We start from the raw sequence: 72,089 nt of genomic DNA on the forward strand, positions 1-72,089 counted from the left end.
CCTAAATTGGAGCTTTCCAAACTGTGCGTGGTGACAGACTCCTGTGTCACCTGCAGTGTGTAGGCGCGTCGCTTTTATAAGGGATATTAGCTTAACCTCCGATCTGTTAGTAATACTGAATTACTGTGTGGCCAAATGGTGCATGACTAAAAAGTGTCGCGGAGACGAAAAACTTGGGAAGCTCTGCCCTAAGTCCTATTATATTATACACCCAAGACCTCGCTAAGCGTGACGGAATTTTTATTTTATTTTATTAAGAGTTTCCAAAACATTTTGCTTTTTTTTTTTTTTATAAAATATTTATTGAAATTTTTTAAACAGCCAAATAGCAAAGTAACACATAAAAAACAGAAAAAGAATCACTATAAGATTATAAAAAGAAGTAGAAATATAGAAAAAAGAAAAAAAAATACAAATAGAGTACAAATATTCATAAATCAAATTTCCATAAACTTTCCATAAACTTTGGACTTCCTCACATCACCCTTCCCTGCGTTCCCAACCAAATAGTTATGTGCAGCAATTTGTTACCTTACTTCCATTTCTTATTTTATCCAAAACATTTTGCTGACGCGCTAGCGAAGGCAACAGGGCAACAGCGGCTGCCGCTTTAACATCGCTGTATGGCGTTCTTGCAAGCGTGGAAAAGCGGGTGTCGTGAATATGGGGGGTGTGGGGGGGAGCCCCACTTCGATCAGGGCGCGAGCCGCCACCTGGGCCCAGAAGCAGCAGCCCGTCGCCATGGGAACGGAAGGTGCGCGCGCGCGCCCGCGTGCGTGCGTGGGGAGGGGGGGCGTGTGCGTTAAAGGTCCTCGCGCCCTCCGACACTCCCCCTCCCCTCACGTGGGCGTGGCCAGCCCCTGCCAGGCCCCGCCCCCTTTCCCCCCTGCCGAAGGTTCCCTTTGCCAAAGGTCTGAGGGACTTGGCCGCCGACCGGCACCAGCCGCGCTGCTGCCGCCGCTGCCGCTGCCGCTGCTGGTGGCGAGGCGGCGCGCGCTGGGTCCGGGCCCGAGCGCGCATGCTCCGGGGCTCGCGGCGCCCCCGCTCGGCCGCGCTCGGCTCGGCTCGGCTATTTCCGCCTCTTTGTTGTACTAACTCCCGACCGGAATAATTCCCCCCCACCCCCATTCTAACCTTCTCCGGGTTCTGTTTATATATATATATAGATATAGATACACATATACACACGTCTGTCTCCATATCTGCATATATATATATATTAAAAAATAAAAAATAAATATATCCCCCACCGGCGAGTGTGTCTGAGGGGAGCGGGCTCCCTCCCCCACCACCCCACCCGCGTGGCCGGCGCCGTCCTCGTTGCTGCTGCTGCTGCTGCCGCTGCCGCTGCTTCCTCCTCCTCCTCCTCTTCCTCCTTCTCCCCCCAGCCAGGTCAGTGTCTTCTCCCCCTTCTCGCCCCCTTTCCCTGCCCGGAGTTACGGCGGAGGAGGCCCCCGCCGAGGGCTGCCTCCCTCCCTCCCTCCCTCACGCCTGTGGGCCAAAGGTGTTTTGGGGGGCGGCCGTGAGGGGAGACCACCCCCCGCCCCCTCACCCCCAAAAACATGCCTGGGGTGCCGGGGCCGCCCCCTGCTTCCCTCGACGGGAAGGGGGTTGTTATTGGGGAGGGGGGCAGGTGGGGAGAGGGGGGCAGGTGGATGTGCCAGAGGTGTGGAGGGCCAGAACCTCCTGCTCCCTCCTCGCTGGGATTTTGTGGGTTTGGGGGTTTTTTTGTGGGGGTGGGTTTGACTATGTCAAGGAAGGTGTTGGTTTAAGAAAAGGAAAAAGGAGAGGGAATTGGGGAGGTGGGTTTGAAGGGTACGCGCGTCCTTAACTTTCTGCGACTGCAGCAAATGCCCTCCAGGGAAAGGGTGGTGGTGGTGGTCTTCCTGATCCGGAGTTGGAGACTTTCTCCTCCTGCCCCACTCCCGGTAATTGTAGCCCTCCTCCCCACAAATCATAAGCTGGTTTTGATAATAATAATAAGTCTTCTTCCCCATGGCGATTTGCCTCCCCACCCACCCACCCCTCCAAAAGTGGAAGGGGTCCTTAGATCCTTCAGAAATGTGTAACTCCCTTTACACACACACACACACTCTCTTTTAAAAAGGATTTAAATCCCTCGCATTGAAAAGCTACCATTGATTTTCTCTGCTTTCTCAACCCACCTCCCCGCCCCCAAGTTGTGCCAAGGAGTAGTCTCTGCTTGTGTGGTGACTAAGGGCTGGTTCACACCGGCGCCTTGCTTGTACTATGGTGGTTCCCATAGCCCAAGTGTAGTTTAAACTGGAAGGCTGCCACATGGGTTTGATGGTGTAAGGAAAGAAAAAGGGAAAAAGCGTGGTTTGCTGTGTTTTATTGGGGATTTCGCCCTGGCACAATTTAAGGTTACCGCATAGTTGTGAGTCTCCCAAGTTGATCTGCAGAAGTCTGGGCTTGGTATCAGCAAGTAACTAACTTGAAGCTTGCCCACATCGGAGCAGAGTGTTATTTGTTGTAAAGAAGTATTGTTTTTGTTTGTTTCTGAATTCTCCACTCCACTATTTGATGCTTCTCAGAGTGCTTCTTGATTTTGCCATTAAGGAAGTTCATGTCCAGCAATTTAGCCAAATGTTCTCACATAGTAAATAGTTTTAAGACCTCCTTTGATGGAAGCGATAGGAGAGGTGATCAAATCCGTAGTTGAGATGAACTATCTATAGTGCTATTGATAACTAAACAATTTTGTTTCAGAAATTATTTTGAGTGGCTCTGCTATTCTGGGATGGGTGCACTGTCAAAAAAAGGGAGATAATGTGTTAGTAAATGTGATGCAAACATGATTTACTTCAGGCTAGTGTGTTGTGAACTTGAGGTCTGTGCTTCTAGTGATGGGGTGTAATTGAAGAAACACACTTTTGTGGCTTGAAGTTCAGTTTAACTTGGATTTGTTAAAATCACTTTATCATGTTGGAATTTCAGTTTTGTAAATGCTGTGGGAATGTGATTAGGTGATAAATAGATACATCTTCATAACTAATTACAAGCGGGCTCTAGATTTTCATATGCTCCACATAAATTGCCCTAAATCTTTCTACAAGAATTGGTATTTCTAGTTAAAATGCTTGCTGTTTTATTTAATAAATGTAATGGTGTGTGAAAATGTGTGCTCTAAAGGTAAAGCTACACTTTTAAATCTAGACTCCAAATGTATTTTTATACCCATTTCCTAGCAGTGTTCAACTTTATATGTCTGCTTATCCTTGGAAGTTATCCATATATATATATCTCCTTGTTATCTGATTATATTTTCATAGTATCTTTCTGTGCATTCCTACAGTCCTGGGACGGTGTCTCAGGGGCTGAAGGATGGATTAGCTCTACCTGATGTCAGGTGGGGAGAGCAGATGTCTGAGCCTCCTCTCTGATGCCCTGGCCCAACTGATGAGAGCTTTGACATGGAAAGGACCTAATAGGGGGGATTCTGGGAAGTTGCTGATATCCAAAAGATCCTAAGTTATCCTGGTCTCTTACTAAACCCCCAAACCCAGGGGAAAGCTAGACGTGTTTCTGAGTGTGTCTGAACCTCTCCCTCTCTTTGAAAACAGTGGGAGGGAAATGACAAAAGTCACATTTTTAAAAAGCTTGGAAGTGGATGGCATTCACTTCCACTCTGCCAGCAGAGCCTGGGGGGAGGGCATTGGAAGATGCCGTTACAACATCTTTGGTCCCTGCTCTTTTGCTTAGCTGCAGCCTAAAACTGTAATTCAGGCTTTCTGTTACCCCTGATTCAGAAGCTCTATTTTGCTTCTAACCTGTGATGACCTGTTTCACAAAGGTATTTACTGTGCGGAAGACATTACTGACACTTAAGAAGCTTTTTGCTAGGTCATAGCCAAACTTTACACCTAAGAGAGATCTTATTTAAATATACTGACATCTGCTTCACATAACAGAAGCTGGTATGTGTTAACTTTTGTACATATCTGCTTCTTCTCTATAATGTTTGGGAACATTATGTGTGTGATTTTTCTCCATATATACACTGCAGAACCTGCGCCTCTTTCTGTAATGTCTTGCAAAGTGATCTTAAGGCTGCTAAAATTTATCAAGGGTAGAAATGGAGCTAACATATACTGCAGTGATGCCAGAAGTTGCCTTAGCCAAGAGTTTTCAAGTTTTCTACCATTTCAATGTCAACATGTCTACTAGGGAGCCACTGTTGGTTTGCAAAAGATTCTGGGGCGTGTTTGGTGTTAACAATCTGTTCTTCAAGAGCATTGGTTAGGGCTGTTGGGCTTCATCATAGTTTCCTGCAAACAGAGAATACTTCTTAGCAGAGGGTTCTGTGTCTGCACGTTAGAGGGGAAGATTGGCAGTAGTGGGCAAGTTATTTATTTAAGCAAACTGACCTGTCATTGCTGATCTTCTGATTAAAGAATCTCTGATAAGCCTGTGGAACCATTGATTTAATCTATATACGTAGTACTAATAGCCTATTTTCGCTTGCTTTGTGATAGAAAAGATCAAAGTTCACGTTTGACCAATTTTACCCCAAATAGCCAAATCTTAGTTTGAAAATACTTTCAACTTAGCATTGCAAGTCTTTATGCTAACTTCATTTTCAGGTACCGTTTATGTGCTGGCGCCTGCAGTATACACCTTTAGGTGCCAGTCAAAAGCGTTCCTCTTCTGCCAGGCCTTGGGCTGATAAACATCCAATACACTTTTAAATGTGTTGTGGGAAGGAGGATTATTGGTTTATTTTTGTTCTTGTTCTTATTATACATTTTGTCGCTTTTTTATATTGTATTTTTTTATGTTGTGAGCCGCCCGAGATCTACGGATGAAGGGAGGTCTACATGTTTAATAAATAAACAAAGTGTTGCTTGAAATAGAGCTGTTTGATATTAGCCATGGCAATCTGGCTTTGGAGTGGCAAGTGGCTCATATGGATTTAATACAAAGAACTTCGTGTCTTCGATGATTCTGTGATTCTATGACTAGTGAAATTAAAAGTATAAGTCTTAAGCATACCCATACATCACATGCTTGAAAATGTGATTGTCATGCTGGTTTTTGTTACATTCAGGCACTTCAGTTCTGTGTAGCTGTGATTGGTGCAGAAAGTGGTTTGGACCGATGCAGCCTTAGTGACATCCATCCTAGGTGAGGGAAGTAGGGCAGGTCTGTCTTGTAACGTGGCCTGTCAGCTGAACTCCCATTACAGCCAGTTACTATCATATTTCAGGCACTCAGGCTTATTCAGCTATAGCTGGCTCTGTGGTAGCCCCAAAGGCAGACAGGGGACTGTACAGGGGACTGTACGAATAAAATCTTCTGAATTTTATATGCAGCCCACCTCTGCTGTGGTCCAGATTCAACCACATTTCACCTGTGAAAGGCATTTGCATGAAGCTGCTGCATAGTGTCTTAAGCATGGGTAGGCAAACTAAGGCCTGGGGGCCGGATCCAGCCCAATTGCCTTCTAAATCCGGCCCGCGGACGGTCCAGCAATCAGCATGTTTGTACATGAGTAGAATGTGTCCTTTTATTCAAAATGCATCTCTGGGTTATTTGTGGGGCCTCCCTGGTGTTTTTACATGAGTAGAATGTGTGCTTTTATTTAAACTGCATCTCTGGGTTATTTGTGGGGCATAGGAATTCGTTCATTCCCCCCCCCCCCCAAATATAGTCCAGCCCCCCACAAGGTCTGAGGGACAGTGGACCGGCCCCCTGCTGAAAAAGTTTGCTGACCCCTGCTCTTAAGGAATGGTTGGTTAGTGCATTGTTGTTAGGCTGCCCCTCTGCCGTAGTGTCTTGGATTGTCCGACAGCAGCCCGTGGGTGTAAAGTCTTTCTGGTGCCACCAAATTCTACCTGATATTGAAGCTGCTTGCCAGAGCTCAGTAATTCATAGGACTGGGCTGCAAGGCACTCCTTTTCTGTGAAGCAGGTTGGTTCACTGTGAGAATATTGTGACATTAAAATGAAAAGGCTTTAGAAATATTGAAGAATGCCCTGTCTTTTTTATATATATATATATGTATATGTATGTATAAATGATCGAGGGAAGAAATTAAGCATATTTATTCACTTTTCTCCCTCAAATTCTGAGTAAGACAGGTTTTCCAGCTATTGCATGTAAAACGTTAAGTTTAAAAATGAGCCACTGTTTCCCATGTGCCCACAATACAAATACTTTTGCACATGTATATGAACACCCCATAGCAGAGCAGCTCTCCTGGTAGAACATTTCCCTCCATGTCATATAACTTTCCCCATTCCAACAAGTGATCTTAGCACCACTTTCCTCAGCAATTCTCTGTTGATGGAATAATGTAAGCCATCAGCAGAATGAAGTGGTAAAACTTACTTCTGGCTTGCGCCTTCATTCTTCAAATAAACTGAGAGAAAAGTAGAGTATAATTTCTCGCCCCCAGAACCAATCCCCAGACAGTTGCAACTTTTTCCTTTCTGATGTCCTTAACCCTGTCATCATATTTTTTTTGAAAAAACCCCCTGTCACTGCTTTGACAAGGATGAATGCTCCTCTCTTAGATATGTGGTTGAGCTGCTGTGAACAGATACCTTTTATTATCCCCTCCGATATGACCCTGGTGAATGACTGTTGATTCCAGTGTTTATAAAGTTAAGATCAACCTTCTAACAGCAACACCAGCTTTTAAAAATTCTGTGAGTTTGGAAGATAACAGCGATTACGCTTTGGGAAGTTCTTATCAGAGAGTTTTATTCTTTAAAAAATGCTTGAGAAGCTTTATTCCACTTCAGATAATTTTTAAGGAAGTTTTTGTCCACCTCCAATTTATTTTAAACGAATTTAATGTTCAGTGGGAATGAAGTGGTGGTGTTAAGTAAGGTGCCACTCACAGATGTGTCATTTGTCACTGTAATTATTTGTCATTCATGGAAGTAGAACAAATGTCATCTCACCAGGTATAGTCAGAAAGCAGGAGTCACATCAAATGTGAGAAATTTTCTACGTGGGAAACATTTCCAAATATGAAACGACATGCAACTATCATGCATGGACTCCTTTCAGTTCCCTAGCTTGATGGATCACCTTGAAGTACACAGAGTGTGTGGCTGTACGTGTAGCATGTGTAGTTTTGCACACAGTAGAGTTTTCTTGTAGTTTTGAACTTGTTTGTAGAGAGAGTTACCAAAAAGGTTTGACAGTGTCTGATCAACTTCATAGGTATATATATGCCACAAATGTGTGGAGTGAAATATACCCAGGTTGCCTTCTATTTTCAGTATTGAAGTGCTTCTCATGTAGGACTCTTGTCCTGTTTGTAGTGGCCTTGAGCTTTTAGTGCTTTCATGGATTGTCAATAGTGTGGCAAGTCAAGATCAAAATGGTACCACTCTGCTACGCACCAAAGTACATATACAGCCTCCCTCCCATGAACCTTGAGATGCTGCTGCATCTACTGACCTTGGGAGCTGGCAGGAGTGCGGGTCTGACTCCGTTTTTATCTTTTTATTAGTTTAGATATTAATCAAATATATCTGTGCCACAGCTGGCTGCATGAGATGACTTGCTCCTATCCAAGAGTGCCACAGTTCCAAGCTGATCATGCCACTCCACAAGTTGACTACCAATGGGTTAGTCACAATAAAGGACAAGAAACTTTAGCAATAACTAGTATGCTGTATGTTGGGATGCGGGTGGCGCTGTGGGTTAAAGCCTCAGCGCTTAGGACTTGCCGATCAGAAGGTTGGCGGTTCGAATCCCCGCAGCGGGGTGCGCTCCTGTTGCTCGGTCCCAGCGCCTGCCAACCTAGCAGTTCGAAAGCACCCCCGGGTGCAAGTAGATAAATAGGGACCACTTACTAGCGGGAAGGTAAACGGCGTTCCGTGTGCTGCGCTGGCTCGCCAGATACGGCTTTGTCACGCTGGCCACGTGACCCGGAAGTGTCTGCGGACAGCGCTGGCTCCCGGCCTCTAGAGTGAGATGAGCGCACAACCCTAGAGTCTGTCAAGACTGGCCCATACGGGCAGGGGTACCTTTACCTTTACCTTTATGCTGTATGTTACCTGAACTTTTATAATGATGTTGTGTGTCAGTGACTATAAAGTAGGGATGAGCAGCCAAGGTCATCCAGACTAGTCTCATAGGTGAAAGAGAAGAACCCATTACTCCTGGCAGTGAACGTTGGTTTAGAGCAGTGTTTTCCCAGACTTAGATCTCCAGCTGTTTCCAGACTACAATTCCCCCTATCCCTGACCACTGGTTTTGCCAGCTAGGATGATGGGAGTTGTAGTTAAAAAAACAGCTGGAGACCCAGGTTAGGGAAACACTTGTTTAGAGAGTTGTTGCCCTCAAGGCGCTTTCTCAGGGTGGTTCTGTATAAACATAAATGCTGAGGGCTATAAAACATACCAAGAATGAAAATGCTGTACCAGTTAAATGCACGTGAAAGCCTTCTACTGTTACACCATGTTGGAAGACATCCTTCAAACCAAACACCCCCCGACATTTTGCTGTTCTTAAGAGTCATCAGACAGTTCAAATGCACACAAATCTTCTTCTATCTGCTGCTGTTCCAAAGCTGTGCAATTGTTTCTATTTACGTGTGTCTGATAGTGTGAAATCTGGAGCCATGTACTCCAAATCTGAACGCTTCAGCCCACAGTGGGAGCTGTGAATAGAAAGACTCTGAAGTAGAAACTGTTGCCAAGGGTATTGACGAATTAGTAAGATGAAGTTTTTGAGTGCATGGGTTGGTCAATACTGTATGTTCTTGATACTTTCCAGAGGTGGGAGGGATTCATGGGAAACTACCCTAAGGGCTTGATTCAAAACCTATGTATTCTAACATAGTGCTTGAGGCTGAAATATAGTCTTCTTTATTCCTCTTCCGCTTGAAAATGGTTGCCTTTCTGTGTGCCACAGCAACATTGATGTTGACCACATCTGCACCCCAGTAATCTACTTCCAAGTCGTCAGCTTTTAGGGAACCCCCCCCCCCCCAAAATTAAGCACTGTTTGATGGAGGCTCACCTGGCAAATCACATTCTAAAATCAAATACCAAAAAAATGACAATTTTTTCTGTTGCAGCTACTTTTAACACCCATTGCTCAATCCTAGGATCAGAAATATTTAATTCGGGTGAGTAGCTTGCCATATATCCATATGCATGGGTTCATATCAGGTCAATTGGTAAAACCAAGCAGAGCATTCTGCTTTATCTACTTATTAATAGCAGTGATATATAATTCAGAACTAATGCAAACTGCTCTTTCATCTTTAGGAAAGTGCACAAGTGTCACTTTTCAGCTCAAAAATATTTTGATCTGCAATAGTTAAAAATTTCGGTTGCCAAGATAAGATTTCTGAATACACTATAGAAATCTACATGTTTTAAGTGCATTGCTCAGTTTGATTCATTCTTCGTAACTATGAATGCTACTTTTTGAGTAACTTGATGCTGATCATTTAACATGTGCCAGTGTTTTTGGAGAGTATGTTTATTCGGGGTTAGGTGGTTTTACCCACATGCAAGTGCCAGATATGTTAATTGATCCCAAACTTCAGGGTTGAAAAAGTTATGTGTGCAAACAAAGCTATTGCGTTCTCCAGAGATGCTACAGGATACAAAAGGAAAAAAAGAGTACTCAGTGATAGCCATTTGAGTTTGAGATGCCCTAGCAAGCAACAGGTGGTGTTAGTTGTTATAGCCCTATGATAGTGTGAATGCTGAGATGTTGCACTCTGAAAAGATGCTAATTGATGATGTACCCACATGCTCCTTCAATTACATATGGCATTGTTTGTATGGTAGGCCTTTATTGGTGCTTAGTTTGCCTGGGATGCACATTTATCTTTTAAAGATGGTTTGGCTGGTGGAAAGAATTGGTGTCTATTCATGAGGTAGACCCAGTATGCAAAAGGCGTGGTAGATGCTTAGGTCCAGCATGAGATAATTTGGATTTCTTGTAGGCAGTGTTTGAAATTCACCAGGCACCAGGTCCCACCAGCGCCACTTGCGATCAAGTGAAGATGCCCTGCCGCCAGGATGGCGCCTGATGTCTCCACTATCTGGAGGTGCATGCCTGGTGATCCTTGGATCTTGCCTGTTTTCACACACTGAAAACACATCCTGTAGAAGTCTGTGATATTTTATCTGCACAATCAGAACAAATTTTAAGAACCATGAAGTTGTATTGAAAAAATCGACTTTCAAGCCGCCTGGCCCCAAAATGAGAATTAGACATTCGTTTTGGCAATTGGCGCCTAGCTTATATATCTGAGTTTATAACACTGCTCTTAGAATACGCTTTCCTGGAAAATTGTCTTGCACAAGGCTCATTAAGTGATTAAAATAAATGGCAGCTACACAGGAGAGCTTCCTGGTGGGTTGCGCCCTTGGTGCAAGGCCATTTGCAAGCCTTTTGTTTTTTGAAGCCTCATTGAAATCTCTATCTCTGTAGGAGAGTAGGGCCTCTCTTTTTTTCTGGACAAACTGAATATTTCCTTTTAAAATCAGCTTTAAACCTGTGCTTTGTTTTTATTTCTGCCAACTCCCCCCCCAGGAGCGCAAGGTTGCACACATTGTTCTCCCCCTCCTCATTTAATCTATACAACAACATTGTCAGGTAGGCTATGCTGAGGGGCAGTGATTGGCCCAAGCTGTATTGTGAGCTTAATGTCCCGTGGGGATTGGAACCCTGGTCTCCCAGGTCCTAGTCTGACACTCTAACCACCGTACCATGCAGGAGTAAGCCTCATGGAGTTCAGTGGGGCTTATTTCCAAGTAAGTGGATGTAGGATTGCAGCCTTAAGAATGTAAGAAGAGCCCTGCTGGATAAGACGAAAGGGCTATCTAGTCCAGTATTCTGTTCTCACAGTGGCCAACTAAATGCCACAAACTGGAATTTAAGTACAATAGAACTTTCCATTTGTGTCCAAATTTTAAATCAGGGGGTCAGTTTCTTATAAACTTCTTAAGTAGCTTGCTTAAGTCGGTATTGCATCAATTATATATGTGATTTTGGAAACAATAATTCATAGTATGTCTTCCTGGCATATGTGAGCATACCTCAAATGCCATTTCCAGGTGGTCTCCCATCCAAGCAACTTAGGAGCTATAGAACTGTGTCATGTGCCTTCAAACCATCACCATTCCGGAATACAGTATTTGTCTGAAAGCGCTATTACAACCTTCAGTTTCTTTATTCTCTTATTCCTTATTAGTTTAATATAAGATTCTTGTTCACTTTCTGCCATTTAATAATTGGCCAGATTGTATTGCCTTCTTGCTAAACAAAGATGACTGTGAACCGAATTCATCCTTTGTGAAACAGCTAGGTTTTTACAAACCTGGACAATTGCTTAGCATTGTTCTGTGGTGATTAACATCAAGGGTGAAATGAGCTTTAAGAAAGCAGGCTGCCTGGAGCAGCTCCATTTAATGAGGGTGTAGCTAAATTGGGATGATTTTTGTCTTCTGAAAATATCTTTACACTCTCAGGAATTCTGGATTTATGCTAATTTACCATCTTTCTAATGCATTTTACTAGTGGAAACCTAATTTTTAGGTTCAGCTTTTCTAGATGGAAAGTATGAGAAGTTCTGCAGTAGTTACCCTCTTACCTAGGGGTTCTCTGAGCTGGAACCACACATTCATGTCATGCCCCCACAGTCTAGCATTTACCAAGGCACCAAGTCGGAGGCTAGAGTAAGATCTGGTTCCTGACTAGGAGCCTCATGCTGTGAATGACGGTACCCAGTTCAATTTTTCTAGAAAAAGAGGTGCGTGAACTCCTCCCTTGTTCTCTTATAATGGCAATAGTGGCTACCTGAGAGGTGCCGGAACTGTGTTCCGGTGAGTTCCAGCTGAAGAAAAGCCCTGGCAGTACCCTTGAACCAGAGGATGGCAAAGAGGTCTCTCTGATGTTACAGCACCAGAGTCCATAGAACTGCATCCCTCAACCAGAGGAACATGATACTGCCTCCCACAGTATCTTGCCATTTCAAGGTGAAGGTAACACACCATAGAATGCAAAAGTGCCTGTCTGGGAGGCCGGCCCTTTAAGAAAGCCCAGTTTACTTAGATTTGAGTAGAGTCAGAAACCTGGAGGCTTGTTTGCCAAACACAAGCTTCGTTCAGTATTTTATGTAAAAAAAAGTAAAGAGGTTCAGGCCTTCTAGGCTGATGGGTCCTCTCTACCGCCAAATCTAACAATTCTCTAGTTTCTGCTAATTGTTTTTTCAGGTCCTATTAGAAATCTAAAACACCAGTTAAATAAGCCAATTTGTATAATGAACGATTCCTGTGGGTTCTTCAGATAATTTAAACAGAATATTTGAAACATGGAGTGAATATCCTTACAAATGTGCCAACCATGTATTTGATTTGGCAGCAAATAATGTGGCATGCTAACAGTAACTCTGCACAATAGCACTTCAAATCTCAGTGTTTTTAACACGTTCCTAATTAGGTGTGAAGTGATGTGAAGTGATCGAAGGTTCATAGCATCCACAGTGGTTGAAGCTCATTCAGATTTTCTACTAACACAGTTTATTAGCTTGGTAGTCAACTAATACTGGATATTAATCTGGATTGACAGTTTGTGAATCAAGGTTTCACTGACATTATGAAAAAGCTAACAATCCATATTTGAAGGGTGCCAGAGTCTTTCATTCAGAATCTGAGCCTGTAAATGGTGCCTGAGAAAAAAAATGGTCCTAGGATTGAGACAGAACTAAATGTCATGCCAAACATAGGTTGCTGCTAAATACACAGAGTCTGTGACAAATTCACCCTCCTCTTCTCAATAATATTACAGTGGTAACTCGGGTTACAGATGCTTCAGGTTACAGACTCCGCTAACCCAGAAATATTACCTCGGGTTAAGAACTTTGCTTCAGGATGAGAACAGAAATCGTGCTCCAGCGGCGCAGCAGCAGCAGGAGGCCCCATTAGCTAAAGTGGTGCTTCAGGTTAAGAACAGTTTCAGGTTAAGAACGGACCTCCGGAACGAATTAAGTACTTAACCCGAGGTACCACTGTATATTTAAGGTAAAGGTAAAGGTACCCCTGCCCGTACGGGCCAGTCTTGCCAGACTCTGGGGTTGTGCGCCCATCTCACTCAAGAGGCCGGGGGCCAGCGCTGTCCGCAGACACTTCCGGGTCACGTGGCCAGCGTGACAAAGCTGCATCTGGCGAGCCAGAGCCGCGCACGGAAACACCGTTTACCTTCCCGCTGGTAAGCGGTCCCTATTTATCTACTTGCACCCGGGGTGGTTTCGAACTGCTAGGTTGGCAGGCGCTGGGACCGAGCAACGGGAGCGCACCCCGCCGCGGGGATTCGAACTGCCGACCTTTCGATCGGCAAGCCCTAGGCGCTGAGGCTTTAACCCACAGCGCCACCCGCGTCCCTTACTGTTTATTTAAGAATACACAAATTTCCTTCTCAACAAATGTTTGCACAGCTGTGTACAATAAACAGAATGTATAATAGATATAAATGCACAGCAGTTTAGAAACAAATCTTTAAAAGATACATTTTTGGTAATTGCTTCATATAGATATACTTACAGAAGCATATTATGTTATGTATTCTTCTTCTTGCCCCATTTCCAGGCACCCAGTATTGTTGAGAGGTGGTAGAGGAATGCACAGTGCGATGTCATTCTGTCATGTATTTCCATAAGATATTAAGGGGAGATAAGGGAAAATACCCATTTCATGGTCTTGCATCTGATTCTGGCCTTCCATTGTGATCTGTACATGTCTACTCAGAAGTAAGTTCCTCTTTGTTCAGTGGGACTTACTCCCTTGCTAGGGTATTTAGGATTGCAGCCTTTTAAATCTGGTTTTCATAATAGGCTAGAGCTGGAAGTGCCATTGTACATCTTGTACAGGGCGAGTCTTTTAAAAGAGGCCCCGTGGAACATGTGTACTTTTATTCACGGGCCTCTTTTAAAGGACTCACCCTGTATCTCGTCAATATGGCTAGGAACACTCTTTTTGTTCAGCCTCTAGGATTGTTGCTTTTTCTCTCAACAGAAGAGCTTTGCATTTGCACTAGAAGCAGAAATTCAACAAGTGAAAATTTCCTGGCAAGTTGTTGTAGTGACGGGGAAAAAGCTGTGCCTGTTGAATTTCTGTGTGTCATGAAGCAGTTAAAAGGACAAAGATCCTCTTGTCAAGAAGGAGAGAGTGATAGTCCTGAAGACTAAACTGATCATAGAAAAAGCAAAAGATCTTAACACCTCTCAACCTATTTCAGAACCTTTGGTGAGGCAAGTGGGGACACTTTTGCATCTTCTGTCTCTTCAGTTTGTTGATGAACAGAAAGCAAAGGATTATAAAGCAACAGTGGCCAATTGGGTGTGGGAAGGAGATCACTCAGAGAGGGATGGGAGAAGCGTGGCTGGTTCACATCTCTGGTTTGTAGAGGATTCAGAAAGAGGTTTTCACTGCACTAAGGTGAGGAGCCACAATACAGGAAAACATCCTTGAGGGTGAAAGTAGGGAACTGTATGAAGCCCCCACAGTTAAAGACAACTTCACATTTTGCGCAGAAGTTGAGCTTGTTGTTTGTTTCCTTTAGCAAACATGTGGAAGGCTAAATGTCAGATGTGAATCCTTGCTAACCTATAGCAAAGTTATTTGTCACATAAATATTAATTTGGACATTTCATTTGAAGTTGACAAGTCAACTAGAAGTTGAAGATACATCCTTTCCCCTTTGCTCCTGAGAAAAATGAAAGAGGAAAATTAGCACATTCCCCCACTGGGTATTAGGCAGCCTGATACCCATGTTCTAAATGCATTATATTAATTTCAATATCATTTCTGTGATAAGTTTTCAGACTAGATACAAGTAACCCACTTTTCTCAATTTTAGTCAACTAGCACTGATTAGGAAGTTGCTAATGCTGATTTCAACAGCTTCCTCCCGCCCCCCCCAATAGCCTTGCATATAAGTCTATGAAATTATGAATCTGCATACATTTTTACTAGCCCTATAGGTATACTTATACCTGAATGCCTCAGTATGCACATTTCTTTAACTTGGTCACCTCGAGGTTATTCCTAGTTGTCATCAGGTGGATAGTTGAGTGGATATTGTTAGGTCAAGCCTGCAGTAAGTTTTTCAGACTCTCATCAAATGGTTTGTCACTAAAGTTACCCCCGTGGGATGCTGAGAATGAAAACATTTTTGCTGAAGAGGAACTTCATTAAACCCGAAATCTGGGATCCCCTCCAAACCTGTGCCACAGTTTTGCAGTTGTTTTGCAGGGTTTTGCAGAGCTAACCTCACGTTTTGCAGCCCCCCCCGTCAAACTGAGTAATCAAACGGGGGTTTGTTGTTAACCCCCCCAAAAAAAAACCTGTGCCAAGGGGGACTGAATATTTTTGTCTTCTCCTCCAAGGAGATTGAGAGAAGGAATGGTGAAGAGGTTGAGAGGGAGAGCCAAGAGTTTATGAGGAAAAAATACTGAGGAGATGGCAGAGATAGTGAACTAAACTGAACTACCTTCAGATGACAGGAAGAACAGTCTTCTGCCCTGACTCAGCTTTAATCCAGCCACAGTTTATTGCCAGGCGAGTGACTGAGACTGAGGCCTCTAGCTGCATTCCAGCCCAGACTGTAAGATCAGACAGGTCTGAGAAACCCCAGTTGCTCATCTGTGGATAACTGATTTACTGGATTCTGTTCCTTCTCGTATTTTCTTTAGCAACGTGCATATTTATCTGAAATGTTCCTCTTTTGTATTTCTCCCACTCCCAATTTGATCAAATTGCCTATAGCCTGTGATGTCAGTTTTCTGGAACGTTTTGAATTGGTATTTTTTCTTACCCCCCCCCCAAAAAAAATTACAGTAAGTTGCAATGGAAAAAATTATGATGCCCTAGAGAGCGATCTTATTTAGCACGCTTATTTTATTTGCACTTAGTAAATAAAGCTAAAAACTTTGAAACTGCCAAACTTACCTAATATTTATTTGCAGTTGGCACCATTCATTGTTTCGGTGGAAAAAATAAACACTGGAAAACCTTCCACCCTACAGGTTCTCCTTGTAGTTCTGTTGACAACTTAATCAGTCCTACAAAGGCTGTGACATTTATCCCCCTTCATCCATCCCATTTCAGTTAAACAACAACAACCACTAAGCCCAGGATTCCTAGTAAAAGAAGTTGCCAGTATGGAAAAAAGTGGGGTTAACAAATGTTGCATGTATAAAATACATGTTTGCTAAGAGTAGTTGAAATATCCAGAGCAGTTACATTTTATTCTGCAACCTAAAACAACTTCACACAGGAAGCAATTATTGTTTTTGCTTTTCTAACTTCAAGGTTACACTACTGTAATGTACTTTAAGGGACACAGGTGGCGCTGTGGGTTAAATCACAGAGCCTAGGACTTGCCGATCAGAAGGTCGGCGGTTTGAATCCCCGCGATGGGGTGAGCTCCCGTTGCTCGGTTCCTGCTCCTGCCAACCTAGCAGTTTGAAAGCACGTCAAAGTGCAAGTAGATAAATAGGAACCGCTCCGGCGGGAAGGTAAACGGCGTTTCCGTGCGCTGCTCTGGTTCGCCAGAAGCGGCTTAGTCATGCTGGCCACATGACCTGGAAGCTGTCTGCAGACAAACGCCGGCTCCCTCGGCCCATAGAGCGAGATGAGCGCCGCAACCCCAGAGTCGGTCACAACTGGACCTAATGGTCAGGGGTCCCTTTACCTTTACCTTTGACAATTTGGAAGCTTCACCTGGTGCAAAAAAACCTAGCTGGTGTATGTTTCTTTTTGCTTTTTTTCAACTTTCATTGAAGGTGTCTCATCATTTCTAGGGCCTAGTTTCTGTCTCAAAATGAAATTCAGGTAGAATGAGAGTAAAAAAAAACAAGTTTGGAGTGACACAGTTTGAACACTGCCATTTTGATGGTAGGACCATGATACAGATGGGGAGACTTTGTACTGCCACATCTGTGTGGAGTAAACCTTGTTTGCCTGGCGTTAAAGCATGACCCAAATGATCATGTTCAGTTGAATATGGAAAGTGCCAAGATAGCTTCATTAGGGCTAGAAATCCTTGGGTAGAATCTTACTCAGTTTTTTCAGTATGCAAGTTGACCTTACCGGTTTTGTTGTAAGATTTAGCGACTTCTGAGTTTGGCTGCTTTTGAAGTTTTCATTGAGGCTTGTTTAATCTAAGGGATTTCCCCTGTGAAGCCATAATTCGGCCCTAATGCCATTATTCTTGTAGAATTGTTAGTACCACATATTCAGTATTGGGACTTTACTTGAAGCTGAAATTGTAAAAGTTTTTTAAAAAAGGGCTTTTGGACATTTATAAAACGTTTACTACCTTAATTAAATTTAGCTACATTTTGCCCGGATTTGATTTGTGGCATCCTAAAATGCCTGCAATGAGTTTCAAACATTCATTAGTCGATGTTCCAGCTAAACTCGCAGGTGGGGATCCTCAAACTTATGGGGACATTGTGGAATTTTGAAACAGTGCCAAGAAATACTGACTTTTCTGCTAGATTCCCACCCCGCTGCTCCCACACCACACTGTTTTTCCATTTAGTAAAAGTCAGATACAACAGAATTAAAACAGATCTTCTTGAATTTGCATGATTTAAATACCCCCCCCCCAAGAAAGGGCTCCCATTCATTCACACTTTGCCTTTCCACAGGATCTGGGTAAAAGTCAGCTCCTCTAAAATCAGAAAACACATCTTATTACATGGTTTATAAAATGAGATCCACCCAGAACAACAACCAAATGAGATTTTACATTGGTGTCTATAGACTGCATGCTAAAAATCATGGATACAGTACTTGACGGCAGTTGCATGACACACACAAAAAGAGGAACCCACGACATCGATCCTGATGAATTATCATGATTTTTAGATATGTCAATAAAACCATCATGTCACATAATATATCTGAGGTTACCTATGATTTGCCTGAGGTATGGGGAGAGAAACTTTTGTAAAAATCATGAGAATCCCCCCCCCCCAAAATACACTTCTAATTCATGGGTTTTTTTTTGCCATTTTACCACCCGTTCACTCAGTTTGGAGGGTTCCCTTTGGAGCTCTTCACAATCTTTCTTTGTTGTAGTGACCATCAGCAAACATGGCCACCTCACTGCTCATTGCTAACTCTATAAATTGTTTATGAACATGTTAAAAAGCACATGTCCCAATGCTGATCCTTGAGGGATTCCACTTTCTATACCTTCATTTGGAAAACTGTTCATTTATCCCTACTCTTTGCCTCCTGCAGCTTAATCAATTCCTGATTTGCAAGAGGGCCTAAACCTCTTATACCTTGGCTGCTAAGTTTATTCAGGAGTCTTTGCTGAGGTACTTTGTTGAAAGCTTTTTGAAGCTCCATGTACACTATGTCAACCAGATCACTTCTATCTATATGCTTTTGTTGACACTCTCAAATAACTCTAAATAGGTTCATGATATGTTGAATGTTCTCCATAGCAGGTGCTTTACCACTGAGTGTGTGTGAGAGCTCCCAAGTGTGAGGTGTGCCACTTGGAGGAAGGGCTAGTACATTTTTGTGGTTGCGCTTCTGCAAGGTTACTTGAGAGCTAGTGTCAGATGTCTTAATTTAGGCAGCTTGAGCAAAAGGCTTATGTGGCAATGCTTCCTATATTTTGTCAGCTTCAAGAAACTAAAGACACTGGCAGCTTCCTCTTTCTTTATACTGTACTTTTATTCACTTGTAGAGCAAACTGCTTAACTTTTAATTTCATTTGAACACATCTTCAGAGTTTCCCATTTATTTATTGGTCCCTGTGACAAGGCTGCATTAATGCCCACCTACTTTCAGGGTCTCTGGGGCTGCGTTTGTTGAGCTAGTTCCGTGTAGGGATCTCAACTACGACTTGTGTGTTGATTTGGAAGACTAATAAGTGAAATGATGTCTCTGACCACTGCATGGCAGGGAGACAGCTTGGCACTAGTCTTCAGTAAGCTTATGTTCAGGTAGGCAAAATTGATATGAGAGCAGCCCTTAAAGGGACAGTCCTTAATTAGAGCCAAAGATGGGGTCTTGGTTTCATGGAATCCTGCCCCCCTGCCGTACCCAGTGAGATATTTGTACAGAATATTTTGGATACATTTTGGGATCTCATAGAATTGTAGAATCATAGAATTGTAGAGGATCATCTAGTCCAACCCCCTGCAATGCAGGAATATGAAGCTGTCCCATACAGGGACTGCGTTTGCAACCTTGGTGTTGTCACCACCATGCTCTAACCAACTGAGCTGTCCTCAACATTATTTTTATTGTCTGTGCCTCTGATGTGTTGTTCAGAATTTGCAGAATAATATGGATGAAATGCTGGTCCCTGCACTGATTCAGAAGAGATTGCAGTCTAAATGTGGGGACATGCAGGGAAGAAACGCAGAAGGTGGCAGGGGAAACGAGGGCTGAGTGCAAATGAAATGCAGTTAGAGGTGCTTAGGTTTTATTTCACTGGGGATTAGGATTTAGGAGCAACAGAAGAGGGGAGTTTGAAGAGGCCCTGAGGGGGAGCAGCATGCAGATTTACTTGTGTTTTTAATGTATTTGATATTTGATGTCGGGACACGGGTGGCGCTGTGGGTAAAACCTCAGCGCCTAGGACTTGCCGATCGTATGGTCGGCAGTTCGAATCCCCGCGGCGGGGTGCGCTCCCGTTGCTCGGTCCCAGCGCCTGCCAACCTAGCAGTTCAAAAGCACCCTCGGGTACAAGTAGATAAATAGGGACCGCTTTATAGCAGGAAGGTAAACGGCGTTTCCGTGTGTGCTGCACTGGCTCGCCAGAGTAGCTTCATCACACTGGCCACGTAACCCGGAAGTGTCTGCGGACAGCGCTGGCTCCCGGCCTCTAGAGTGAGATGAGCGCACAACCCTAGAGTCTGTCAAGACTGGCCCGTACGGGCAGGGGTACCTTTACCTTTTTTAGCCCTGAGCCCGGTCTTGGCATAAATAAAAATTTACTTACAGTACATACTTACTTGTGCAACTACATCCTAGGCATCAAAAGGGTAATAGGCAGAGCTTAGATACGTAAATGCTGAGAAGTCAGCATATGAAACAGCTAATGGTTGGGGGAATAACTTAGAAAAACGAAACAAAGCACCATCCCAGTGAATTAACAATACAAATCCTGCTCCTACTTCTCTTCCAAAGTTCTAACTTAATGGTTTGCCTGTTCAAAAACAAAACACTGACTGGGAATCCCCATCCAACACTAAAAGATTCCAGTTGTAGGGTATTAATAACCAGCTTAATACTGAGTCTTGCATGAGTCAGTACTTTATTTTTTCCATAGCTTAAAGCATGCCTTGCATATTTTCATGCAAATGAAAGAAATAATGTTTTTAGAGGCTGTATAAAAGGCATTTGTGGTATATTTGCCATTAAAAATAAAGCTTCTCCAGTTATATTTCAAGTTGCCTCTGTAGGAAGTGTGAAGTGGGCATTTAGAGACAGTTTCAAAATGCTGAAGAAATTAAAAGGGCTGTTCTTGAGAAGCCTGCAGCTGGGCGTTATTATCCAAGCTTGACCTTACTCCAAATTAGGGCTTTGAGTGTTTTCTCCCCCTACTGGAGGGCAACTTTCCACTGTTGGGAAGTCACAGCCTGCACTATAAATGCAAAGTTCAAAACAGATAAAACTTCTCTTCTCAAGGCAAAGATGGCTGGTTTGGTCAGGTGTGGGGAACCTTTGAATCTTCAGATGTTCCGGATCTACAACTCCCATCAGCCCCAGCAAGTATGGCTCATGGCCAGGGATGATGGGAGTTGTAGTTGAGCAACATCGGGGGGGGGGGGGGAATGCCAAGCTACCCTCTAATGATGTGCTGTGTTCATGCACAGCACCTTTTTCGTATCATAGGTTGTTGCTACTATTAAGAGTAATTAGAAGCCCAAACTTGCCACATTGTTTTCTAAAATGCTAATTTTGAAGGAAGCAGAGAGCAGAGTCACTGAAATCATATTTCATGATTACTGTATTAGTGACTCATCATCCAGTTTGGGCATACTTTATTCTCAGAATCAGTTTGCCAGAGGTTTAATTAGCACTGAACTTTGAAAAGGATGTTCGTATGTGTGGGTTATCAGGTAAGCAGCAAAGGGAACTCTACCTGTTACCAGCTGGGCCTTGAAAGGTCAAACTGTGCAAAGGTGGATTTCATTAATGGCCGAGAGGGTGGTCTATTCTACACTTAATGCATGCTTAAACTGTGTTCCCCTCAAGCTGATTTTGCCTCTGGTGCCTACAGATTCTTCCTTCTTGACTTCAGTGGGTTTTCAGTATAGAAAACGAGTGACCTGTCATGCAGGAGCTTTCTCCCCAAAGCAGGTGCTTATAAAGCTTTTCTTTATTTTCAGGGTTTTAAGGAATTTAATCAGGGCTAAAAGGGGGGAAATGCAGTTAACCCTGGCTACATGGGTTCGTGTGCTGACAGGGCTAACAACTTCTGATTTTAAAAAATGTGGGCACCTTGATTGGTCCAGGCAAGTCAGTGGACGGAAGTAGAAGCAAAAGTTGTAGCAGCAGCTGGAATGCCATGAGGAATGAGGTGAAGACATGGAACTGCCCTGAGACTGCCTGAGTATAAGGCGGTATATAAATTCAATAATTTTTTATTTTATTTTAAAAATGGAACACTGCCACCCACTCCACTGCCTCCCTTTTGCCTCTACACTGAGTGGACAGAGTTGGGGAGACATTCTGGATATATTTTGGGAGGTAGTCAGTTGAGTTTTATTGTTTATTGCACTCAAATTATTTTTTTCTGTGAGTTTAGTATAATTGGCTTGTGATTCTTAATTAGTACTCTTGCTGTGTACTAACCCTTGGATTTTGTGAAGCATTTAACTGCTCTAAGCTTCTTTGGGAACCAATCTTGGTTGAGCGGGATATAAATATACTAACAGTGCAGTTGCTAATCATGTTTGCTCGGAAGTAAGCCCTACTCTGTTAAATGGGACTTAATCGCCAGGTAAGTGTGTATAGGATTGCAGTTTAAGTGAATAATAAAGCTTTTCATTTGTTCCTGTGTCTAGTGATGGAAGTCACGATGTGCGGCTGCTGCTCATGTACCTACATTCTAGAAAACTACATCTCTGGGTTGTGCTCTTACCCTCTTCATCCATGTTGTCTGAGAATCTCTAGGTTATCAAAAAAGCAGCCACTGAAGTTGGAGCAATATTCCCAGCCGTGCTTTGCTGATTTGGATGTACAGTAATGCCAAGTCACAGCTTGCCCAAATTATGGTCTTATAGCATAATTTTGGATCTGGGTTTGCAAACAATGTTTGTTAGATGATGGTGGCCTGGACATCACAATAAACCATGGACTGAAGTTTATGTCTGAGCTTATGAGTTTATGGGAAGGCCCATAAGTGTCGATATCACTTTGTTCTGCTTGTGCTACCTTTTTCTTTTAGACTACTGTTTTATTCTGATTACTGTGAGATACATTTGTGACCTGTTGCTTAGGGTAGGAATCAGATCTCCCTAACCTTGAATTTTAACTTATAATGGTGAGTGAATGGTATAATGTGGTATATACAGTGGCGTAGCGTGGGTTGTCAGCACCTGGGGCAAGGCAAGTAATTTGCGCCCCCTACCCCGTGGATTTGCGCCCCCTAACCCGTGGATTTGCGCCCCCTAACCTGTGGATTTGCCCTAACCCCAGATGTTGCGCCCGGTGCGGCTGGCCCCCCCTGGACCCCCCACACTACGCCACTGGGTATATAAGCACAAATTTTGTGCTTCCAGTACCCCTGAACAAATAGTTGATTCAAAACTTGATGAGACATCTGAGATGTGGGCTCCCGGGTGTAGTATGCCCATTGTCTGCAGCTTATAGCAGTTGCTAATAAAGTTCAGATTTAGTTCAAAACTGTTAGGATGGTTCCTAAAAGCTCTGCAAGCTTTAGTCTTTTTATAACCAAGAAACCTCTTATGTGTGCATAATATAGGTCCATTGTTAAGATATTTGGGTTTGGTGGAATTTTGCTTTGGCTCATAGGCATTCTTGTCCCCTTATAGCTAGGTCCCCTGGAGTTCAGAAATACTTTAAGACCACTTTCATACTGAAGCTTTTCTTCTTGTTGTTAAAATCCCTCTAGCGTTCTCACTATCGCATTTGCTTCTGTTGTTGTTTGATGGCTCTGTGTACTTCATATTTTGTATTCATTACTCTTTTGGGAAAGTTGTTGTTGTTGGTTTTTTTTTTTTAGTGCAATGGGGCTCTAAAACAGAATGCGGAAATTTCCTTACATTTCAAAAATAGTATTGGTAATTTTTCAAAATCAAATTGGTTTGGATCTTTCTATAGCTTTCATGAATGCAAGGCCTGCCATTGCTTTGAGTACTGAAGTAATGTAAGCTGTTACTGTATGGAGATCTAGGCATCATGGAGATGGTGGCCTTTTAGCAGAAATGCAAAGTTAATGAAGCCTGAGGATGTGGTCAAGATGTTTGCAACTTCACAGCCTATTGCATGCTCTCTTGATTCATATTTATCCTGGCTGATTAGTGCCAGCCCTTGAAGCTTTACTGAGTAGCTCCAAGGTGTGATGAATGCTTTGTGGCATGATAGGATGGTCCCTGCTGCTTTGGAGGAGGTGGTAGTGTGGCCATGCAAGGGGGAAAAAAATCACTTCAGGAGCAGAGGTTTATGCCAATTATTGCATGCAAACTACTTTCAACACAGCTTTTTTGAGATAGGGTGGTGCTGGTTCAGCTGTGGATGCTTTTCTAGGCTGGTCTGGTTTTGGGGCAGAGTTGGTCTCAGCCACCCTGATAGATGACCTTCGGGATGGGGAAGTGTGACCATGCTGAGATTGCTTGGATCTCTCTGTGACCATTGATACCATTCACCACATTATACTCCTGGACCATCTTTGTAAGTTGGGGACACCATTTCACAGTGATTTTGCTCCTACTTGTGGGGTTGGTTCCAGAAAATAGTATTGGATGACTGTCTCTCAGCCCCTTGGCAATTGATTTGTGGGAGCCACAGGCAACAATTTCCTCCCGAAATGATTTAATATTGATATGAAGCCAGTGGGGGCAGTCACTGGGAGATTGGGGCAAAGTGTCACTAGTATGCTGATGATACCCTTCTATATTTCTTTGGAACATCTGAACCAGGAGAGGCTGTGTATGTCCTAAAGTGGTGCCTAGAAGCCCTAGATGCAGTCATAGGCTGAATGAGAGCAAATAAACTGTGACAGGACAGAGACACTATGGATAGGAAATTCCCAGATCATAACCTTTCTGTTAACTCTATAATTCTATCTATGTGTCTTAAGTGCCCTTTGACAAAGTCATATTGACAGTAGATCCATTGAAATGAATGGACTTAAATGAATTATGATTAACTTAAATCCATTGATTTTAGTGGGTCTCCTCTTGAGTGTGGCATAGTCAAAGGCCATTCTTTGAATTTAGCTTGTTACCAATCTGTCTAAAAAGGGAATAGTCCAATTTTTTTGGATAATCAAAAGTTTGCATTGGGTGGGGAACCTTGACTCTCTAGAATTTCCATCTCCTATCATCCCTGACCTTTGCCTGTGTTATCTGGAGCTGATGGGAACTAAAATTCAACAACATACAGAGGGTTTCCCACCCTTGGTCTACATTATTTTACCAAATCGCCCACTAGCTTTGAGTCATTGTACAATGAGTTGAGCATCTTAGTGTACAAAAACATTGTGATAATCATCCCCAGTCTTGCATGTGAGCTTGTTTCTTCTCTTGATCTAAAACAGGGAGAGGTTAGCAGCCAAACGCAATGCCTTGAATCATATGACAATTTGAAGTCTGTGAAGGAGGCAGGAATGGACTAGAATAGCGTATGCTTCCCCCTTCTCATTGCATGATTACCAGCAAGTTACGACTGGACTTCTGCACCCAACTTCATTAACTAGAAAGTTCTGATTCATTCCTTTTGTGCCATCTGTTCATTAAATGACGTTGAGGAGGAAGGTGAAAGAAATTGCTCACACTTATGAGTGTGTTTGAATGAATGATGCTTAATTTGTCACTGGTGATTGTCTAATATTCAGTTTTAATACCTTCAAAAATTTACATTTAATTGGTCTGTAGTATAAAGCTCACTGTAAACTAAACCTGCCAAAACACTGATCAGAGAACGGATTTTCTTTTACCGCAACCACCGCTTAATCAGTAGCTGTTTTAGCAAATAATCTTGTGCAAAGAAATCTAATATACTCTCTTAAAAAAAAGTATGCCCAGAAAATAGTCAGACTTCATACTTATGTGCAATGTATGCACAGGAAGCTGCCATTAGTTTTACCTTTTTCTCAAGGGAAAGATGCTTCAACCTCTTGATCATTTTGGCTGCAATATTCTGTAAGTGGTGGTACTTTATCTCATATAGGTAAAGGTAATGGTACCCCTGACCGTTAGGTCCAGTCACGGATGACTTGGGGGTTGCCTGCTCATCTCACTTTATTGGCCGAGGGAGCCGGCGTTTGTCCGCAGACAGCTTCCGGGTCATGTGGCCAGCATGACTAAACTGCTTCTGGTGAACCAGAGCAGCGCACGGAAACATCTACTCAGCAGCAAACCTGGGTTTGCAACAGGGAGCTGCAGCCAGTCCTGGTTCCTTGCTGAATGTATCTGTATGATACATGAGTGTATCTGTATGATACATGAGTCCTGAAATATTTTTACACTACATGTTTAGATGTATGTATGTTATGTATATACAACTACAAAATGTAGTGTGTGAGAGGTGTGCAAGTAAGCGCATATGTGAGTGGAGCAGCCCCTGCCTTTGTGTTGTGTGAACAGAGGGCTTAAGACACCAGTAATACTGCATTCCTCTTCTGACTTGAGAACATGCTTCTAGAGCTACTTGAGCTCAAAGGCATGAATTGTTGACTAAGATATTTAAGCTTGCTAATCTTGGAAGATTAAACTGATTTTTCTAATTTAGGAGTGGTAATTCATCTCTGGAAGCTGAAGGATTTTTGGAAGGATTGCCAGTTAGTATTTGGTTGTACAGTAGTTACTTTTTCAGCTATATGTGTAACAGCAGTGGTTCACTGTACCATAGGTGCTGGTTATTCATTGTTTCAGAAAAATCATATTCTTAAGTCTTATTCAGTCATTATCCCCTCAGTGCAGTTACCACTGTGCAAGAGGGAGAGTCGGAGTGAGCCCATTACCCCCCCCCCCCCGCTTTATGTTTCCGTGGTCATTTCTACTATCCATGTGTTGGAGGCAATTTACAGCTGAGGACTCTAGCTTGCATAGAACATCTAGTCAAGTAGAGCAGGTGTCCCACTGCAGACATTCAGCCCCCAGCATGTGGAGGCCTGCAGGAATTTCAGCATGTACAGGGTGAGTCCTTTAAAAGAGGCTCCTTGGATACAGAGTACACATGTTCCACGGGGCCTCTTTTCAAAGACTCACCCTGTACATGCAGGAGGAGCTGTCCCAAATGAGTTCATTTCTGCTTCTTCCTTTGCATGATGGTGCCCACAGGGTAGGAGGGAGAGTAATTGCAATAACATTTCAAAGCAATTTGCAAGAAATGCTAATTAAATTCAAAAATTTCTGAACTACACCTGAAAGTAGTGCCCATAATTGTCAGGTGCATTGCATATGAATTAAGTTCATTTGGGGTATAACATTGAACAATTTCTAGTTCAGGTTCATTCTCTTACATGTGTTTTGTACTCTGTAATTGTTGAGGGGCGTGTGTGGAAATTAAACAATTCACATCCCATTTTGTGTGTTTTGATGTTTTCTTAGTCTTCTTAAGTATGTTTTATTCTTCAGCACAACAGCTTGTGGATGCTGAATTTTTGTTTGCAATCATTAGCATCAGTGGTTCCTAACCTTTTTACTTGGTATAGTGACCCATAAATTTATCAGGTTTTTTTGGACTTCGGGTCATTGGCAGGCATTGGTTTTGTGCATTTTAATTGCATGTTTGTGTATTTTATTACCTTGAGGCATCCAAGCAACAATTTACTTAATGTCCTTATTAATGTGGAATATGTTGAATTGTTTATAGTACTTAAAAAGTTACCCATAGTTTTGTTTATGGGAATGTAAGAACATCAACCATATGATTGCAGGATATTCCTCCATAAACCATTGTAATTTGTTTTTAAAACATACAATTACACAAGCCATGTTATATCTAACAACATATTAATAGTTTAAATATTTTTATTCTAAATGTTCTCAATGAAGTCCATTTCGGCAAATAACAGTGGGATTGCTAAACTAGCATTTTGTCAAAGAGTAGTTCAATGTAGGCCTTAATGGTATCAGGCATGGTTCTCATATCATTATGGATACATAACCTGTTTTTGTATTTTGGCTGCCATTCCTGAAAAATCTGTATCAAAAAGATATTTGCTACCAAATGGCAGCAGCACAGATATTGCTTCATCAGCAAGCTCTAGATACTCTGTGGCAACATGAAAGCAAAATTCAGAGCGCCTCATTTACAGAAGTTATCTTACAGGGTCTTACCACATGACAATTGAAGGAGTTGTTCTTTTTGCACAGTGAGGACTTTGTGACATCAGTTGCAAATGGGTTTTGCACCTACTCAACCTTCTCAGTTTCTAAGCAGACTTCAAATTACCATTGACTTAACTAACCTTGGCAGCAGGTTCAGTGATGGTTCACTTGTACAGGGAGATTTTCTGAGTGATTATTACAGCTCGTCTGTGATGCACAGCTGCCAAAGGAGCGCCTTGTGGTGAACTGTCACTGGATCTGTCAGCAGACAGCAGTTCCCAAGTGTTACAGTGTAAGACCTGAGCCATCCGGATGTTCAGAGACATGTGTTTGTTCAGATCCCGACCCATTTGTGGGTCATGACCCATAGGTTGGGAAACAGTGATTCAGGTGAACTTGAATTGAACTGTGAACTGGATGGTGGTGAGCTGGAATTAGTGCCTTTTGGATTTCTTGAACTTGTTCCTTTTAAAAATGAATTCCCAAGTGGCCATCTCTTTTTTGTTCTTATAGCAAGAAAATGCTTTTTATCCTCCGGCAGGAAAATACAGTGGTACCTCGGGTTAAGTACTTAATTCGTTCCAGAGGTCCGTTCTTAACCTAAAACTGTTCTTAACCTGAAGCACCACTTTAGCTAAGGGGGCCTCCTGCTGCCGCCGTGCTGCTGGCACACAATTTCTGTTCTCATCCTGAAGCAAAGTTCTTAACCCGAGGTACTATTTCTGGGTTAGTGGAGTCTGTAACCTGAAGCGTATGTAACCTGAAGCATATGTAACCCGAGGTACCACTGTAATGAAAAAAGGCATTCATGTACATCTGTAGAAATAGAATAGATTTGGACCTTGTCATGAAATTTGTCACAGAATAGTAGATGAAGAAAGACTCAATAGCAGATTGCATGTGGGTCGCAAGACAGGTAATACATGTATTAGGAATCAAGTTTTGAAGCCTGTGTCCCAGTTTTGTCCCAGAAAAACTGGGGACTAAGAAACAAGAAGTGAGCAGAGCTGGCTGGTGCTGCCATCCATTTATTATAATTATGATAAAAATTATATCATAATTATTCTGCCACTCCTGTCAACGGAGCCCAGGGCAGCAGAAACAGCAAAAGTAAAACAGCTTCAGACTAGTTGGTTTAACTCTGCGAAAGGTTACACTCTTGTACCCTCGATACTAGATCTTGTGGATCTAGGGATTTTATCCAGTGACCTATTTTAAGCAGGAAAGCAGTTGGCCTTTTGATAGCTTGACTATTTTATGCTGACAGAAATAAGTTCACCGGAAAAGGATCAGAAATACTTCTCATTTCTGTCACCCTGTGGTGGCAGGGGAAAATGACACCTACACTTTGTTTCAGTTCATGTATCTCTTGTTAGCCTCATATGTCTAATTTTTCTTCTTTGCACTGTGACAGGCACCCATCATTTAATGTCAGCCCCATCCCATATATGCATTGAAATATTTACCTATATTCCTTAAATCTCTGCTATTTGTTCTGGCAATCGTAGTGTTACCTAACATATTGTTTTCCTCTCTCTTTTCAGGTCTCTGGATGGCAGACTCTGAAAAGAAATGCAGTTTTAAGAGGTATGTTGACCACATGTGCTTCCAGAATTATTTGGGAAAAGAGCGCTTTACTGATGGAATTGGACTTCTCGCTTCTCACTTTAAATAGATGAAAGGGGAAACAGGGATTGAAAACAACAAGCACACCCAAATTGAAATTGGTGCTTTTGAAGTTCTAGTCATAATTAAAATTTCAAAACGCTTAGTTTTACTGTAAACAATAAAATTGCTGCTGTCCCACCAGATAGAACCTGTTTTAGTCTCAACATCAGATTTGTTATGGGTCCAGTATAAGTTGCTTTTAATGTTAGCCTTTAGTGTTATGGTGCGACAGTTGTGTAGAAGCTCAGGGAGGTTGAGGTAACTGTTTTAATCTTGAGGGTTTTTAAAATGTAGGAATACTTTTTTATTCAACTGAAATATCTCGACACTCTTTCACATAAAGAATGTCAATGGAGATCCCCAAATCTGTTTGAATTGCATCACTATAAAATATTTGAACTTACCCTCCTAACTGGAACTAGGGAATTCCTGTCAGTGGCAAGAACTCCTTTATGCTCTGATTCCTGCCACAAGAAATGTTTAATGTGTTCAAAGTTTTGGAATGTCACAGAAGAGTCTTTGAGTGGTTAAGTTATCATTGCAAGGCTACTGAGAGTCACCCAAACTCTAAGCTAACCCGGCTTCTTCTGGGGTAGTTTGTCCACCACCCTGCACTCATCTCTTACCTGTGAATCCTAGAAGCTGTCAGCATGCAACAGTGACCACACCCTGGCAACGGCTTTGGCTAGTTGGCTAAACCAGGTGAGGGTAGCCGATGGGACTCAACCCTTGGTGAGTTAGGGACTTCCCTAGCATGCGAAGACAGGCTCTGGCAGATTGAGCAGACAAGACTAGTATTGGGTTCAGCAGTCAAGAAGATGGTTTCTGTACATGCTGTAGAGGGAAGTGAGGGGCAGATGGGGCTCATCCACCTGGAAAGGTAGCCCACCTAGGAGAAGGTAAAATCTGATGCTAAATCTCTGCTGCTTTGTGGAATATCTTCAGGAGAAGAAAAGGCTAAGGAGCAGGGCTTTTTCTCAGCCGGAACTTGCCAGAAGTCAGTTTCAGCACTTTTCAAGCGGGTGCTATTGCCATTCTAAGAGAATGAGGGAGGTTTTCATGGTGAGTTTTGGCATGTCTTTTTTTTTTTGAAAAATAGCACTGCTAAGGAACTCGGAATAAACCCAACACAAATCCAGAGCGGAGACCCTAAGACAGTTGGATAGTGACTTGTACACCTCCTGGCAACTCCTGCCACCAAGTTGGTGCCAGACATATTGCTCTTCTTTCCTTTGAAACCCCATCAGCGAGGCTGGGGTGGTGGTGCCTTGTCTTCTGGGCAGCCCAGGACCTCCTTACACACTGCCCAGGCTTACACCCCGGGGTGGTCACTTCAGTTCTGCTAGTGCAGTAGCTTGACTTCACTCCCAGAGGTGCATTTCATTGTCTCTCGAGACAGATGGATACCAACACAAAGCACTATGCCATGGGAGCTAGGAAATTGCTGTTTTCAGAAGCAGAAAAGCTTGAGGTTATCTTGGGGCCAAACTAGATATAATAATAATAATAATAATAATAATAATAATAATAATAATAATAATAATTTATTTATACCCCGCCCTCCCCAGCCAAGGCCGGGCTCAGAGCGGCTTACAAGCAATAATAAAAACAAGATGAATGATTACAACTTAAAAACAAAAATAAAATACAACATTAAAATTATGGAACATTAAAATATTAAAATGTAGCCTCATCGCAGGAGGAGAAGGAAAAGAAAAAAGAAAGAGAGGGAGGGAGGGAATCAAATTGGCTCCAAGCCAAAGACCAGGCGGAACAACTCTGTCTTACAGGTCCTGCGGAAAGAAATCAGATCCCGCAGGGCCCTGGTCTCATGAGGCAGAGCGTTCCACCAGGCCGGAGCCAGAGTTGAAAAGGCCCTGGCTCTGGTTGAAGCCAATCTAACTTCCGTAGGGCCTGGGACCACTAGGGTGTTGTTATTTATGGACCTTGAGGCTCTCCGTGGGGCATACCAGGAGAGGCGGTCCCGTAGGTACGAGGGTCCTAGGCCGTGAAGGGCTTTAAAGGTCAAAAGCAGCACCTTAAATCTGACCCTGTACTCCACCGGGAGCCAGTGCAGCTTGAAAAGCACTGGGTGAATATGCTCCCATGGCAGAGACCCCGTGAGGAGCCTCGCTGCAGCATTCTGTACCCGCTGGAGTTTCTGGGACAGCTTCAAGGGCAGCCCCATGTAGAGTGAATTACAGTAGTCAAGCCTGGAGATGACCGTCGCATGGATCACTGTGGCCAGGTCGGGGCGGGAAAGGTAAGGGACCAACTGCTTGATGCGGCGAAGGTGGAAAAATGTCGCATTTTTACTCTCATCCATGGGAGAGTAAGTATTAGCTCTCCCACTGTTTATTTTTTTTAATTTAAAAAAAATAACAATTTAAATACAATTAGAAGTGTAGGCATCCATTTGAGACAATGTGTTAACCCTATTCTCTCTGTAACATTTTCCTATTAGGCTGCTATTTGCCCTGCAAGAGAAAACAAAGCATACAGGTATCCATATTATTAATAGCTTCAGAAGACGATTTTCACTTAAACAACAGCACAGAGTAAAGGGTTTAACATACCCACCCCACTGCAGTTACAATCAAATTTCCCAATGTACCCCTGCAACTGTTGTTAAACTGTAAAAGTATGTACACTGGATGTGCTCTCGTGGATCTTCTGTCATGCAAACCCTTTGACAAATGTCATATTCTGTGTAGGATTCCCCAGGCATGGAACTGCAGAAGATTGCAGTCCTGGTTGTTGCAGCTGCTGTTCATTCTTCTAACCACAGTTAGTGCCCACTTCCTCTGAAGCACATGAATTTTCTGTTTGCATTTATTAGCTAAGATTATGCTGTTTATTTTGAGGATTAGATGTGTTTGTTTAGCATTACTTCTCGGTATCTGATATCTCCGATCTCTGGGGCACTGCTTTATATGGTGCCAGAGTATGGCTTACCATGAATGTTTTGAGTCCCACACCTACCTTGCTCCTTCCCAGGCTTTTTTAGGTCAGCACAAGACAGGAGATAAGCCAAAGTTTTGCTTATTGTGTTGTCTGAACCCAGAATTGTTGTTAAGGAGGAGATAGTGTACAAATTTCAGAGCTGTGAAAGGACTGAACTTTGGCTATTGTCATGTTGTCATCATGGTTTGGCACAGTGTGATGTACAGATGTGGCCACTATGTGTTTTAGAAAGTATCCTCCATGGGCAAATACACTCAAATACACCAAGGGGAGAGATAAACAGCTACTATACTATTGTAATATTTACCATATTTTGCACTCTTCCAGCCCGGAGTAGAAGGGGAGAAACACACTGCTCTGAAAAGCACAGAAAGGAGCAAAACTAGCATCCCCACCACCAAGCTGTCATGGCTGGCCAGTTTGGCAATGTTATGGAGATGATAAGTTGCTGAAATGGATGTTTGAGCTGGATACTGTGATGGGGGGCTACTTACGCTGACACAGATGTGCCTCATTACACATTCTCTCAACTCACCCCAGACTCAGCATATCAGACATAATGAAACCTTCTTCTTCTTTCTTTGGTGATCACGTGTAGCCGAGTAAGATTGTCTTTCATGAACACAGTCTTAACAGTGAGTACGTAAGTGACTGTGGAGGCCAAATCTGGATCCACACGTCCTTCCGCAGTGGGGACATAGGTTTCCGGATGGGAGCTGATGATGGTGAGGGTTTGCCAAACGTGCCTTCCTCTTAGCACGTTTCTCCCTTTTTCCCTGAGTTCGAGTGTCTACAAAGTCCATGATACCTTTGGTAAAGGCAGCATCTTCCACCATGTGAGCAGGAAGACACCAGCAACCAAAAGCTGTTGGCATCTTTGCACTCAGAAGTAGTTTGCCCTGGCAGCACATACTCCTTGCAAGTACGTTTTTGATTGCAGCATGTAAAGAGAAGGCAGGAGGGGCCATATAACACATAGCCCTGAGAGCTTCCTTGGAAGGAGGCCTGCAGAGAAGAGAGCATAGAGCCCTCTTTGAGACAAGAGCTCAAGACTCACTGAAGGAGTAGAAGTGTCCTTTGCCAAGCAGGGAAAGGGAAGTACCAGGATAAAGGACAAAGGAAATTGCAACCGCTCACTGTATAGGGCACAAGGTAGGGAAACTGGAGTTTGAACCTCACCAGGGAGAATAGGGAGAAGATGAGCAACACCAGAGACACTGCTCATTAGTTCCCTATTGGCAGCAGACAGGAAACAGATGTGTCGTGACACATTGGTTTCCCTCAGCGTTGAGACCCAGTCACATGTGCCAGAAGCACATAGGTTGCAGGTGAAGCCTGGCGGAACAAGTGGCATTCTCATGGAGGGGGTCTGAAAGTAGATCATACCAGGGAGAGGGATTTACCGCTTCCTGGCAGTAAAAGAGCATAAGTGCACAATCTTGACCAGATGTCAGTCCGATTGAATTCAGTGGGGCTTTCCCTGTGGAAAGGGGGTTAGGATTGCAGCCAAATTGTAGTGAATAGCACCTGGGGTGGAAGAGAGCCTGAAAAGAGAGGTCTGTGGCATAACCAGTTCCTCCAGGAGGGCTGCTGTGCCTTGGACAGTTGCTCAGTAGCAAGGTAACTGCTGCGGTGCCCCTCATGGCTCACAGCTTCATGTTGATACTGCGAACAAAGAGTGGCTGGAAGAAGTAGGCCGGGAACAGGCAGGGGCATCCTGATTGCTGGTCATGGGGTGCTCTTCCTTGGGGCCTACGTGGAATGGATTCCCCATTCCTTGTAGGCTGTGGGGAAAGCCCGCCCCATGAAAGCTTGGTACCTGTGGGCAGTGGCCCATGGAGAGCAAGAGGCATCTGCTGCCAGACTATATAGTACCTGCATCTCCTCAAGCACAGTTGCTGTTTGTAAGAGAAGACTGAGTGCCGCCATGGGGGAGAGCCATCCTTCTCCTTGTTTCATGGGAGTTTGCAGTGGAACTGTGTGTGTGCTCAAAGAGCTTGTCTTGATCCATGTGTCCAGGCTGTGACCAGCAAGGCATAAGTGTTTGGCCAGCACTATCGGTGTATGGAATGGAGAGCAAGTGTGGTGTAGTGGTTAAGAGCAGTTGACTTGTAATCTGGTGAACCGGGTCCTCCACATGCAGCTGCTGGGTGACCTTGGGCCAGTCACACTTCTCTGAAGTCTCTCAGCCTCACTCACCTCACAAAGTGTTTGTTGTGGGTGAGGAAGGGAAAGGAGATTGTTAGCCGCTTTGAGACTCCCTAGGGTAGTGATAAAGCGGGATATCAAATCCAAACTCTTCTCTTCTTTACCAACAAATAGTTTACCTATATGTGCAGATGCCTTGTACAGAAGAGACTGTTTCTTGCTACTCTGGCTATGGGGCTGGGTGGGGAGGAAGCAATACAGTTCAGGCAAGACACAGTATTAACATATAGCAAAGTGAGGTGGTGAAACACATAGTAAAGGTACCCCTGCCCGTATGGGCCAGTCTTGCCAGACTCTAGGGTTGTGCGCTCATCTCACTCTAGAGGCCGGGAGCCAGCGCTGTCCGCAGACACTTCCGGGTCACGTGGCCAGCGTGACAAAGCTGCATCTGGCGAGCCAGCGCAGCACACGGAACGCCGTTTACCTTCCCGCTGGTAAGCGGTCCCTATTTATCTACTTGCACCCGGGGGTGCTTTCGAACTGCTAGGTTGGCAGGCGCTGGGACAGAACGACGGGAGCGCACCCCGCCGCGGGATTCGAACCGCCGACCATGCGATCAGCAAGTCCTAGGCGCTGAGGTTTTACCCACAGCGCCACCCGCGTCCCGCCGTTGAATCAGTCATACTTTGTGGCATACAACCCCCCCTCCCCCAGCATTAAGGACCTGTCATATGGAGAATTGCCTATGCTGATTTTTCTTGGAAAGTTTGGCTTTGATGGATATGCAGTACCTTCATCGGACATAAAAACATATGAATGATTCATTTCTAACAATCTACACAATAATTTGTAGAAGGCCTCTTAAGGGGAGAGAATAGTTAATCATAAAAAAAACAGAATTCCCCCCCTCCCCTAAGAATCTTGAGTTTGGCTCCTGCTAGCTGGTTTTATTGAATGACATGTACATTGATCAGGAAAGCAAAGGAAAATGGTCAGTGCAGCATTATCTTAAAGTAATCTGAAGATGCAAGCACATTGAATTACCCTTACTGCAATGAAATTATGAAATGCGTTCCAAAATAAAAATTAATTAAAATGTTTTCTGAGCCAAAGTGTCTCAGCAGTTCTTACTGAAAAGCATGTTAATTTGGTGACACCTGCCGTGTAGGATACCATTGCAACAGATGGTAAAACTAGCTCCCCCCCCCCCCGTTTTTAATTATTTAATGCTATACTCCTCTTTTTCCAGTGCAGATTTTCCCAGTGAGGAAATGTGAGCAGGTGTTTTTATCCTACTTATAAGTTTTAGTATGGCATACTTCAGCTGCTTTCTGGGAACTTTGAGTTTGTATATTTTTTATGAGCCAAACTTGCTCATCAAATTTGGCTGTTTTCATAACGTTTTTGAGAGATTTTAACAGTTTGTTTTGTCAGGGTCCCCCCTACCCCAGCCCTTCCAAATTTAGGGTTCAGGGATTTATTCTTGATGAAAGCGCACATGCATGCATTACACACAGATTACACAGAGACTTGTTTAACTTCTGTTCAAAGGCCCCAGTTGAAAGAAGGAAGATGACTAACCATTCCTTATTGTCTTACGCTACCAACATACACATTAGTCCCCACCCCCAAAGTTACACAGACTTTTGATTCATAAGGTAATAAAATATGTAACATCTGTCCCCTGAGGCAGACTTTCAACAATTCCTTGCAGACCCAGCGACTCCAAATTCCTAGATACTGGATTCCTATCATGCTGCTTTTTAACTGACCTGAAGTCAGCTGCAGGTTATATCAGTCTAAGGTCATTTCAACAACAGATGAACTTTTACAGTTCAATCGTATACATTCCTACTCAGAGGTAAGCTCCATTACAACATCATGACCTAGGAAGCTGCCTTGTACTTAGTCAGACTGTTGACCTACCTAGCTCAGAATTGTCTACTGTGACTGCCAGTGACTCTCCAGGGTTAAATACAGGTGTGTGTTTGTGTGATAGAATCATGTGAGACTCTACCCAGTAACGTGGGGATTTTTGGAAGTTTTTGAAATTTATGCTGGTAATTCATTCTAATTTGGGATCCTACAATCCATACTTCCATCACTGCCCGCAACTGCAATCTGAAGTGGTGCAGTCCAGTAACCTTACCTGCTACTTCTGAGAACTAGGCCCCAGTTAAACCTGATTGTGTAGAATGTCACAAACTTAGTTGCGAATAAATATTGCAGCATCAGGTCTAGAATACCAAATTTTGAACTTGCCTTTAGTAATTGGATTGGATAGTTCAGTGGATATTCATTCTCATTTTCTTAAACCAGGACCCTTCTTTTCAAGTAAAATATTGTTAGGAAGAAAGCTAATCACTCTCTGTATTGCAGGCTTATCATGAACGTCAAATATTTAAATTTGCAAAGGCCACTTACATCCACACTTGGAAAAACTGATGGCCCTGTTTTTCTTGCAGACACCAAAGATGCTGACGAGGAAGATTAAGCTTTGGGACATCAATGCCCATATAACCTGCCGCCTTTGCAATGGTTATCTTATTGATGCTACCACTGTAACGGAATGCTTGCATACCTGTGAGTATTAATATGAGTATTAATAGTGATGTTTCATCAGATGTAAGAATAGTGGGTTGGGTATTTTTCATTGTTCGATACATCCTCTCTGCCTTCTTCTTCTAGCTCAGTAATGTTTCAGAGTCAAATGTCAAATACCAAGCTTTTCTCCGCCCACGCCCCCATCCAGGATCAGATCGTGGGTGAAGACAGATTCTGATTACAGATAAAATCCATATTCTGGCTGGATAAGATGTTACTTTCTGCTGGGAAGGACATAGCAAGGGCCCCCATAAGCCTGAGGCTAACTCTCATGTGAATACAAAGCATATGCTATGGCCCTTCTTTTAGTGGTAGGGGAGAGTGTAAATGAATGATGCCAAGTAATGTTCTGCTTTACTTTGAAGGTGAGGGCAATGGTATATTATGGTAGGCTTTTAGGAATGCTAAAAGTGGGATTGTTTAGAAAGATAAGGTGTATTGGAGAATTAATGATGGTGGTGATGTTTGAAGCAGCACATAATCCAAGGTTTATTGCTGGCAATAAATCAGGTTCTTCTTTCCCTCATACGGACCAGTAGTGTAGATCTAAAAGGAAGGATGAGGGGGAGTTTGTTAATATTTTGCAAATGGTATTTGAAAGAAAAAGAAACATGGAGATTTAGTTCATGGGATACATACAAAATTATGAGTTGATTGCTGTGCCGATTTGTAAGCCTTAGGTTAATACTCCTAATTTAAACCTAAACTGAAGACTTACAGGAACTGTTGTGTGAAACTGCACAAGGCATAACTCTGGACAAGAAGTAGACAGGATAGGTTTGTAGCTCTTGCTCATGTAGCAATAACATGTACCCACCTCCCCCTTGTTAGGTCACAATCATTCCCAGTTTGGGTGCTTGTGTTGTATTCCATTTCAGTGTTAAGGTCCTTATGACATTTGAAAGACACCCCCCTTTGATAGGTGATGGCTTATAAGTGCATTTAAACGTCATAGAATTTGCCATTTACCGTCTTTTTTGCTCGATTGGACGCACTGGACCATAGGATGCACCGGACCATAGGAGGGGGAGAACAGGAAAAAAAATTTATTTCTTGTTCTCCCCCTCTAAGTCAAGGTGCGTTCTGTGCGTTCAGGGTGCGTTCACCCGAAGCCTCCGGAGCCCAGCGGGAACTCTGGAGGCTTTGGGTTCCTTTTGACCTGCTCTTTGGGGCTGGTGGGGGGGAGCGCTGCTTTCCCCCACCGCCAGCCCCAAAGACCAGGTCGGGGGAAAGCGGGAAGGTGGCGCTCCGCCTCCCCGCTGTCCCCCCAGCTTGTGGGGCTGGCGGTGGGGAAAGCAGCGCTTCTCCCCACCGCCAGCCTCCAAACCAGGTCGCGGAACAGCGGGAAGGCGGGGAGGAGCGCTGCTTTCCCCACCGCAAGCCTCCAAACCAGGTCGGGTTTGGAGGCTGCTATCCGCAAGCCTTGGGAGCCCGGCGGGAATTCCCGCCGAGCTCCCAAGGCTTGCGGATATCTGCTCGAAGCCCGGGGCACGCTGCGCAGTGCGCCCCAGGCTTTGGGATGCAGGCTGCTATCCGCAAGCCTTGGGTGCCCGGCGGGAACTCCCGCGGGCTCCCAAGGCTTGCGGATATCTGCCCGAAGCCTGGAGAGCGAGAGGGGTCGGTGCGCACCGATCCCTCTCGTTCTCCAGGCTTCAGCAGAAGCCTGCATTTGCTCCATAGGACGCACACACATTTCCCCTTCATTTTTGGAGGGGAAAAAGTGCGTCCTATAGAGTGAAAAATATGGTATACAGTGCTTCCAAAACACTGAACTCCCCCCCCATCCTACTCAGAAGCTCCTCTTCTTTCCCCATTTCCTTTCCCTCCAAAGGAACTTCTACTCCATGCAAGAGACCAATAAATATTTTAATAAATAATAAAACTGAACCATCATCTTGGTCTATCTGGACTTTCACCTTGCTGTCCCTCTTCCATGGTTTTAGTCATATGCTTTCTGTTGACTTTTAATGCAATAGGATAGCTGGGTAATCATGTGGGTGTGAATCTTTGTTATGTCAATTGGTCCTCATTGCTTTGCATATATCTCTCTGCCCTCCCTCCTTGCAAACCAGGCTTCCCTCTAAAGGCTCACAGTGCCTCATCCTGGCTATTATTAAGCACTACCTTGAGCTTGTTTCTGCTAAAATGTGCGTCATTTTTTGTGAGATGTAGATGGCACTGTTTAACTGCAGAAGCCAGGCACCAGTATTGCCAAGGTTTCAAAGCCATTGTAGGGCAGTTGGCTATAAGCAAGCAGAGACTATAAGCAAGCAAGGGTGTTCTAGGTATCCTTTTGCTGTACCTACCACTCTGTTGTTAATGTCACTGAAATAACCTCAATTTCAACTTTAGACAACGCTAAATCAATGATGGCACACTGTCAGATATGTAATAAATATATGTTTATAAGGAACATCCTATACAGACCTCAGTTTGACTCTAAACACCATGTTATTCTTAAGCAGGAAAAAACTTTTTCATAATTTAATATTCTGCATTCAAACAACCTAAAAAAAAGTGTACTTTAAAATTTAAATCAGTTTAGAATTCTAAACACATACCAGAAAAGCAAGCAAGCAAACAAAACCCCTCCCAGTTTTATATTGCTGCTCTTCCGATCTTTCTTATCTATATTTAACCCTCTGAATTTTACCCTCTGGAGATGAATGAATGAATGAATGAATGAATGAATGAAAGTGCCTGAATATATGCCTTAACATTTGTATGTTAGACAATATATCCTTATTGGCCATTATTTAGTTAAAGCTGGAAAGTGAATATAAATAGTTGCTAAAATATCTAATGCATTTAGATTACATTTAACTTTTTTTGTATTGAGAAAGCAGTTTTGTAAAGAGTGAAATGTTTAAGTCAGAGATGGAGAACCTCAGACTTGAAGGCCAAATGCTTGGAGCCTTCCAGGGCTCTCTGGCCCTCAGAAATCTCTCTAGGTCACATACCCTGGAGAGCCATGCCTCTGGCCCAGCTTTGCACCCCCTTGAGTGTTTTTTGACTGGCTGGAAAGTGTCAAGTGAACCCCAATAATGCTGCTTACTTGCTTGGATGGATGGAGGATAGAGAGGAATGTGTGAGTGTGAAGAAACTAGCCTGCTATACAAAGGTGATGTTCACATTTATGGCTCTGTTCACTTTTGCCTTGGCCCACCCACATCCTCTATGTGGCCCCCAGCAGGTCACCCCGAAGGGAATGTGGCCCTCTGGCTGGGTGGAGGGCAGGTTCTCCACCCCTGGTTTAAGGGAACAGTGTTAAATATGCAACATCCATGCTTGTTCTTAGGATGGTAGTAACCAAATCTTTCTATAAACAGTCTGCAGGAGTTGCTTGGTAAAGTATTTGGAAGAAAATAACACCTGTCCCACATGCAGGATAGTTATACACCAGAGCCATCCACTACAATATATTGGGTAAGTATCGTTTTAAGGTAATATGTAGAGAGATCTGCTAGGTATGCCTTTTCCGTCAGTGGGCTGGTTTAGAAATGCATGTACATACCGTATTTTTCGTCCCATAGGACGCACCTAGTTTTTTGGGGGGGAAATAAAGGAAAAAAAATTCCCCTTTATTTCCCCCCAAAACCAGGTCGGGGAACAGCGGTATGGCGGCACTCCGCCTCCCCGCTGTCCCCCGAGCTTGTGGGGCTGGCACTGGGGAGAAGCGCGCTTCTCCCCAGCGCCAGCCTCCAAACCAGGTCGAGGAACAGTGGGATGGCGGCGCTGCACCTCCCCGCTGTCCCCCAAGCTTGTGGGGCTGGCCGATGTCTGCCTGGCGCGTGGGGCGCTCTGCTTCACGGCGCCCCGCGCGCTGGGCAGCAGGCTGCTATCTGCAGCGTGGGGAGCCCTGCGGGAGTTCCCGCAGGGCTCCCCACGCTGCAGATGTCTGCCCGGCGCGAGGGGCGCTCTGCTTCAGGGTGCTCTGCGTGCCAGGTGGCAGGCTGCTATCCGCAGCGTGGGGACCCCTGCGGGAACTCCCACAGGGCTCCCCATGCTGCGGATGTCTGCCCGACGCGCGGGGCGCTCTGCTTCAGGGCGCCCCGCACGTCGGGCGGCAGGCTGCTATCCGCAGCCTAGGGAGCCCTGCGGGAACTCCCACGGGCTCCCCAGGCTTGCTGATAGCTTCCTGAAGCCTGGAGAGCTAGAGGGGTCGGTGCGCACCGACCCCTCTCGCTCTCCAAGCTTCAGCGAAAGCCTGTATTCGCCCCATAGGACGCACACAAATTTCCCCTTCATTTTTGGAGGGGAAAAAGTGTGTCCTATAGGACCAAAAATACGGTAATTTGACTGCACATCACTTGATTGCATAGCACAATGAAAATTATGGGGAGCCATCCAGCCTTCCTTCATTAACTTTACCTTTACGTGAGGAATGAGTTGATGTTTCAGCGCTCATCCCAAGGGAAATTTCAATGCTCATCCCACCATCCAATGGACAAATTCAGCATGGAAGTGCTTCCTAGTGAAATTTACTTCTTGTTATTCTCTCTCTCTTTTTGGCCAGTCATGACAGAACAATGCAAGATATTGTTTACAAACTTGTTCCAGGTCTTCAGGAAGGTAAGTAAACAATATACTCTTCAGTAAACATTTACATATGATTAAAACTTTTCAATGTGGTGTTTGGAGGTAATGGTTTGATTTAAAAAAAATAAAATAACATGAAATAATGGATGGCATAATGTAGTTCTAGGTTGTTTTTATGGGGTTGCTTTGGCAACTAAGGGCCAATCGGCATGTTACAGTGGAGCTCCATGCTTGTAAAAGTTACTGGGATGGTTTTGGTGGTTTCAAGCTTGGACTGGGAGAGAGGGGAGGTCCCCCTGTGGCCCCAAGCCAGATCACTTCTGCAGAGCTGCTGTTAGCCTGTAGAAGAGAAAACTAATCTCTTGGTTGATTTTACAGAAAGTTATGTTGGGAGCTCCAGACATGAGGCACCAATGTAATATGTAGTTTGGCCCTCAAGATACTGCAGGCAGGAAAATTAATTGCAGTGTGGGTGCCTCATATTTGCACATGTGAATGTGAGAAATTTTAGCAAGTGGGGATGTTTACTGGTATTTACTGATATTTGAATGGGCCAAGAGAGAAATGACAGGATAACTAAATGCCTTTGGGAAGTTTATTTTATTTATTAGCTAAATACATATATAACCACCCTTCACCTGAAAATATATTAACACAAAATATATAACCAAAAAACAAAAGCAAACCAAAAGCCCCCCTCCCACAAACACATCTGGAAGACCATAGATTTTTTTAATCAGCCAAAGGCCTGGTTATAGAGGGATGTTTTCGCCTGGCACCTAAATGTCTAAATGTCATTCCCCTTTTCTATCATATAACTGATAAAGGACACTTACCTAAGAAGCACATGAGTAAATTTCAGAAACAAGTCTCATGGTTCAGGCATTTCTAACATTTCCCAGCGGGCTTCCTAAATTACCAGTAAATGTCAATATCCACATAGTTGCTTACATTTCCTGCAATGCATACTAACATAAAATGCCTTGTGGATATGCTGCAATTTGCAGTCCTAGATTTTGCTGTTGCCTGTTTCACTAATATGGATACTTTATACATACGATGTGTGTACAGTAATACCATCATTACTTCTGACTGAAAATTATTTCATAAATGAACCAGGCATGGGAGTGTATGTGTGTGTGGGAGGACTTTATTTCACAATTTGTAAAACATGAGTGCCCGCCTCAATCCTAAATCTTGCCAAGAGTCACTATCAAGTGCATGAAACAAGTGCTGGGCCATTTTAAAGTAGAAAGTGAAATCCAAAAGTAGCATTCAATCATTTAAGAAATTTCTCATCTTATTAAGATATGTGTAATGAGCCACAGAAAAGCTGTCGGACATTAGAGGGTGCTCTTGATACATTTTGCTGAAAGTGTGAGAGGAGTAAATTGTTTGCTGAAGTTGATGAAGTCCACTGATCTTAGCTAAAGACACTGTTTTAAAATGTTAAACAGCGGAAATGAGAAAGCAGAGGGATTTCTACCACAAATTGGGCATGGAAGTACCAGGTGACATCAAAGGGGAGACGTGCTCAGCCAAGCAACATTTAGATTCCCACCGTAATGGTAAATAGACATTGCATGTATTTGCTACACCTGTGATGGCGAAAGGAAATTGTTTGAACATTCTTTATTGATTTATAATTTGTTTATTACCAATATATTCTGTTTCCTAAAGAATATGTATGCTGTTGCTTGTGAAATGTGGGACAAATATATATTTTCCCACAAGTAAGCAGCTGGAAGGCTACAGCCTCCTGACCTATATATTTGCAACAAATTTTACATTCATGCCATTTTCCACAATTGATGGTACCTATGATCTTCACCTGTACGGTCTACCTGTTCGTGTAATGTAGGAAGTGGATCCATCATCTGTACATATGTGGGTGCTGTGGTGTAGGCATTCAGAATGCCTAGTGGTTTATAAAGATGACTACAGCTTTGACTAAGGATGCCGGATCAATAGCCAATTTTTAAGTCTTTAGAGGCAATAAAACAACTTCACTGTGATACACTTCACTGTGAGCTGCTGTCATCAAAGCGAATTTGAGTGCTGCACGTTTTTCTGCTGTTGCAGAATGAACTTTACAGTCCTTAAGTGGCATGATTGTGACATGAGCCACTGTAGTTAAGAACCTACTTCAGATGCATCAGCCAAGGATGCAGAAATTTATTTAAAGAAATAAAACACCCAGGATCAAAGAGCAAGGAATGTGTTACTGGTTCAAAGACAAAAGTGGTATCCTAATATTAGTCCTGACAGTAGTGTGGGGGTGTCCATTAGTGCCCTAGTGCCAGTGGATGCCACATGCTCTAGATGCATCTGAGCAAAGGACTGCAGAAAGATCTGATGTGGGTATAGTGGAGTTCCTCTCTCTGTTCACCTTGTGGGATGTTCTTATGCGACACAAGTACAAGGCATTAGGAGCCAGGTGTGTGTGTGGTTCCTGGCAGTTGGGCAAAGCTGGCTGTCTTTATCTCACTAACTGGGAAGCTCTAAAATAAATCTAATGTAAAATGGGCTGTGCCATATAACCTTGTGTTTGGGATTGATTGTGCTGCTCCAGTACAGCTTGTCAAAACAGAATGCTAGTGTTGCAAGGACCTTCATGGCTTTGCAGGTAAATATGCCACCCCAAACGATTTAGCTTCATGAAGGGCTTGATTGTAAGGAGAGAACTCTTACACAGCCTCTGAAGAGGAGCAGAATAAAGAGCCCTTTGCCTACATCTCTGCTGGGGACAAATTAGCTGAAAGTGGTTATGATCAGGGGCAAATTGTGGCCAGATTTGTTTTCTGGCTTCCTGTTCTCTCTTTCTGGTATACTCTAATTTTAAATCTCCAGATGTTTCAGTCAGAAACAGGAAATGGAAGTTGTGAGCTTTTGAAATATCCGAGGTGTTGCAATGAGAAGAATGTGTACATGTTATGTTGGGATGAAAAGTCTGAGTTTTGGTGGCTTTGCTGGTAAACTGTTTTCATTAAAAGCAGCAAGAGCACACTCAGGTTGTTGGTGGAATTATCTAAAGATATTATAACCTATCAGAATCTTGAGAGTTTTTTTTTTATTAAAAAAAAAACTTTCAAATGCCTAAGTTTGTCATGATGCACTACATGGCATACTAGACACATAGTGTCTTCCATGTGTAGCTTGAATTGCTCTTAATATGAATGAATTTATTGTAGCTGATAGAGCTACAGCTGAAAGGGCTGAGGACTTCTTGCATTTATTTCGTATGTGAATTTGATATCTTTAGAGTCTTCAACTTTGTCACAGATGCTCTCTGCTTTTTTCATAAGGGGAAACAAAAGCAGATGAGAGTACAAACAAAGAAACGTCGGAAGAGAAACAGGAAGAAGATAACGATTATCACAGAAGTGATGAGCAGGTACTGTTTAAATACGTCCTTTTAATTAAGTAGATGTTTAGCTTTTGGTTTCAGGATAGAACCAGCTAGGAGATAACGTTGTACCTTTTTCAAAGAAGTGAGTAGCGAGAGATGCTACAATGGGTGTGTTAATTTTTAAGAGAGAGTGGTATCCAACAAGATGCTGCGCAGTGGAATTTCCCCTACCTTTCCATCTGCTCAGTGTGTCCCCTGCATTTATTCCGGGTCCCACCCCCCAATCTTCCAGAGCAAATTTGGGAAGGGCACAGGAAGGCATGTGGGGAGAGGAGGTGAAGTTCCATTGCAGACACATTAATCCTTTTGCTAGTGGAGCACTTATTTGGATACTGCCCAGAGTTTCAAAAGTTTCTCATCAAGTGAGTACTCAGTTTCTAAAACGAAAGCAGGCTATGCTTGCTGGGTATTATGATTCTTTGAAAGTGTTGAACCCTTCGTTGCAATCACCTGTAGCCAGGTTTTGTTTTCTGTCATCCTAGTGTGCTTGGTTGTGGCTCCGAAAACTCCATATACCAGTTGAATAATTGATGCAATCTTCTGTACACTTTGTTTCTGTTTCTGCTCTGGAGAAGTTGGCTTTTCAAATCACTGCCTTTTAGGACTGTTTCTACATGTGTAGTTTATTCCTGCCAGCTGGTCTGTCACCTGGCTTCAGCAGCTGTGAAAATGTAGCCACTTAGATAAACTGTTATGTCATCCCTAACTTTCATTTCTTGTTAATGAAATTCAGCATTTCCTACTGCAAGGAAAAACAATGAATCTTTTTGTTTAAGCATTTCATAATTTTGTTATTTGAGTTCATTTTGAAGAAGGCAATGATGTGACTGTTTCGAGTATCTCTGATGTTTGAAATTGGGAGAGGCCATAGATCAGCGTAGAGCACATTATGCACGCAGGAAGTCTTGAGTTTAATCCCCTGCGTCTCCTGCTGAAATAGATCCATGGGCAGCAGGCACAGGAAGGATAGCCTCCTGAGACCCTGGATAACCTCTGCTGCTCAGAACAGACAACAGTTGACTAGATAGAGCAGTAGTCTGGTATCATAAGGCAGCTTCATATGCTCAGGGTTTTCCCCTGACTCCTGACTACGTGACTTCACGTAGGGGTGAACTAGAGCCAGGGCTTTTCCGGCTGCGGCTCCAATCTGGTGGAATGCTCTGTCACAAGAGACTAGAGCCCTGCGGGACTTGACATCTTACCGCAGGACCTGCAAGACAGAGGTGTTCCGCCTGGCCTTTGGTCAGGGCACAGCCTGATTCCCTCCTTTGGCAATCTTCACAGAACTTTAGCTTAATGGTTGCCATCAATTTCATTTTAATTAATTTTTATATTGAAATGCTTTTAGAATGTTGCACTATTTTATTGTTGTTAGCCGCCCTGAGCCCGGCTTCGGCTGGGAAGGGCGGGATATAAATAAAATTTATTTTATTATTATTATTATTATTATTATTATTATTATTATTATTATTATTATTAAATGTAGAGGAGCTGGTCCTGGAATTTGCACATCCCAGTGTAAGAAACTTCTTGGTTTCTGTAGAGGAAAACTAAAGATGCAGTGCTTTACTTAGGTAGGAGGCCAGCACGGTCTTCACCGAACCACCTGAACAACATCACCATGTGAAGCTGCCTCCAATATGTGGAGCCTCCACCAACAAAAACACATACCTGTCCCAGTTTGGTGCTGAACAGCAGTTCTGGTCTTGGAAGGTATAGATCTCTTGCATGACTCTTTGCTATGTGGAAGTCGCATGCTTCCATAGGTACCTGTCAGTTGGTACCCATGATGTAGCAGCTCCCTAGGAACATACAGTGGTACCTCACAAGACGAATGCCTCGGAAGACGAAAAACTCGCAAGACGAAAGAGTTTTTCGTTTTTTGAGTTGCTTCGCAAGACGAATTTCCCTATGGGCTTGCTTCGCAAGATGAAAACGTCTTGCAAGTTTGTTTCCTTTTTCTTAAAACCGCTTGAAGAGGTGCAGTTGCGACTTGACCGTGCTTCGCAAGACGAAAAATTCGCAAGACGAAAAAACTCGCAGAACGAATTAATTTCGTCTTGCGAGGCACCACTGTAGGGAGGTTGGACTGTTTCTCCATCTATCCCACTATTGACTACTCCGCCTTGCTGTGGTTCTCTATGCTCTCAGGCTGAGCTCTCTGTCGTCACCTGCTCCCCGACTCTTCTAAAGCAAGAGATGTCAGCGGTTGAAACTGGGACCTCTCCTGTGTTCCAAGAATGTGCTCTACAGCTGATTTATTTGTGCCTTCATTTTATGTAAAATGAATCCTTGCTTAGCTCAGTTTCTCAACCTTTTTGCCACTGAAACAAGGGGAACTTAGAAGGGAACCCCTATTAATTCGTATTGGCTGCTTGTTTCCCCCCCAAAGGTAAGCATCTGCTTAGAATGCAACAGCAGCAAATTGCGCGGATTGAAGAGAAAATGGATTCGCTGCTCTGCACAAGCTACAGTCTTACATCTAAAGAAGTTCATTGCCAAAAAGCTTAACCTTTCTTCTTTTAATGAGGTAAACTTTATAAAAAATTATCTTTACAAAGAACAAACATACGACTGTGTTGTGTTCTTAAAATGATCTTGCAACTCTATTTTTTTTGAAAAAATAGAACATCACTTTACAAATGATAGGGTGTTTTTCTTTCTTTCTGAGACAGAAATAGCTTGATGAATAGAAAGTGTTGGTATCTTGAAATAGTCCCTTTAGGTATAACAAATGAGATTTTCTCTTAGAATTGGTTCTGAAGCTTTTCGGTATTAGTCATATTTCTCTATTCTTCCTTCATCTGCTATTTCCATTTGAACCATTCTTTTTAGCATCTGTAGGGAGACTTGGCTGTTAAGAGGTTTGGGGTAGAGGCTTGTAGTAAGTGACATCCTGTCCTGACTGTTGAAGTCCCAGGCCTTCTCTACTTTTTCAAGATTTTTTTAGCAAAAACAGCTGAGATAACCTCAGGCTTTCATTCATACTGTGCAGTTTAGAAATGTGCTTTAAAAACAAAAAATTCAGCGTCATTAGGTCCCCCAAACTTGTGGAGCAGATTTTAGGGGCACACAGAGTGCTGTGGGGTGTGGGGAGAGGTAAGGGAAGTAAGGTTTGCATGAGTGGAAGTCTGTTGTGCAAGCCGAATGCCACAATTTGATACCTCACCCTCTAGAATTTAGCTTGTTTCGTAGCTTGTTATAATTATTATTTATTAAATTTGTTTACCAACCTTCCTCCAAAGTTCACAAGGTGGCTCGCAACATAAAAATACACGGAAAGACAAAATACGTAATAAAATAAGAACAAAAACAAACCAATAACCCTCCTCCCACAAACACATTTAAAAGGCCGTGGAGCCTCTCTGGGGAAAACATTCCACAAATGGGGAGCCACCACAGAAAAGGCCCATTCTTGTGTTGCTGCCCTCTAGATCTCTTGTGGAGGGGGATATAAAGAACGGCCTCATGGTGATGGCAGGGTCTGAGTTGGTTCATATGGGGAGAGGTGTCCTTGAGCTATTGTAGTCCTGAGCAGTTTAAGGCTTCATAGATCAAAACCAGCACTTTGCATTGGGACTGGAAACTAATTGGCAACCAGTGCAGTCGGTGTAATATGCTCAAACCGTCTTGCTTCACTGAGCAACCAGGCCACCAAATTCTGCACCAGCTGAAGTTTCTGAACTTTCTTCAGAGGCAGCCCTACTGTGTTGCACTAATCTAACCTAGATGTTACCAGAGCATAGACCACAGAAGTTAGCCTATCCCTGACCAGGTAGGGGAGCAGTTGGGTCACCAACCGAAGCTAATGGAAGGCACTCCGCACTCCGAGGCCACCTGAGCCTCAAATGACAACTACATGCCTGCTCCTTCAGAGGGAATGTAAGCCCATCAGGAGCAGGCCACCTCCCATCCACCTGACCTAGGGAAACGACCACTAACAGTGTGTCAGTCTTATTTGGATTGAGCCTCAGTTTGTTGGCTCTCATCCAGTCCATTGCCAAGGCAAGACGAGGGTCCAGCACATTCACTGCCCCACCTGCAGATGCAAAGGAAGAACAGAGCCATGTGTCATCAGCATATTGTCAACAGTGGACTCTAAAACTCTGGATAACTCCGCTCAGTGGTTTCATGTTAAACAGCATAGGGGATAAAATTGAACTCTGACGAACTCCACATTGAAGGGTCTACAGGGCCAAAGAGCACTCTCCAAGCATCCCCCTCTAGCAGTGACCATCCAAGTAGGACCAGAATAATAATAATAATAATAATAATAATAATAATAATAATAATAAAATTTTTTATTTATACCCCGCCCATCTGGCTGGGTTTCCCCAGCCACTCTGGGCGGCTTCCAACTGAATATTAAAAACAATACAGCATCAGACATTAAAAACTTCCCTAAACAGGGCCACCTTCAGTTGTCTTTTAAAAGTAAAATAGTAGTTTATTGCCTTGACATCTGCTGGGAGGGCGTTCCACAGGGCAGGCACCACTACTGGGAAGGCCCTGTAACCTCACTTCTTACAGCGAGGGAACCAGAACCACTGCAGGGCAGTGCCACTACCCATCACCAACTCGGACAGTCGCTCCAGAAGGATACTATGCTCGATGGTATCAAAAGCTGCTGAGAGGTTGGGGAGAATTAACAGGGACACATTTCCCCTGTTTCTCTCCTGACAGAAGTCATCATCCAGGGCGACCAAAGCAGTTTCTGTGACAAAATTGGGCCTAAACCCCAATTGAAATGGATCTAGAAAATCAGTTTCCTCCAAAAGTGCCTGGATCTGGTCCGCAACCACCCGCTCAAGAACCTTGCCCAGGAAGGGGAGATTGGCAACTAGCCGGTAATTGCGTAGATTTTTGAATCCAGGGAGGGCTTCTTAAGGAGTCGTCTTACCACTGCCTCCTTCAAGCAGGCAGGGATCACCTTCTCTCATAAGGAGGCATTAATCACTTCCCTGGTCCAGCCAGCTTCCCCTTCTCTGCTAGTTTTTATCAGCCACAAGGGGCAAGGGTCCAGAGCGCAAGCGGTCACCCAGACCAGTCCAAGCATCTTGTCCACATCCTTGAGCCTTACCAACCAAAACTCACCCAACAGAACAGGACTAGGCAGTGCTCTGGACATCCCTTGAGATCCATGTGCTCTAAGGGCGGAGTTAAGATCAGGTGCGAGAGGTGCAGGTAACCTGACAAGGGGAAAGTGCGTGGCTGAGCTTGTCCAATCAGCTCCTAGGATGTGGGAATGGATTTCCTGCTTCACGTTGGATAAACCTATTGAACAAGATTTTCCCCGTGGCTGGGTGGCTACTTCTGAGGTGGTCCCTATATGAATTGTGTGTGTGCCCTGTGTGTCTGGTCTTGCAGGTCTAATAAAAGCCAGACAAAAGTGACAGACAGAAGGATAAAGTAGAAGGTATAACCAGACCTACGTTGAGACATCTTAAGTTGGATGTTTTGGGACCATATAATAGTTTACATCTTAATATTCATGATATGGATGTATGAGATGCTCTGATTCTGATGAAGGAAGCCAGACAATAAAAATTGGCCATCAAATATCTAACGAGGCACAATTTGCCAGTTTCCTCCCCCTCCCTTTTTTATTGCTGTTTCTTATCAACTGCTTCATACATAGGGTTAAATGCTTAGTAATGGTCTAGTTTGCCCCTGGACAATTGGGTATTTACTGGTGACTTCTGCAATCTTCTGTTTTGTTCCTAGTGAATCCTGTCTGGGAGCTAAAATGACACTCTTTTTATCTGCTTTTTCATTCAGACCTCCCTCATCCCTTCCTTTCACAGTTGCTTCAAGCAGGCACGCTCAGAACTTTGCACATGCTCATTTTGATAACTTCCACACACTCTGGTTTTAGTTTATTTTCCACCAGGGCAGAGCTTCTGGTCTGTTGTAGAGCACAACACAGATTGTGACCTATCCCTTTATTGTTCTGCACACCAACAGAGACTATGGAATGCAGTTTATGCCCTGAGTCATGCAACCCCAGTAGGTGCCCAAATATTATTCCTGTGTAGCCTGGCAAGCTCATTAATAGAGACAGATAGAGACATATCCTTGTTATGCAATTTGTCCCGTGGCCTAGAGTTTGAGCTCTAAATGGGTTTACTGTATTGGAAAAGACTTCCAAATTGTCGCCTGAAGATCCTTATAGGGATTCTTTGAAGCAACATCTATTTTGCCTATAAAGGGATTACAGTTTACATTTAAACCGGCATTTTCTTTAATTTAACTGTTTAAAATTGTGTCAGGATTTGTGGCAATTTGTGTTTGATAAATAAATGAAATACTTCTGTTTTTATTAGCTGGATATATTATGCAATGAAGAAATTCTGGGCAAGGACCACACTCTCAAATTTGTAGTTGTTACGAGATGGAGATTTAAGGTATGTTATATTTGTGGTTAACTTGATGCATTTAACTTTTGAGATTAAAGCCTCCAAACAAACTTACTGGGGAGGAAACCCTCCTCCCTACACACACATGCAAAAGAAGTTGGCCATGATTGGTTTAAATTAATTTCCACTTTGATACATAAATTGCTTACATTCTACACTAAACTTTGATTGCATTAGCTATTTACTAAAAGCAGGTGTATTATTTTATCTTTCAGAAAGCACCTCTACTGCTACATTACAGACCCAAAATGGACTTGCTGTAAGAACTATTTTGTCCTTCTGGACGGTTTTTTGCAGAGACTATCATCGGGCACCTTCTTAGTGCATCACGCAATTGACCCGTGGCACAGACCAGCAGAATTCATTCCCGAGAACAGTCGTGCTCTCCTGTTCAACCACCCTGAATCTTTCTCTGAGGGATGCATTAACCTGACTTTCTGGACAGAAAAATATTTATACTTTTTTCTACAAAAAAAAAAAAAAAAAGGATATCGCAACTCGAGAGGACACTACCAGCACGAAGTTTACAGACACTGAAAACACTTCACAGTTCCCTGTGTGTAGCTCAGTTCTTGGTCATCATCTTGCAAAGACGCAAAATAGGTTTAAAGTGTTGTGAAGGAGATGAATTTTGAATTTGTTGCCCCTAAGCCACTTTTGTGTTGCTTCACAACGTAACTTAAACGTGGCACATTTTTTTGCAAGATTTTCTGTCTCTTTATACCTCACGGCCATCTTGTCTGTTAGTAAAGCCCTTCCTAGATTATTTAACATTGACAAAGATCTAATGGCTGGCAGTGAATTTCCTACGTTTCGCTGTTCTAGACTGTTCTCCGTGGTTCCTTTGCTGGTGCATTGGATGAGGTTATTGGAAGACTTTCAGTTGTTTCCATTCGTGGTTTTATCAGTCACATCAAAAGTGCTGAGCATTTAGAACATAGATCTTGCGGAGCTGGGGCTGATATTGGACTGAGGGATTTGCCTTTCAGTAAATGAAATAAGCCATTGGCAGCCTTAACTACTTGAACTCCAGTCTTGTTCCTTTTGAACAACACTCGAATACTAATGCTACAGCCCACTTTGGCGACATGCGTTAGTACATTGACTTTCTTTCTGGTTTCTGGTTTCCCTAGTAAGTCAGTTCTGTTCACCTGACTCTCTGCTGAATTAACTTTATGGGGGTCAGATTTAGATGGCAATGTGGTACTTCCTGGCCTTAATTATAAATCTTTATTTATTTTTTAATCCAGCCCCCTAGGAATGCATTAGCCCCTCTAAACTATGTAAGTACTGTCTCTCTCAATAGAGGATTGAACAGCTTAAAAAAGGATAAATGCTGCTCCACTTTAAGCAACTTGAGATTTTTTTATTTTTAAAGTTTGCGTCCGGATGTGACTTCTGCAAGTTTGCACCACGCACAAAGTGGGTGTGTGATAAACTGCATGCTAGCCTTCATTGGTCAAGGGCACGTGAGGCTCTTTCATCGGGGGCCATTTAAATGGTCCAGTCTGGGCTGCACCCAGTAACGTGTGCATACTCTCATTGTTGCACGTAACCCTACGTACTGGCATGTTTTCCCTCTCCCACATGCACATACATGCACAGAGGCATGCGTATTCTTTGCATGTACACAATCCTGCCTTTCCTCCATCAGGCACCAGCTTGGCTGGGACTTGTGTTTGTTCCAGGGACTGGTAGGGAAGAGGGTACATCACTTTCCATGATGTTTTGCCGTTTTGCAGTACGCTGCCTTGAGTTAGGTTTCTCCTGTCTCTGTTGCTTATAAACCCGCTGCTGGTGGGATTTGGGCTTGACGAGAAGCACAGAGCGGCCAAATGAACAAGTGTCATGTACAGGCGGTGAGTTTCAGAGAGGGTCGAGGGGGAGATGATGTTTCCCCAGACTTGGTAGAAGGCTTTCCCCCACTTAGGGAGACATGCTTGAGTAGCCAATATGCTTAGCCCATAGCAGTTTGACCATCTTTGCTACTTGTTTTTCTGAGCATTCTTGCTCTATATAATGGGTGCAGGTTAATGACTTTCCTTTGTGGAAGAAGCCCAGATAGGGTGCAACAAGGGGGTGGTGTATTATGACATGCGGACCATTTAACAAATCCTTACCAAACGGAAGTCCATAGCAGGTAGTAGTTGCTGGATAACATTGAGATCAAGTCTCTATGTTAACAGCATACAGTCAAGTTAAAATACTGTTCTCATTTTCTTGAATGGATGATTCTCGCAGCACTAGACCTCCCCCACCTCTTCAGTTAGGAATTGTAATTTCCTTCCTTAGTCCTGGTTTTTCTCTTGTCATCAACTAGAATTAAAGTTCATCACCCAGCTTCTTTCAGCCATTGTCCTCCTCTATGCCTTTGGCTCCTCCTGTCAGTGTGATAGGAGCCCATCTTTCTAAGGTGAGCAGTGTGGCCTTCGTTACCTCAGATTTTATCATGGCAAATCTGAATAGGTGGAAGTCAAAGGAGTCAATTAGAGGAACGAAGGGGAAATGGGAGCAAGTAGGGAATGTTGAGACGACTAGATGAGATTTGGCTTAGCAGTAGACGGCACTGGACACTCTTTCGCTGGAAAGTCTTCCAGGGCAAGCCCTGTTGAAATGAATGGGCACCACAAAGACTACACTAAACATTAAGGGCACTTATCCTGTTCGCAGGAGAATTTTCCACTGGATAATTTCCCTTAAATTTGTAGCTTCTACTTCTTAATAAGGCCATACTTCTGTGAAAAGCAATTTCCCATTTCATGTTAAGCTATTGCTTGCCATTGTTCAGAAAGTATCTTCCAATATTAAAAATGAAAGCACTGGTTAATGGAAGACTATGGATTTGTGGAGTGTGGAGGACTATATGGGACTGTGTGAGGCCCCTGGAAAAAGAAGAGTCTTAACTTTAAGGTTTTCCCCAATTTCACAGGCCATATGGTGCTATCTGAAAACATATTGGCTAACATTGCTTAGTGAGCCTTAAGCTTGGAGCCTTGTCCAATGCCCACTTGATTCAATTAATCTTTTAGAGGGTTAAATGACCATATACAACTATTCAGTCTACCTCAGACTAGATACACAGCTGAATTGTATGACCAATGCCATCTTAAAATACGGAATATAAATGTTATCCTGTGTAACTTAAAACTGAGGGATTAAATAGTATCAAGATGCAAACTACACCCCGACAACTCTTGACTGCAGCAGTCTACAGAATCTGTATTGCTAAGTTTCTAGCAAATTTTTGAATCACTTGAATTTGATACGGTGCTATATAAATATATTTAAATATATATCTAGGCAGGTGCATGGAACCAAAGCCAGCAGTTGACACCTAAGCTGGTTTTGCTGCTCTTCAGCGAGTATTTATCTCTGCTTTTATAACAGCCTGATGAAAACAACCTTGGCAGAAAATATTTGGTTTTTTCTTTCTTTCTCAACAGCTTCTTAGAATACATTTTTTTTCTGTGGAAACTCAGTTCCTTGGGGTGTGTTTGTTCCAAAGACCTAGCTGACTTGTTTTATCAGAAAAAAAAAAACCACAACCACAGTGAATACCAACAGAACAGATCCTTGTGATAGAAATTGTCTCTCTTCTGTGAAGTTTTTAAGGGGCAGGTTGCACAATGATTATGTTGGCAAAACATTCTGTTGATCTTCTGGCTTTAGGTCTTGGAATCATTTTCAGCTTGAGTGGCTCAGGCCACGCAATTTGGTTGAATAAGTGATCTATAAAAGTTACTGTGAAGTTGGTTTTCGAGGTTTTTTTTTGTTTTGTTTTTTCAAACGACTGCTTACCGCTGGTAAATAAATGCAGTAAAATTATCTTGTTGCATTATCCTCAGCAACAAAAGAGACGAGCATAACGCAGGTTCATGTTCTCACTTGGTATAATTTTCTTTTAAAATAGAGAAATCAGAATATATAATATTGAATTTTAAATAAGATTGGGGCAGGGGGGGTTAAAAGTTAACTTTATAAAATTATTTATTCTATTTTAAGCATTCTATCTTACTTTTTACCATCTAAGTATTTTTTTTGGTTTTGATGGTCCAGCTTTATTTATGGGCATATAAAATGAAATTGTGAGATGTTTTTTACAAGCTTCTTCCTTCTTTTTGTGAGGGCCAGACTGGATGATGTGCTGAATGGGTGGCTGCAACCAAAAATGGTAGCCGCGTGTCAAGTCTTCTCCCCACCTCCGTAATGTTTATGATTACTTATTTGTGCTCTCCTGCCATTTCGCATCTCTTTGCACCCTTCCGGAGGCAGACAATGATATGAGAAATGGTGAACGCTCTTACATGAGGCACAGGTAAGTAGTACTAGATATTACGGAGCAGTAAAGAGGGAGGATACAGCTGTGATCATGTATGACAGCAGCTGCATATTTAGTTTGGCCCCTTCTTTGATTATTATTTTTTTAGTATGTTTTTGTTTTGTATGGATAAAGAGCATTACTTTATGCTTTTTGTGCAATAGGTTTGAAACATGCTTCTGTTAGGCATACCTTTAAGATTTTAAATGTAGCATCTACTAACCACAGATCTGAAAAGGAATGTAGGTGGGTTTAAGTGTACATTCAAATGGGCTCTTCTGTTTTTTGTTTTTCCTTCCTGGGATTTTTAAGAGTGACATTTGGGAGTTGTGTCCGTGTGAAAGAACTACCTGTCAGCAATATTTTTTAACAAAAAGATTTGGCAAAAAAACTCTTAAATGTAAAATGTGGAAGAAATCGGCAAGACTTGCAACCTATCCGAATCTTTTTTTGTGTGCCATTAATATGTCTGGTATTTCTCTCTTATTTGTATACCATTTAACCTGGAAATATTTATTTCTCAGTGGTTGTGCAATGCTCCAGATGCAAACTGTAACCTTGGAGGGGAAATGCAATCATTTTAAAATATCAGACTTCAAAATATGATGGTGCTATTTTTCCCCCCTCAGTAGGATTTGAGCCTTTTGAAAGCTTATCTGGCTCTTATTGTTTTCATAACAATCTAATTAGTCTTGGGAGATTCACTGTCCTGTTTCTTTTCCAGTGGATGACAACTCTATTAGCATAGCCTATTTGCAATGATTTGAAACTGAGTGGAAATTTAAATGCAACAGGAGAAAGCCAACCAGTTTGTACATCTACACAATAACTTTGATAACTTTATATTTTAACCAGTACATAAGAAATGCATTTACTGCAGACGGTTAAAACTGTATTTTACAGAAAAAAATCTGTTTCTGTATTTCCTCAGGTAATTGCTCCAGTTTTAAACACTTCACGTGATACCTTAACTTAACATATATACATGTGCCCTCCAATTTCAAATGTAAAAAGATGAGGTGCGCAGGCAGACCCCATTGCATGCCAGAATTGCAAGTGGACGTATTCACCTTATAGTCAAAATGTGCACAGGAAATGCAACGTTTTTAGCAAGATGCATACTGTTGGCTTAGAAACGCAGTTTCTGCTTTAAGTGGAAGTGGTGGCTGAATGCACATTCTCCAGGAATTGGTTTCTAACCCTAAAAACTGGCTGCTGCCGTTTGAATTCCTCCCCTCTTCGTTGAGCACAAATTGTGCCCTGGAGGTGACTCACAAAGGCCAGGGTTACCAGGTCTGTGCTATCCAGGGTTTCTGCTGAGCAGCTGCAAATTGGCAGATAAGATGGAGATTTGCAGCAGAGGAAGCAGGGTGTTTGTGTGTGTTGCTTAACCATTTCCCCTACTGACCACTTGCCTCTACAATCCTACAAACATGCTTCTGGAGCCCTGGCTGGGGTCAAGTGGAGGTTGCAGGAGGGAAATGGTGCAGGAAATGTTAAGCACTTTCTCCCACCCTACTCCTCTGCTGCAGTTGGTTCCCTTAACCCTACTGTTTTGCAGCTCTGTGGCAGATCTCGGTTCCTGGCCTTGTTCTGTTGCTGAATGTGTTGTTCTGACCACTGCACCTATCTGGAGTTCTACGAATGCCCATGAGCGTTGAACCTGTCGAAGCTACAAGTGGGTCCTCCTCCTCCTAATGTTTTGTGTGAATGGGCACATTTACTTGGGTGAGGAAAGTTACCTAAGGTGCACTGTGCACACCCGCTGGGCTTCGGGTATTGCAAAATGCCCTATTTAAAAAGGCAGCGATAACAGCCAAGTGACAGGGCAAGTGTCAAGAATACCATTCGCTTGCAACGAGATAAATTTAGGGTTATGGGACAATAAGCCAGTGCAACCGTTTAAGCCTTTATCCTCACTTTGTGGCATAATTAAGTTACTGAAAATTCTTGCCGTATTAAAAACAAATAAATCATATTTTTTGGCTTGGTTTCATTTGAAAGTTTACAATTTTTTTTACGCTTTGTGTTGCTGTGTAACTTTTGTACTATTGGTGGCTAGTTTTTGTCTGGATAAGCCTTTTGGGGGATTATTGCTTAATGTTTTGATTTTATGATAGTGAAGCTTGTATTCAGTGTTCTGCCAATTAATATTATATGCTTGTAATAAAAGCAAAAAAAAAAAAAAAAGGCTATTTTTTTGGCCTGTTTTTCAAGAACGTGAATGTTTAGCTCGCAGAAGGATAAATCCACACCCCTGAGAATGACAGCAAGCTTGGTTTGTGTGACTATTGCCAGTTTTGTGTTCAGTAAGCTCTGATAATGTCCCTTGCCTGTCAGGCTGGAGGACAGAGGCGAATGTATGTAGAAACTAGACCAGAAACTCAATAGCCGACAGCTATTTCGAAAACCGAAAACTCAATAGTCGACAGCTGGGATTCAGGTTGTTGCACTCAGTGGAAGCTGCGTGGCATGTTCAACTTCCAAGGCATGTTCGAAAACCGAAGCATTTACTTCCAGGTTTACAACGTTCGAATACCAAAATGTTCAGGAACGGAGACATTCGAAAACCGAGGTATTTTGCCTCTGGTCCCAACATCACTGCATGTGTCCAGTTCTCAGCACCATAGTTTAATAAGGATATTGACAAGCTAGAATGCTTGCAGAGGAGAGCAACCAAGATGATCAAGGAAGGGTCTGGAAACCAGGAGGAATGGTTCAGGCAGTTGGGTATGTTGTTTTTTCCTGTTCCGGAGGGTAAGACTCAAACCAATTGATTCAAGTTACAAGAAAGGAGATTTCGACTAAACATCAAAAAGAACTTTCTGATAGTAAGAGCTGTTCAACAGTGGAATGGACTCCTTTGGGACTCTCCTTCCTTGGACGTTTTTAAGCAGAGGTTGGATGGTCACCTGTCATGGATGCTTTAGTTGAGATTCCTGCATTGCCGGGGGTTACACTAGATGACCCTCAGGGTCCCTTCAAATTCTTCTATTCTATGAGTCTATGAGCATAGCTACCAAGCTGAATGCAGGACACTAGCAATGGGTGGAGGCCCACCAGACGCTTGCTGTTCTACCTAATTTTGCTTCTTTCCTGGAACACAAGAAATGAGATTTGTGTAGAGGGGTCCCCATTCTGCACTGATCTCCTCTCTCTGCTATAGCAGATGAATAACAACAAATTCCTGAATGAGAGGGGAGGGCAGGTGCTGGGAACCTGTGGTTCTCCAGATGATGTTGGACTACAACTCTCATCATCCCTGGCCATTGGCCATGGTGACCAGAGCTGATGAGAGTTGGGAGGATGGCATCTGGAGGATCTAGGTTACCTATCCTGGGGGAATTGCCAAGGGGTCGTGCGGCTGCCATCCACAACTGATGAACCATGTTTGGCCTGGTGTATTGCAAGTTAAGGGACGCGGGTGGCGCTGTGGGTAAAAGCCTCAGCACCTAGGGCTTGCCGATCGAAAGGTCGGCGGTTCGAATCCCCGCGGCGGGGTGCGCTCCTGTTGTTCGGTCCCAGCGCCTGCCAACCTAGCAGTTCGAAAGCACCTCCGGGTGCAAGTAGATAAATAGGGACCGCTTACTAGCGGGAAGGTAAACGGCGTTTCCGTGTGCGGCTCTGGCTCGCCAGAGCAGCGATGTCACGCTGGCCACGTGACCCGGAAGTGTCTCCGGACAGCGCTGGCCCCCGGCCTATAGAGTGAGATGGGCGCACAACCCTAGAGTCTGGCAAGACTGGCCCGTACCTTTATTGCAAGTTGTACAGCCTTACTGAGAAGTTCATCTCCTAATAGAACAGATATTTGCTGACCTCTATTTATCTTCTATGGCAAACACTCATTTTTTGAGGGATCTGATTGCTGTGCCTTACATCAGTGCATAGATGTAGCACAAAATATCTTATCCTGGAGCAAAGAATGTTCTTGACTCTGCTTGGTTTTTCTCTCCACATGCTGCTCTTCAGACTCCTTTCATCTTTTCGCAATCAAAGCTGGAAAAGTGTGTTATTGTCAGCAGCACAGTCCACAAATAAACCTATCAACACCATTAGCAATATTACATCTTTTAGATTTTAGGAGCAATATCTGGTGAGACAAGATTTTCTGAGTGGCCATACAGACCTTCAACACCAGAGATTGCCAAACTGTGGACCAGGGAAGGTTGAAGGTCTCCCAGGGTCCAGAGAGTAGTTAATGCTTCATTGGAAGAAGGGGAGTTACCATTCGCTGTGAAAGAGCTGGTGGTGCATCCCCTCAAGAGGACCCCCCTAGACTCTGAAATGTTAAGCAATTGTTGCGTTTACGAGCACAGTTCAAAGTGTTGGTGCTGATCTTTAAAGCCTTAAATGGCCTCAGCCCAGGATACCTGAAGGAGCGTCTCCACCCCCATCGTTTGGCCCGGACACTGAGGTCCAGCAGCGAGGGCCTTCTGACGGTTCCCTCCCTGCCAGAAGTGAGGTTACAGGGAACTAGGCAGAGGGCCTTTTCAGCGGTGGCACCCGCCCTGTAGAAAGCCCTCCCGTCAGATGTCAAGGGAATAAACAACTATCTGACTTTTAGAAGACATCTGAAGGCAGCCCAGTTTAGCGAAGTTTTTAATGTTTGATGTTTTATCGTTTTTTTTAATACTATGTTGGGAGCCACCCAGAATGGCTGGGGAAACCCAGCCAGATGATGGGGTATAAATAACATCATCATCATCGTTGTTGCCCAGTGGCTGTGCTTGAGAGAGTACTGGCAGTCGACTTTGAGGCATTCTTGGGAGGATAATATCTAGATCCATTTCACTCTGGCGTCAGACCCAGTCATGGTACTAAAACCACCTTGGTCATTCTGGCTGAAGACATCTGTCAAGAGAGAGATGGGGAGATTGCAGAGAATGTGATCCACCTCTGGGTGATTTCAATATACAGTGGTACCTCGGGTTACATACACTTCAGGTTACATACGCTTCAGGTTACAGACTCCGCTAACCTAGAAATAGTACCTTGGGTTAAGAACTTTGCTTCAGGATAAGAACAGAAATCGTGCTCTGGTGGCGCGGTAGCAGCGGGAGGCCCCATTAGCTAAAGTGGTGCTTCAGGTTAAGAACACTTTCAGGTTAAGAACGGACCTCCAGAACGAATCAAGTACTTAACCTGAGGTACCACTGTAATTGACTATGGTATTCCCATAGAGCAGCTCAGGGAGATAGAGGCTGGGGGCACCATACTTCATTGGTTCCATTTCTACCCCCAGGACTGTTTCCAGAAAGTAGTTACAGTGGTATCTTGGTTTACGAACTTAACCTGTTACGGAAGTCCGTTCTTAAACCAAAGCGTTCTTAAACGAAGGCATGCTTTCCTTTAGCAGCGAGGGACTCAATTTACAAATGGAACACACTCAACAGAAAGTGAAACATGTTCTGCTTCCAAAGCAAAGTTCACAAACCAAAACACCTACTTCCGGCTTTGCAGCGTTCTTAATCCAAGTTGTTCATAAACTAAGCTGTTCTTAAACCAAGGTACCACTGTATGGAGTACGCGCCTGTTCAGCACCATGGATACTGTCCTGAAGTGTCCACAGGGTTCCACCTCGTCCCCCGTGCTATTCAACATCTACCTGAAGCTGCTGGGAAGGGTCTTCAGGAGATTTGGAGTGAGGTGTCACCAGAATGCAGGAGACACTGTGCTCAATCTTTCTGTTTCATCTCAATCAGGAGAGGTTGAGGTGCTGGACCGGAGGCAGGGATGGGCTGGATGTGAGCCAATAAAATGAAACCGAATCCTGAAAAGATGGAGATGTTATGGATGAAGTTGCACTTCTCTAGAAGGAGCAGGTCCTAGCTTGGGGGCTCCTCCTGCATTCAATATTGTCCCTGGAGGCTCAGATGGTCTCAGTGGACAGAAGAGGCTATTTCCATCTCTGACTGGTTCACCAGCTTTGAGCACCTTTAAGACAAGAGACAACTTGGCCGCAGTACTCCATGCGCTAGTAACTTTCAGACTGGATTACCGCAGTGCACTCTATGTGAAGGTGACTTGGAAACTTTTAAGTGGTACAAAATGCAGTGAGTGGATTTCCTGAGGTTTCCTTTCGATCTTGTATAACTCCGTTTTAAAACAGTTGCGTTAGTTGCCAGCTCATTTCTGGGCCCAATTCAAGATGCTGACCTTGATGTTTAAAGCCCTTACAGATGTAGGCGCCAAAAATCTGAAAGGCGGCTTTTGCCCTTCATTATATAGTTTATGTTGTACACCAGGAGCCCCTCTTTACCCTGGTCTTTGTTGCTGGAGATATATATTCTTAGGGCTCACCCTATTCTTACGACTGTAATTTGTTTTACGCTGTTTAATATTGTATTTTTAAGTTGCTGCAACTAATGCTGGAGGGCAGGTAATAAATCAAACATCTCTTTACTATCTGAGGGTGGCAAGGGGGTCCCTAATTCTATGAAAACTAAAAATTATGCAGATGAAGACCTCAGCCCCTCTGGTTGCACATTCATGTGCCTGGCATGTGTTTTTGGGAATCTCTGCATTTATGTAGCAATATTTGGTGATATTTGATTTTCCCAAATGGTGGCGCTAGTGGGCTACCAGTAATGCTCACTTTCCTGGGATTATAGTGCATGATTGTCCTTCTGCGGCAACTTTCTAATATGGATATGCAAAATTCGATGTCTTACATCCGTAAATGCAGGTGTGTAATCCGGTCCACTTCAAACATGTTTCCGTTTGCCTCATTCCATAATTAGTCTTTAGAATTGCACAGGAGACCTGGATTTATAATTTATTTATTTATCTTGCATGTCACTCTCCTTTGTTATAGATTATTTGTGGTGTACATTCACCCACAAATCAAGCTATTTTAGTCCAACTGAATCACACCCAATTAAATTACTTGAACAATGCAGGGTATAATTTATATTCTATGACATTTTAATGCTGCTTCAGCCTGAATAAATCTCCCGTATATTTTCTAAGTAGTCTGCAAGATGGCAATTGACAAAAACAATTTCTGTAGCCTATTATAGAGGGTGTAATGAAGTTGGTACTTACAAAGTATTTCAAATTAAGAGGAGGGGCAGGTAAGCATTAGTTTGGAAAGACTGATATGCCAAAGCAATTGTTTGATAGGCAAAGAGGGCTAAAATAAGCTCGCTGGTAAACTTGGTAGTGGTGTACACTTTAATAAACGTAGAAGTAACATTAATACATTAGTTTTTTTGAGAGCACTCAGCACTTCATTGACCAATAGTGCTCCTGCTATGAATGGATTGTGGAAGGTTCAGAAGCATCAGAGTGAGGCCATTGCTCAATAGCAGAGGGCATGAATTGTATACCAAAGATCCCAGTTCCAGTTGTTAGTAGCGCCAGTTAAAGGATTCCAGATTCCATACCTGAAAAAGACCCTCTGTGCGAGAGCTTGGCACATTGCTGTCACTCGGTGTTGGAGGAACTTGTTCCACCATTTTGAGATTTGTTCTTTCTTGAAGAATGGCTGCTTTTGGTTGAGAAGAAGAGTTTGGATTTGATATCCCGCTTTATCACTACCCGAAGGAGTCTCAAAGCGGCTAACAATCTCCTTTCCCTTCCTCCCCCACAACAAACACTCTGTGAGGTGAGTGGGGCTGAGAGACTTCAGAGAATTGTGACTCGCCCAAGGTCACCCAGCAGCTGCATGTGGAGGAGCGGGGATGCGAACCCGGTTCACCAGATTATGAGTCCACCGCTCTGAACCACTACACCACACTGGCTCTCAGAGCACGGGAGGCTGCCTTGCACAGGAAAGTCAAAAGTTCGGCCTACAATGTTTGCAGGGCCCTTTAAAGGGTTGATTGCAGGAGTCACCGGACCTGGGTGGTGGCGTTAGGTCAAACTCCCTACGTCTGGTGAAGTGGAGGGCACGCTGTGTAAATTCTCGTTTTGCAGTCCCCTTCACAACACCTGTCTGCCCTATGCATCCTCAGACCCAACAATGCCTAGGCCAAGGTTTTAGACATCTGAAATCAATAAAGTTGTGGCCTATTTTTATCCCATACATCATTGTCATGTCTTCTTATTTACAGGCTGGCTGCCGGGGGACGTAGTGTTGGAATCTCAGCTCGGCCAAGCTGATAAGGCTCATCTTTGGAATCGCCTCCCGACGTGTTTAATGACCTCGAGCCTTTGATAAGGCTCCAAGGCACGTCCTCCCAGCAGAGTTCCCAGCACAGGGAAGGATGAGACAGTATGAGCTACATTGCTATGCTTTATTTTCTAGCTACGCAGAGAGCAAATAAATATACACCCTCTCTTTCTGAGAGCAGAGAGCAACTGAACAAAGGAACAAAGGAAACAGGAAACCACTAACATCGCATCCTGTCTCCTTTCCCGTGAGACTCCAATAGTATGGAATCCCAGGAATGTAAACAGAGTTCTGTGACTCCATGCAGCTGCTCAGTGGCAAAACAGAAACTAACAGTTAGCGCATGGGCTCGCAAACAGTGTAGCTGGACATGTTTTCTTAGGCTATTTTCATTTGCTCTTATGGTTAATGGTTCAAACTGTTTTAACCCCCCCCTTTAATATCTTTATAATAAATGTATAAATGACTGCCTTACAAAAAAAACACCTTTAGGAAAAGCAAAATTGGTTGTTGGTTTAAATTTGCCTTTGGGCATGTTATTCACACCACACTTATTGTCCAGTACAGAGAATTGGCTGGGCCTGTAGGCATGTCTCAGAAGTTACTTTAAAACATTATTTAAAAACGAACTTTCTCACATGGTACCCAGGTGAAACGGTTGTAATGCAATAACATATAAAAGACATTAATCTTCGGCTAAATATGTATGGTTAACATACTTTAAAACTATAGTAATAAATTGAATAAATATAGTAAATAGCCAGCAAATACATTAAAGCAGCAACCGTCCCCTGGAGAACTTAAACGTTATAGCAAAACAGCACTGCTGATTTCAGCAACCCAATTAAATTCGTTACAAAAAAAACCAGCTACAGCTTAAAGGCTGGAAGAAACAGAGATGGGAAATTGAGGATAGAAGAATGATGGCAATTGTGGAGTGGGGTAGATATTATAGAGATTATAAAATACTGAATGGTATGGCAAGAGAGGAGGGGAGAAGGTTTTTTTTAAAAAAATAAATTAAAAGCCATTATAATAAAAGAGATCATCCAATGAATTTGAGGGAGATTAGGGCTGAGGACATGGGTGGCGCTGTGGGTTAAACCACAGAGCCTAGGACTTGTCGATCAGAAGGTCGGCGGTTCGAATCCCCGCGATGGGATGAGCTCCTGTTGCTCAGTCCCTGCTCCTGCCCACCTAGCAGTTCGAAAGCACGTCAAAGTGCAAGTAGATAAATAGGTACCGCTCTGGCGGGAAGGTAAACGGCGTTTCCGTGCACTGCTCTGGTTCGCCAGAAGTGGCTTAGTCATGCTGTACGCCGGCTCCCTCGGCCAATAAAGTGAGATGAGCACCGCAACCCCAGAGTCGGTCACAACTGGACCTAATGGTCAGGGGTCCCTTTACCTTTACCTTTAGGGCTGAGGAAGATGTGTGCCACGATGAGGCATCTTTAGGCAATATGGAGGCATCTTTAGGCGAAGGAGAAAAACAAGGAGACATTTCATCTTTGTCACTGTCCAGAGGTTCCACCCCTCTTGTTACAGAGCAATAAAATGTTCAGATATGGGACTGAACCACCCTGAAATATGAGTCCCTAAGCAGCATTAAGCACCTCAGGAGATGGCTGGGGCAGAATGGTTGCCTGGCGGGTGGGGAGGAAAATGGCGTTCCTTTGCTCCTCTTTCAATCCCTTTCCAAAGACCTCGATAGCACTACAAAGCTTATTTTCCAGCCTGGATGAAGCTTCGAACATTTACTCTCCTGGGTTTGGCATCACATTGCAACACTTGGTTGCAGGGATGGGCAGATCTCTCTGGATTTCCTCAGTTCCTCGTTTTCCCAGTCTTAAATTCAGCCCTCGGCATCTCCGCACCAGCATTTTAGTGCAAATTTCCCATCATAAACACATTCCTCCCCCTCTTCCTTTTTCCTTTCTCCTCCTGCGATGAGGCTGCATTTTAATTGTTTTAATGTTTTAATGTTGCATTTTAATCTTGTTTTTAAGTTGTATTCATTTAACTCGTTTTTATTATTGGTTGTTAGCCGCCCTGAGCCCGGCCTTGGCTGGGTGTGTGTGTATAAATAAAAAAGTATATTATTAATTATTATTATTATTATTATTATTATTATTATTATTATTATTATTATTCCCTCAAAGCAACTTCCCCTCTACATAGTGCATTTTTTATGCTGTTTTCACAGATACATGCATTTCAAAGCACCCTTTACCCCAGTTTATGTATTATCATGTTACTCGGCATTGCAAATTTCTGAGAAGTGCCGATTTGGAAGGGCAGCTGTGTTTCAATTCATGTATTGCGCTGGTGAGTGCAAATTAGGCAGGTTTGCCCTTAAATGCAAAGTTGCTTGTCCCACTATTAATGGCAATGCAAAGTGCCTGTGAGGGGACACTTGATTCCCTCATGGACTGAGTTGAGACCTGCCAGCTTGGCCAAAAGAAACTATGGTTGAAGGCGATAAATGCCACCTGGACAATCCTGTCATCAGGATGTTTCTGTTCCCGTTGCCAGCCTTGGGTATCCTTTTTTAAGTGTGAGAATTATTTTGTACGTTCTTTTGAGAGCCTCTCAGCGCTATCAAGGGGGAATGTGAAGTACTGTGAATGTGAAGTACCTCCGTCGTTCTACCCGGACACTGAGGTCCAGCGCTGAGGGCCTTCTGGCGGTTCCCTCGCTGCGAGAAGCCAAGTTACAGGGAACCAGGCAGAGGGCATTCTCGGTAGTGGTGCCTGCCCTGTGGAACGCCCTCCCACCAGATGTCAAAGAGAAAAATAGCTACCAAACTTTTAGAAGACATCTAAAGGCAGCATCTAAAGGGACGCGGGTGGTGCTGTGGGTAAAACCTCAGTGCCTAGGACTTGCCGATCGTATGGTCGGCGGTTCGAATCCCCGCGGCGGGGTGAGCTCTCGTCTTTCGGTCCCAGCTCCTGCCCACCTAGCAGTTCGAAAGCACCCCTAAGTGCAAGTAGATAAATAGGTACCGTTTATAGTGGGAAGGTAAACGGCGTTTCCGTGTGCTGCGCTGGTGCCGGCTCGCCACGTGACCTCGCTGGCCACGTGACCCGGAAGTGTCTCTGGACAGCGCTGGCCCCCAGCCTCTTAAGTGAGATGGGCGCACAACCCTAGAGTCGGACACGACTGGCCTGTACGGGCAGGGGTACCTTTACCTTTAAAGGCAGCCCTGTTTAGGGAAGCTTTTAATGTTTAATAGGTTATTGTATTTTAGTGTTTTGTTGGAAGCCACCCAGAGAGGCTGGGGAAGCCCAGCAAGATGGGCTGGGTATAAATTTATTTATTTATTTATTTATTTATTATTATTATTATTATTATTATTATTATTATTATTATTACTGCAAATAAATAAAGAGTGGATATGAGCACATCTGGATTAGAAGCTTCTGCATTGTTGGTAGGCAAGATCTTTTGTTGTTGTTAATAATAATAATAATAGTAATTTTGCATGCTGCTATATATCCACAGGTCCTAGGTCAGTTCACAGCATAAAATCACAGTATAAAAAACATGAAATACATAATAAAAACAAAAACTTGAACATCTAAATAACCCCCCCCCCCAATGTTTCTGCATTGGTTGGTCGCGTGTGGGATTCCTTGTTCCCGATGCTACCATTAGCCGGGATGAGGCAACCACCTCAGCAGCAAATACTGGTGTGTGTGTGTGTGTGTGTGTGTGTGTGTGTGTGTGTGTGTGTCCATCCTCCTGAACTCCCGGCTGTACCCTTCTGTTGGTGGGCAGAGCTGAATGTGTCTCATCTGGACTTTGCTGTGGAGTACACAATCCTGTTGTCAGTACTGAAGTTTCTACCGCCAGTCCAGCCAGCTTCTATATACAGATGGCATTGATCTTGTCCTTCACCTCAGGTGGCAAAAATGTCTTGGGCTGCCTCTGCTTATTTCCCAGCATCCTCTTCTGAGGAAGACTAACGTTGGGATCCTCTGCAAATGCTAGCAATGTTTCACAACACATCGGGGAGGACAAGACACTCAAAATATTTGTCCCTCTTTGTCTCGGAAAGAAGTAGGCCAAGAAAGATGCAGCGTAACGCTTGCAAAAGCTTTTAAAGCGTTAGTCTGAGCTCTTGTTGTGATTCATCATAAAAGAACCCCGATCTAGAGGCAATATAAAAACAATGGAGCAAAGTAGATTAAGTCTCTAACCAATGTTTGTATCCCAAGTAGAGCGGAATCAATAGTGAGATGAATCAGCGATGGCAAAGAAGTCTATTCCTGCTTATTGCCTTTTCTTCAAGAGCGGTAAATGCTTCTTTTGGAACAAGGGAAAACCAATTGCAATTGAATGCACTCCAGTCTGTGCATGTGTCTGTATACACAGTGGAGATGACTGCTCAGAGGTTTTGTCAGATCTGTGTCCGGCTTCAGCTTCTTCACATTTTGATCAGTTCCACCTTTGTCTCCCTCAGTTTTTACCCAAGCACTGCAAACGCATTTCGTTCCAAGGGTCAGAAGAGCAAGGGAGTTAGGAACAGGCTGCCTTATTCTCTTCCATTTTGGCTGCACTTCTGCAATTGCAGAATCCAGGGGAATGGATCCTGACAAGACAGAAGTACTTTTCTTGGGGGACAGGGGGCCGGCTGGTGTGGGGGATTCCCTGATCCTGAATGGGGTAACTGTGCCCTTAAAGGACCAGGTGCGCAGCCTGGGAGTCATTTTGGACTCACAGCAGTCCATGGAGGTGCAGGTTAATTCTGTGTCCAGGGCAGCTGTCTACCAGCTCCACCTGGTACGCAGGATGAGACCCTACCTGCCTGCGGACTGTCTCGCCAGAGTGGTGCATGCTCTGGTTATCTCCCGCTTGGACTACTGCAATGCGCTCTACATGGGGCTACCTTTGAAGGTGACTCGGAAACTGCAATTAATCCAGAATGCAGCAGCAAGACTGGTGACTGGGAGTGGCCACCGAGACCATATAACACTGGTCCTGAAAGATCTTCCTTGGCTCCCAGTACATTTCCGATCACAATTCAAAGTGTTGGTGCTGACCTTTAAAGCCCTAAATGGCCTCGGTCCTGTATACCTGAAGGAGCATCTCCACCCCCATCGTTCTGCCCGGACACTGAGGTCCAGCTCCGAGGCCCTTCTGTTGGTTCCCTCAGTGCAATAAGTGAGGTTACAGGGAACCAGGCAGAGGGCCTTCTCAGTAGTGGCGCCTGCCCTGTGGAATGTCCTTCCAGCAGATGTCAAGGCAATAAACAACTACCTGACTTTTAGAAGACAACTGAAGGCGGCCCTGTTTAGGGAACTGTGCTCTTGAGAGTCTTTATCCACCGTGTTTTGCTCAATGGTGTCCCATTGTAAAAAACAGAAATTTGACAATTGATGGCTCAGTGGGAGGCTAGGGGCCTTGATTAGCTTTTCAGGCAGCTGCTTAGTGAAATTTTAATATTCTAAAAATGGCTGCATGTACACAGCCTCACATGTTTTCCACTGGTTGATGGAGCATTTCTATAAAATCGACCCCAAAAATATTCTGATGGAGTAGGATAGGAGGTTTTACTTCACCCTGAGCCTTTCGATGTCAGATCCCGCAGGATCTGAATTTTGCCTAGTCTTGAATGTAGTTTCCACTACTTACTATGCTTCGCACGGTTGTGAAAATGTTCTAAATAACTTCAGTCACTAAAAGTAATTTGGTATTTTCTATTCCTTGTCCTAATACCCCCTACTCCACAACACACACACCCCACCGCTCTTTATACAAACTCAGTCATACAGCTCTTCAGAGAAATAATCTAGTTCGTTGCAAATTCCGTTAAACTTCCTGTCTTGGGGAAAGTATCCAATGAATGTCCTGAAAAGAAATGAGCGTTTTTGTAATAAAGTATTTTGGTAATTAAGGCAAAATACAGAATGGAAGCATCTGAGCTCCTGTCCAATGGAAGTGCACTTGGGAAGAGAAGAATCAATTATGCTCTGCATAAGAAACCTGTCTGCGGAAAATATTGTTCCTCCTGCGTCTGTAATGCAACCAGATCAAAGGGTCATTTCATGTCTGGAGCACTTTATTGTATTTTCATCCAGCTATAGGCTGATGGCTGATTTGCTCAGAGACAGCACACAGCACTCTGAGTTATGCTTTGACCTAGATTATCCTTCTCTCTCTCTTGCTGCAAATCTTAGTGGGTATGCATGTGTGTGTTCCAAGGGAAACACAGACCCTACAATTGTCCCTATTTTCCAAGGATAGTCCTGGATTTACAGAAGCTATCCCAGTTTCCAATTTGTTCCCAGAATGTCCCGCTTTTCCTTAGGATGTCCCTATTTTCAATGGAGAAATGTTGGAGGGTATGGAGTCATGCGATCCCCAAGCCAAGGAGATAAGTAACTATACAGTGGTACCTTGGGTTACAGATGCTTCAGGTTACAGACTCTGCTAACCCATAAATAGTACCTCGCTTTAAGAACTTTGCTTCAGGATGAGAACAGAAATTGTGCTCCAGCGGCGCGGCGGCAGCGGGAGGCCCCATTAGCTAAAGTGGTGCTTCAGGTTAAGAACAGTTTCAGGTTAAGAACGGACCTCCAGAACGAATTAAGTTCTTAACCCGAGGTGCCACTGTACAATCTTTAGAAGACATATGAAGGCAGCCCTGTATAGGGAAGTTTTTAAAATAATGTCTATTATGTTGGAAGCTGCCCAGAGTGTGGGAGTGTTGTGTGTTGCCTGAGTTTGCAAATGTACCCACAGGTTGTTAATAATAATAATAATAATAATAATAATAATAATAATAATAATAATATTTATACCCTGCTCATCTGGCTGGGTCCCCCCAGCCACTCTGGGCAGCTTCCAACAAAGCACTAAAATACAATAACCTATTAAACATTAAAAGCTTCCCTAAACAGGGCTGCCTTTAGATGTCTTCTAAAAGTTTGGTAGTTATTTTTCTCTTTGACATCTGGTGGGAGGGCGTTCCACAGGGCGGGCGCCACTACCGAGAAGGCCCTCTGCCTGGTTCCCTGTAACTTGGCTTCTTGCAGCGAGGGAACCGCCAGAAGGCCCTCGGAGCTGGACCTAAGTGTCCGGGCAGAACGATGGAGGTGGAGATGCTCCTTCAGGTATACTGGACCGAGGCCGTTTAGGGCTTTAAAGGTTCCCAAATGACCCCTCCCTGTCTCCACCCAAAAGCTTTTCTAGAGAACAAACAAACTATGAACCATTCATTCCATGCATTGGTTTGTATATCCCTTTCCGCAGCTCCTTCCCATGGCTGTTCCAACCATTTTAGAATAGAACCTTACCATGGAAATATTTGATTTAAAGCCTGTTCAGAGGCAGTCTTGTAAAACCTTTACTAGGGGCCAAGTGAACATTGCAAAGCCATGGGCTTCCTCCTCCCCTGCTTTGTATTGATGTGAAACAAAGACTAAGTAAAAAGGTGCAATTTTTAGAGAGCATGATATGAAATCCAGCTGCAGTTGGTTAAGATGGTAGTCCCAGAAGCCCTTTGCAGGTTAGGTGATGCTCTGTGGAACGATCACAGGTTGCACCAAAGTATTCTGATTACAAACGAGTTCATCACAGCTGGTCTTCCATTGATAATCTGCTGTCACTCACCTGAGCCTTTATTGAAATGGACTCTAATTTGCTTCAACAGGTACCAGCTGGAGCTAATGTAAGAGCTTTGCCAACAAAGCATGGAGGTAATATTCCCGCCTTATTCCTCAGAAAGAAAAGGAACCTGCTACAGCCTCATCAGCCTTTTGGGCCAAGGAAGGGCAAAGTCATAAATTATATTATTATTATTATTATTATTATTATTATTATTATTATACATGAGAGATCCCAACACCATTTTTCTCTGATTAACGGCCTCTGTAATTTAGATAGGCAATCTGTCGGTTTTGGTTTCTCTTCAGTTTCAGCTTTCCCCAGTCTTTAAGTCCAGTTCACCACATTTACATATCAGTTAGGGATTCTTTGAAAATAAACCCTCATGAAAATTCATCAGCATGTTAGTGTGGATTTAGCCTAATGTACACATCTTTATATGCAATTTTGCCTTGCATACTCATTCTTGCAAAGCTGTTTCCTTTTACATGCCGTTTGTGTGTGTTGCATTTCACTAATGCCATCATTTTTGTTGTTGTTGTTTAGTCGTGTCCGACTGTTCGTGACCCCCTGGACCAGAGCACGCCAGGCACTCCTGTCTTCCACTGCCTCCCGCAGTTGGGTCAGACTCATGTTTGTAGCTTCGAGAACACTGTCGCACCATCTCGTCCTCTGTCATCCCCTTCTCCTTGTGCCCTCCATCTTTCCCAACATCAGGGTCTTTTCCAGGGAGTCTTCTCTTCTCATGAGGTGGCCAAAGTCTTGGAGCCTCAGCTTCAGGATCTGTCCTTCCAGTGAGCACTC

The 72,089-nt window shown here is 43.5% G+C and overlaps 1 protein-coding gene across 12 annotated transcripts; it reads left to right on the forward strand.

Moving 5' to 3' along the window:
* Positions 1-1,005: 1,005 nt before the first annotated feature.
* Positions 1,006-57,561, forward strand: PCGF3 (polycomb group ring finger 3). 12 transcript variants are annotated; one of them, XM_077921452.1, is made up of 12 exons: positions 1,006-1,392; positions 29,044-29,086; positions 30,113-30,229; positions 31,632-31,669; positions 35,973-36,862; positions 40,213-40,309; positions 41,400-41,455; positions 42,880-42,990; positions 44,728-44,816; positions 47,224-47,361; positions 51,155-51,235; positions 51,463-57,561. In XM_077921452.1, the coding sequence occupies exons 5-12, from the start codon at positions 36,724-36,726 to the stop codon at positions 51,508-51,510; spliced, it is 759 nt and encodes a 252-aa protein (XP_077777578.1). In that variant the 5' UTR covers positions 1,006-1,392; positions 29,044-29,086; positions 30,113-30,229; positions 31,632-31,669; positions 35,973-36,723; the 3' UTR covers positions 51,511-57,561. The 12 variants fall into 12 exon arrangements, 11 of the variants coding, with proteins under 11 accessions (XP_077777578.1, XP_077777585.1, XP_077777580.1 ...); XM_077921459.1 differs by having other exon boundaries at positions 36,745-36,862; XM_077921454.1 differs by lacking the exon at positions 31,632-31,669.
* Positions 57,562-72,089: the final 14,528 nt, after the last annotated feature.

Source organism: Podarcis muralis, chromosome 17 (genome assembly GCF_964188315.1).
Source record: "Podarcis muralis chromosome 17, rPodMur119.hap1.1, whole genome shotgun sequence".
NCBI lineage: Eukaryota > Metazoa > Chordata > Lepidosauria > Squamata > Lacertidae > Podarcis > Podarcis muralis.

Excerpts from the sequence above, each read along its gene's own strand:
- PCGF3 (XM_077921452.1), top strand. The coding sequence starts at position 36,724 with ATGGCCCTGTTTTTCTTGCAGACACCAAAGATGCTGACGAGGAAGATT. Across the intron at positions 36,863-40,212 it reads AACGGAATGCTTGCATACCT|TCTGCAGGAGTTGCTTGGTA; the intron begins GTGAGTATTAAT and ends TTCTATAAACAG. Across the intron at positions 51,236-51,462 it reads TTACGAGATGGAGATTTAAG|AAAGCACCTCTACTGCTACA; the intron begins GTATGTTATATT and ends TTTATCTTTCAG.